The sequence below is a fragment of the Cibotium barometz genome, chromosome 26 (genome assembly GCF_041138505.1).
Source record: "Cibotium barometz isolate CiBa-2024 chromosome 26, ASM4113850v1, whole genome shotgun sequence".
NCBI classification, from domain to species: Eukaryota; Viridiplantae; Streptophyta; class Polypodiopsida; order Cyatheales; family Cibotiaceae; genus Cibotium; species Cibotium barometz.
Genome location: NC_141071.1, coordinates 46,373,142 through 46,445,230, shown reverse-complemented (window position 1 = coordinate 46,445,230; position 72,089 = coordinate 46,373,142). Strand labels below are relative to the sequence as shown.

The 72,089-nt window shown below is 41.6% G+C and overlaps 2 protein-coding genes across 2 annotated transcripts; one reads left to right on the top strand and one right to left on the bottom strand.

Moving 5' to 3' along the window:
* Positions 1 to 15,393: 15,393 nt before the first annotated feature.
* Positions 15,394 to 24,278, top strand: WIH2 (proline-rich family protein). The gene is made up of 3 exons (XM_086820703.1): positions 15,394 to 15,585; positions 23,500 to 23,704; positions 23,940 to 24,278. Exons 1-3 carry the CDS (start codon positions 15,534 to 15,536, stop codon positions 23,983 to 23,985), a joined length of 303 nt encoding a protein of 100 aa, XP_086676829.1. The 5' UTR covers positions 15,394 to 15,533; the 3' UTR covers positions 23,986 to 24,278.
* Positions 24,279 to 33,547: 9,269 nt separating this feature from the next.
* Positions 33,548 to 48,577, bottom strand: LOC147624019 (protein PLASTID MOVEMENT IMPAIRED 1-RELATED 1-like). The gene is made up of 2 exons (XM_086820702.1): positions 45,349 to 48,577; positions 33,548 to 35,134 (listed from the first exon to the last, which is right to left on the bottom strand). The coding sequence occupies exons 1-2, from the start codon at positions 47,892 to 47,894 to the stop codon at positions 34,009 to 34,011; spliced, it is 3,672 nt and encodes a 1,223-aa protein (XP_086676828.1). The 5' UTR covers positions 47,895 to 48,577; the 3' UTR covers positions 33,548 to 34,008.
* Positions 48,578 to 72,089: the final 23,512 nt, after the last annotated feature.

The following is a 72,089-nucleotide window of genomic DNA, read 5'->3' as shown; positions in this document are numbered from 1 at the left end:
ACACCTTCTTTCATGGACATCTGACAAAAAAGATTGCAATTGGACTTCTGACAGAGGATGAGAAATCTAAAATAGTTTGTCACTTTTGTCGCAAAACTGCACACTGTGTGCAAGTGTGTAGATGTATTGTGTATTACGTAATGCCTCGTGACACAACTATTACAAGAATGATGCTCCACACTGGGCTGCATGAACATCCAGTTCAGCCAGGAACTTCAAGGTCAATGTTGGAGCGCGTGAAAATGTTTGTTTCTCAAGTATTGAAAGCCCAAAGAAGTGCAGGTCCTCAAAAAATACAGATGGATATTGTGAAGGATATGCTATTTTCCTCCATGATGAATCAAAATGATGAGCTACCTACAAGTATTGGGGATCATGAGCTCTACAATTTTTTGGAGGAGTTGAGTCCTCTTGTGGAAAACCAGAGGTGAGTATTCATTCTGTAACTTAATTATATTTGGAAGTATTTTTCTACATTTGGTCCTCTCTTTATTGTTAAATTATTTTTTTAGGTTCAGACGCATTGTTTCCCAGGAGAAAAGAAAATTGATGCTAGCAGGAGAGGGCTTTGATAGCATCCTTCTTATACAGAGAAGATCTCGCTATTCATTTATACAAGGTAGGCGTTTCCCAGGACAAGGTGGCCCTGATGACAAATGTTATGTCTTTAAGATGTCTTTGTGAGGACCAGCATCAGGCGTGGACTAGGTGAATCGCATGCGGTGTGATAGTAGAGGTGACTTGTCAAAGTCCTGGGTTTTGTTTGATCACACTCATCGAGTTTTTGGTTGGTCAACAATGGCTTGTCATGTTTACAACCCAAGGTGAGACTACGTACTTCAATTTTTTCCTTTCTTTCATTTACCTTGAATGATAGCTGATTGAAAAAATTCTCTCCAAAATCTTATAGTGTTCAAGAGCTGTTGACAATTGCCACATGCGAAATAAAGGAGGAGGATACAAAAAGCCAAGTACTATTTTGGGAAATGCTGAATAGCACAATGGAGCAATGCGGTTATGTACCCGCACACTTCTATGGGTTTATGGGTGGCTGATGAAGCAGGGTCCAATTGGTGTGTAGTTAGGACTGTTTTCAATGGGGGTCCACACAACATTATGGAGGATAGGGAGCGAACGTGCTTATTCCATTGGAAACAAAGTTTGATGAAGCATGCTAAACAATGCGTGAAGGCAGAAAGTCGACAACACCATATTGACTTGTGTGAAGAATGGAGATTGGAGTCAGCTTTCTTAAAAAGTAAAGAGATTCGTGAGTGGTGGAGAAATGGACATGTTCATGAGGGAAAACTATCAGTGATGGATACGTGGATGAGTTGGTGGGAAGTACGAAAAGCACATTGGGACAACCTCATGTCAAGGGTGAGAAATTTTATGGAGAAATGATATGTTGTATGGATGTATTTGCATTGGAGTCAATTTTGTGAATTCTTGTATGAAACCTCTTGTGTGCAGGTGGTCTTAAGCTCGGTGGATTTAGCACAAACCCCTCGAACAAACTTATCTGAAAGTGTACATGGGAGTTGGCTTGCTGGTGAAGGATACAAGGAAAAGGTTAGCTTGTATGATGCGTGCATTTCAGATATGGCAAACGCTTTACTACAAAGTGCAAAGCAATATGCATATCAGATGGGGAAGCACAAAGGTGAGGGACCAAGCTTGAGCAAGTTGCTGGACAGGGTGGCAACAAGGTCAAGACTGACACCACCACAAGTGGCTCGCATGGTCCATGAAACAGTAGCTAATACTCCTATGTATGAGGAATCAAGGCCTCTACATGGAGATAAGGAGACTATTCAACGAGGAAAATGGAAGTAGACCAATGCTCACATCATCCAGGTTATGTCATGCAGAGCAGACATCGTCAAAACCGGGGAACAGCAAGAAGAGTAAGTTTTGGAGATAGATCTAGAACAAACGGTGTAGCAAGTCCCGCTTCAAGGGGAGGACCAAAAAGTCCAATGACTGGAGGAAACAAAGATGTCGGACATGAAGAGCCTAAACAACATTATGGCACAATGAGCGGAGGACAAATGCATGTAAAGGAAGAGGCCGTTGGACGCACAATGTGGGCCATTAGACGAACCCCATTGAACTCAAAAGTCAAATGTTTGGGAGGTATTGATGGAAGACTTAAGTGCAACTCATACATACAAGGAAGCTCTAATGGAGTTGTTGCCCTTAGCTTCTACTCAGAGCGACGACATCCTGTTCCGGGAGGGCCTAAGGCTCAAATGATGTGGTCTTGTCCTTCAGATGTTTCACACACATGGCATGTAGATCCAAACATAATATACAAGCCATCATACCTAGATATGTGGAAAGTGGATGTTGGGACCAACATAACCAGCCAAGAGGTAGAGAAATTAGTAAAGGCAGGGTTCAAGTTAGATGTTACTCATGAAGAACCTTTTGTGTCGGGGGTGGGAGAAACGTCCACACAAGCAGCGCGCAACAAAGAAAGTGACAAGAGGCCACATGATGCTACACAGAATACAAAGAGATCAACCAAGTGGAGGCATTGGATTTCCAAAGAAGCAGAAAAGAGGATTGGTAGTGTCGAGGCCATGATAGCGACAATCCTTAATGAGAGTGCAATGCAGCCATCCCCCTACTCTATTTTTCATTTGGCATGTGAGAGTGGAGAGGACTATTTTATACACATCAAGGTACAACCTTGGTGTACATGTCCTGATTTCATGTAAAGAGAATGTAGAGGAAAGTCTTACGTTGCATGTAAGCATATCTATTTTGTCTTCTTGCGAGTTTTGGGATTACATAAGAATGAGGATATGGTAATGCATCAACCGACACTATCACCAGAGGAAGTGGATAATATACTATCATGTCCTCGAAGCAAGGATGTTTGTGCCTATACTTAAGCTTTAATCAAGCCTGTTTGTGCCTATACTTAAGCTTTAATCAAGCCTCTCATGTTTGTGCCTACTTAAGCTTTAATCAAGCCTTCCATGTTTGTGCCTACTTAAGCTTTAATCAAGCCTTCCATGTTTGTGCTTACTTAAGCTTGTAAGGAAATGTGAAGTCAATCTTTTTGTAAGAAAATTTGAACCAATATTATTTTTGTCTTGCTTTGGAATGGAGTATACTGTCACGTACTCTAAAGTCTTATTGTAGGTAGCTTGCGACGCTATGGTAAAGGAGTTATACCAACCATATATCTTCTTGTAAGGAAATGTGAACTCAATCTTTTTGTAAGAAAATATGAGCCGGGTATACTTGTTTTTACTTGTGTTAAAATAAACATTGGAAGAAAGGTACATAGATAGGTATTTTTGTGCCTATATTTAAGTTTCTTGGACATAAAATGTGTGTTTATATGTAGGAAGGTAGGTATGTAGGTATGTATGTATGTATGCATGCATGCATGTATGTATGTATTGTACAAATGTGTGTATATATGTATGTATATATGTAGGAAGGTAGGTAGGTAGGCAAGTAGGTAGGTAGGTAGGTAGGTGTGTTTGAGAATATACATGTATATATGTATGTATGTATGTGAATGTATTTATTTCTCTTTCATAAATACTTACTATATAAAAGCTCACCAAAATGTATCATTTTTCTTACAAGCTCACATAAAACTATCTTATCTCCAAAAAGCTCGCCAAATAAAGCTCGCAAAAAAATCAAACGCATCTCATGGCATGTTATTATTGTAGAGACAGTATGGCTTAGACATGTTGTCCAAGTATGATATGACAGGCTGTAAGCCTATTTTAGTGCCATTGGAGCATAAAACAAATCTTTTCACCACACAGATACAGGTGAGATTTTGGAGGACCCTACTACGTATAAATGCATAGTGGGTAGCTTGATCTACATGACCATTACTAGGCCAGACTTGAACTATATTGTTAGACTTGTGAGTCAGTTTATGCAAGTCTCTAGGAAGCCACACTTGGATGTGGCTAGACGAATTCTCAGGTACATAAAGTCCACAATTGATTATGGACTTTTCTATGAGGTTGGTACAGAATAAAGCTACATGGGTACACAGATGCTCATTAGGCTGGTAGTGTTACAAACAAGAGATCTACCAGTGGTTTTATGTTTTGATTTGGAAGTTTTGTTATGAGTTGCAGCAATAAGAAGCAGTCAATAGTTGCCTTATTGAGAACATAGGCAGAGTATATGGGTGCTTCTATGGTAGCTTATGAGGTAGCTTGGTTTTAAAAGCTACTTGGTGATATGGGTGAGCCCGGTGGATAGGACAGTTGTCATTTATTATGATAGCAATAGCATACAGTTGACCAACAACCCATTATATCATGCTAGAATGAAGCACATTGAGGTGAACTATCACTTTGTGAGTGAGAAGGTTCTAGTAAAGGTGTCAACATAGAGGATTAGGTGGCTGACATCTTCATGAAGGCATTGGGCACATAGAGAAGATCCACAGGTTTAGGATCTTACTTGGAGTGCAGTGTGTGGAGTTGAGTTTGAGGAGGATTGTTGAGATATCGAGCTCAACTAGTGCTACGCGACGGACATTGATGACCCGCTTGAGTGATAGCTTCCGCACTTATACCACTAGCATGGTTGGTGAGATTATGGTTCATATGGCGCCAGTGGATGACAGGCTGTGTGACAGCCACTTTGGAGTACTAGAGTTATGGCATAGTTATAGGGCTAGCTCATATAGTCAGGTTCACACTATGGACCAACCATTGTATGTTATTAAAGGAGAGTACTTTCCCTTTATGTATGTACTCTTATTATTTAGTATATGGCTGTAGAGAAGAGAAGAAGATAGAAGAAAATTAAGCCATCCATCTCTCTCTCTTGTGTCTTGCACTCTCTTGTGTTTGTATGTGTGGTTGCTTGCAACAAGGAACTCAAGCTCTCCCTCTCCCCCACATTCTCTTTATACAAATATGTCTACTTCTTCAAGAATATCTTGCTTCAAAAGTAGCTTACTTTAAAAATAGCTTTCTTGAGCGTGCAAGCTAATTTTCTTTAAAAATAGATGTGTGCCTTGAACCATATAAAGATATACATATCTTGAAAAATCAAATATGCACAAGGGAGCTTTCACATGTCCCAAATAATATATACATTGCTAATAAATATGAATGGTGCCTCAAGATATTCCTGACCAACATCAGCTCGCCTCCATTATCTGGTTTAATGATCTACACTTGCATCAACGAAGCTAATCAATTAATAAATTAATTGATTAAAAATAAACAACCAAATGAAACTCCATATCATCAAGACTATGCAACCAATACTCCCACGCATGTACGGGTTCGCTCGTGTATGCGTAAAGTAAGCTATAATCGCCCTAATTTAGAGAGGTGTCCCAATATAAACCTATCTAGGAGAATTCATAAAAGTGGGAAACATGGGAATATATATTCCATGGATTAACTCCAATCCATAAATAATAGAAAACATGGAAATCTATCTTTTATGAATCAACTCCTCATAACATGCCCCAGGAGTAACAATCAACTATCCCTAGTTGTCACAAAATCATCAATAATCAACATGAGCTAGTATCCCTGTAAGATGCAATCAAGGATGGATAGGCGGCGACGATGGCATGATCAGGTAGCCATTAAGAATCTTAAATGGGGTATCCTTTATACTTGACCAAATATCTATTATAAATGTTTCCTCTAATACCTCTCTTTAATTATACAATCAACAAAAAAAATTAATTAGGAATAGCAAATAACCATAAATTCACTTACTAGGCAGTTCCGCTTAAAAGAGTAGCTCTACAACTTTGTAGAAGAAGTCGAAATCTAATTCAATCGTTTACTAGGTTAAAACCATGCTCCATGTCATGGTGGTCTAAAATAACTATGAGAAAGAAAAAGAAAAGCAACATGACTCTATTTTTATTGTGGAGAGGTGCCCATAGCTCTGATACCACTATTGTGGGAGGTTGACATGAACCCAAATTAGTGATTGCAATAATATAAAAGTATTGATAACAAATAGAACAAAGGAATACTCAAGACACAATATTGGGTCCAATTTTCCTCCACACAAGAGTGAGCCCACGCTTCCTCTTGGTGTACTTAAATATATTTCTTGGGATAGCTTTTGGGACTCAAAATAGTGTCTTTTACAAATATGTAGACTTCTTAAAGAATAGCTTTCTTCAAAAGCAACTTGCTTTAAAAATAGCTTTCTTGAGCGTGCAAGCTAAATTTCTTTAAAAATATATGTGAGCCCTGAACCATATAAAGGTGTACATATCTTGAAAATTCAAATATGCCTAAGGGAACTTTCACATGTTCCAAATAATATATACATTATAAACAAATATGAATGGTGCCGAAGATAAATTAATGGTGCTTGTCGTCACAAAATCAAATATTATTTGTCAACATTCAAAATTAGTCATCTCAAGATATTCCTGACCAACACCAGCTCACCTCCATTATTTGGTCCAATGATCTATACTTGCATCAACTAAGCCAATCAATTAATAAATTAATTGATTAAAAATAAACAACCAGCTAAGCCATCATGGTGCACAAAGTATTTCTTGATGAATAGGTGTGCGGCTTGTTGAGAAGTCAATGTCTTCTTACAAGGAATTAAATAGGCTTATTTACTAAAGTGGTCCCCCTATCATCCAAATCATATCATTTTGACTCGCACTGTAGGAAATCCTATGATGAAGACCATAAAGATATATTCCCATGGTTGGTACATGCAATGACATCAATAAACCTTGTTGATCTCACCACTGTAGCTCTTGATTTTATGGTCTTTAGGTCTAGAGTTTAGAAGTCTAACATGTAACTCTTCTAGAAAACAATCCGAAAATTTGGAGAGGAAGGCTTGATATGAAGGACCAATAGGTAACTCTTCTAGAAAACAATATGAGAATTTAGAGAGGAAGGATTGATAAAGAAGGACTAGTAGGTGCAGTTTCCGTATCAATAATTATGTTAACTAACACCATAAAAGTCTTCTCTTTCTTTTGCATTTCCCTCTTAGATAAGTAGACTAATCTCTCCTCTCATTTGACTAATCTCTCCTCTCATTTGACTCTTAAGACATATCTCTTTCCCATATTTCAATATCCACATGGTGTTTCTCAACAACAGAGTCAATCTTAGGGTTGTATTAGTGTTTCTAAGAGCATGCCTAAAATGATGCCTACCCCTTGCAAAGGTGCCACTAAGAAATCCCATTTCTCCTCATAGGTTTTGATCCCAAGACCTAAAATTTTCACCTCCCTTGTGCATTACTATACTTGGTGCTAGTGAAAATGTAATGTGAGGGTGTTGACTTAAAGTTAAGTAATCCCAAAGCTCTTTCAGAAATGCATGCTACCCCCATCATCATATAAAACAATAGCTTGTTTTCCATTTATGGTTAGAATGAGATTTTCACTTACCTCCATAGTCAAAAGAGTCGATGGTTAAACTTACCCCTGTTTTGGGGCTGGGACCTTATTTTGGTAAGTAAGTTTTTTGCTAGCTCTCATCCATGCTCATGTCTTTGACTCGGACTCTTGTTGGTTCTAGTTAGGCACCCTTAGCCATAATGATGCATCCCCTATCTCTTGGTTTGGGTGGGCGACTTCTACATCCCTATCTTGTAGATTGTCTACTAGGTCTATTGCCTCACAATGGTGGCCAACACTTAATAGACCCATAGAGATGTAGTGTTTAGACCCACAGAGATGTAGTGTCTAGACTTGTAGAGATGGTGGTCATGAAGCCTCTTACCCTTGAGACCAATCATGAATCGATCAATGAGTCATGAATCATCCATTTATTTGCATCTTTAACAATGTAATCTCGCATTGTCTCTCCTTTTTCTTACTTGAGGTTGTAGACTTGTGCAATGTGGCTCCATTGGGTGTGATAATGCCACAATGAAAGTGCATCTTAAGGCCTCATACCTAAGCTTTTTAAGTGGGTTTAGATCCCTAAACCACTAGCATGCTTTGCCTTCAAGGAAAAGTCTAAATGAACGGAGGGATCATCAATCCTTCCCATGGCTTTGCAAACATAATTAAACTTTTATAAGTACTAAATGGGATCTCTAGTTCCATCAAATTTGGTCATCATCCTTGAGATGTGGATTTGCTTTGGTTTACCCTTTGGGCTTGCTCCCCTTTGTGGACTGATCTACTTCAGGCATGGCACTTCCCTATACATGGGTGCCAGCTCTTATTCACACCATCACTCCCAGCGGGGATTTGTTGCCATATATATAGGCAGTGATGTGTGTAAACACACTTAGGACCGTCGGGGCACTTTTTCCCTCTTTAGGAGGTTTTTTCTCCTGGCTTGTATATACGCCCATTATTCTAGAGCTAACTTATCTTTGTACATTGACACAACCTAATACACTGTGTGTTGTGTGCATTCTTGCTTCTTCTTCTCCAAGCTTTGTGTGCTTTCCTGCAACCCTAATTCCAATAGTTAGTATCAGAGCTGGCATCGGCTCCCAGGGCTACGCCGCTAGCACCCTCCGACTCACGTTCTCCGATTGAGGTGAGCTTTCACGAGCGCTTGCAGGTTCCTATACTATACAAATATGCCCATAGGGCTTTGCGTTCTCAGAAATTGCATCTGAGGTCGTTTCGGGCTCCTTTTTTGCATTACAAGTTTTGTACAGGTGTTTTCGTCATTTTCTGCAAAAATTTTGACAGTGCAGTTTACTGCAAACAAGCATACGTATTCTATTGTGGGCCGTGCTACATAGCACGAGTTGTTTTCTGTTCAGTCTTTGCTTCATTATAGGTAGCTTTTACATCAGTTTCAGTCAATGGCCATGGCTAATAACAGCAATGATGTATTTTGTATGTTGTCTGCTGATGACAAATTAGATGGAGACAGCAACTACCCACTTTGGGCATACATGATGCAGCATGTTTTGGTTGCAAAAGGAGTGTGAAACATTGTGCAGGGTATGGATGTACGTCCAGGTTCTGTGGATGTAGGATCTGTTGAGGATGTTGTAGGTTCTAGCAGCTCTACTGTTGCTGCTGTTTTACCCACTGCTGAACAAGCTCGTTGGGATGGTAAAGATCCATAGGCTCATGCCTTGATTGCACTTTCTGTCAAACGTAACATCACTCCACATATTCGTTCAGCTAAAACAACAAAACAGGCTTGGGATATTCTAGCTGGTTTGTATGCAGGTCGTAACGAGGCAAAAATCTCTTACCTGCGTAAAGAGATAGAATCGAAGATTATGCAAGAAGATGATGACATGAATGTTTTTCTTGCTGAGATTAAAGATCTCAAGGAAAATTTGATTTCTGTAGGTGAGATTATTCCTGATCATTCTCTTGTGCAAACTGTTCTTGATGCTTTACCTGAGTCATATCAAACTGTTGCTTCCACATGGAGATTTGTTACTGAGGACAGACCTGATGTTGTCAAGTATGATACTTTAGTCAACAAGCTCTTGCAAGAAGTGCAGTCTAGGCAAAACAGGGCTAGGCAGCGTGCAATTGATCAGGCATTTGTTGCTGCCCACCCAGTAGAGAAGAAGCGGTAAGGTAGCCCCTTCCACTGTTTCTTCTCCTATTAGTAGGTCTACAACTTCTTCTCCTTCCATAGGTAGCAACAATAGGTCTGAGAAAGCTCTTGATAAAGGCAAGAAAAAAATCAGGTGCAACTATTGTAAGGCAACTGATCATGTCATTAAGAATTGCCCTAAGCTAAAGGTTACAGAGGCAAAGAAGAAAGAGTCAAATGCAGCCACAATAGCGGAAGCTTCTACAAATGCAGATTTTGCAAATGTTGTGCAGGATACAGAATGGGCGTTTAGCGTGTAGGGGGGATCATTGCCGCCAGATTTACATGCTTTTTCGGACTCAGATTGGGCTGGTTGCTATGACACAAGAGTGTCTACAAATGGTTTTTTGTTTCATGCTCGGTAGCTCATGCATATCTTGGTTGAGCAAGAAGCAACCTACTGTGGCCACTTCTAGTTGTGAAACTGAGTACATGGTAGCTTTCACAGCTATGGTTGAGTGTGTGTGGCTCAGACGGCTTATGTGGCTGACTTGGGTGTTGGACAGGAGTCTGTGCCAACTCTATCTACACTGACAGTCAGAGCGCATTGGCAGTTGCGAGAAACCCAATTTTTCATGCTCGCACAAAGCACATTGAGGTGCATTATCACTATGTCAGGGAGAGACTCTCAGCAGGAGAGATCAGCTTGGCATATGTGCCAACACAAGACAACCTCGTCGATCTTTTCACAAAGGCGCTTCCACGTGAGAAGTTTGAAGCTTTCCACAAAGCTTTGGACTTGCTCCCCTTTGTGGACTGATATACTTCGGGCATGGCACTTCCCTATACATGAGTGCCAGCTCTCGTTCACACCATCACTCCCAGGGGAGATTTGTTGCCATATATATAGGCAGTGATGTGTGTAAACACACTTAGGACCGCCGGGGCACTTTTTCCCTCTTTAGGAGGTTTTTCCCCCTGGCTTGTATATACACCCATTATTCTAGGGCTAACTTATCTTTGTACATTGACACAACCTAACACACTGTGTGTTGTGTGCATTCTTGCTTCTTCTTCTCCAAGCTTTGTGTGCTTTCCTGCAACCCTAATTCCAACATTTTGTGGCAACCCCCTTCCCATTTCAAATGCCATCCTTAGTATGTTTTCTACATATTCACGTGGCAATGGAACGTAAGGGAATGGTTGTGCAAAATCTAGTGTCTTATGATTTGGTGTTTCTTGCCACATGGGGTGGTCCGTACCAATGGTACTTGTCCTATGTTGACCTAGCTTTAAGGTAACAGTCTTATGTTAGCTAAGGACACATTATGTGATTACTCTTGTGGAACCCTTGGGTTTTAGGTAGTCCCTGTTATTGACTCTTTACTCTTCCCTATGTTCCTTATTCCTGTTATTGACTCTTTACTCTTCCCTATGTTCCTCTTTACTCTTCCCTATGTTCCTTATTCCTCATCCAAATGGAGAGGAACTATAACTTGTTTTTAGGGTGAAGAAGCTTCTACATTCTACTAGTATAGTAGATTGGTATGTACCACCCTTCATCTAATTGTTACATCAATGCATTGCCTATTGCTACATCTGAAGCATTTACCAAAAATTGAAACATCCTATCCCAATCTAGGGGTTGAATGAGCATGTTCAAATTTTTTGAGTGAATGATGATTCTTCACACTTTTGGTACCATACATAGATCACATCCTTCTTTTTCAAAGCATACATTGGGTAAGATACATGAGCTAGATAGCTCAAGAACCACTTGATCTCTACCCTAGAAATCTACTGAGCTCTTTTAAGTTCTTTGGTGGGGTCAATCTGGCGATCACCATTATTTTCTTAAGGTCAATAGCAGCTAACCCATTTTCAGACATTGTCTGTCCTAGTAAGGTTCCACTTGTTACTGCAATGCACATTTGGTTGGGTTCAATTTCAACTTGGTTGTCTATATCTTTCTAGACATAACCACAAAAAGGGAGTCCGTAATTGAGTAGGTAGCAGTAAAAGGTGAGAAGAATCTATTGGATGAGAGAATCAAGGGTAGCATGAGTGAATATAGGAGTATGGAGAGATTCTAGGGTCAAATGGAGCAAATAAGGGAAAAGGTGTCCCCCAGATGTAGGAGGGGAGGTGGCACAAATCAGGGAGAAATCAGTGGGGAAGTGGGTGCGGCACCTTGTGGATGTAAAACTTATAAATTGAGGCATTAGCCTAATGAGAATTCGCTATTGTGAATCCAAGCCTACATTATGCTATTAGCTTAATCTTGCACTAATCTTATTTTAATCACTCACTAATTGCTTACCTAATCATGATGATTCTTGTATTTGATCCACCATAGCCCATCACTTCTTGCAAATTCAAGTTGGTATCAGATCCTAGCTTAGGATTCAACTGTTGTTTTAAGCCTAATCACCTTCTTAATTACTAATTAGATGCTAATCACCTTATAAGCCATTTTTCACTTTCTGCAGTACCCACACTTGGTGGAACTTAGATCTCTCCCTCCACACAGCTCCGTTGCCTACAACCTTCACACACCCTCTTGCCAACATCGTGGCACCTTAGAAGTTCAAACCGTCAAACGAACGCGGTCGCGGGAGAGGCGTTGATTTATTGGTGACATTTTTTTTGAGAAAAATCGCATCACGCCTTCAAATTTCAAGCATTGGTGCTAGCCTTGGGGGTTTTTGGGTGTGTTGAACACGCTGGTGGCCTCAAAATTTCGCAATTCATCAAGGAGAAGTTGCATCAAGCTCTAGATCAAATCTACAAGTGACTTTGGTAAAACAAAGATTAGGCAATCATTATTTGGTCAAATATTATGTTTTTGGGCTTGATCCTCTACTAGACTAACTTCTATTGATGCCCTTAAAAGGATTTGAGCTCATTTGAACTCTAAGGCATCAGATCTGGCCTCCCTGTACACTCTATTTTCTATACACAAAACATGGGTTTAACCTCATTAAATAGCAATTAATTAGCACTAATCACTAAAGTTTGGTGCAATTGATGGTTTAAACTTACCATTAGGTATCTGATATAGACCTCTATCACTTCAGATTGCAATTTGAAGTTGGTTTGATGTCCCGACCATCCACTACAAAACCAACTATCCTTGGCATTATTGGTGTATTCATGCTTGTAAACTTGTTGTAATCATCATGAAACACCAAATTGGAGTTGTAAAAGGGTAGACACTACCCTTGAATCTTGAATTGGATCAAGAGGTAAGAACCCCTTCACATCATCATGAGCATTGTATAAGAAGTAGCTAAATTCAATGGGGACCAATTCCATACATGGCAAACAAAAACCATGTATTTGCTCACATGAGGAAGAATCTATGGGGCTAGTTGAGGGAAGAGATGAATGTCCAGAGGAGGATGGGAAGGATGAGTGTCCAGAGGAGGATGGGAAGGATGAGTGGAAGAGCAAAAATGAGAAATCATTAGGACTCATTGCACCTAGTCTAAATGATGAAGTCATTCACCACATTGCAGGGATAAAAAGCGTTGAAGATGCATGGGATGAACTTAACAAATTGTTTGGCACTCAAGCAAAGAATTCAAAGACAAATCTACTAATACAATATTACAAACTTGACATGAAGGAAAGTGAACCTCTAACCTCACACTTGAACAAATACAAAAGCATCAAACAATAACTTGCAGCCATTGGGAAGAAAGTAGAAGATAACGAGGCACTGGCAATGCTTCTAAAGAGTGTGGACAAGGGAGAGTAGGAGAACATTGTGGCAACCTTAAAGAATCTACCACATTTGAAGTAGCATAAGATAGAAGGAGCTCTACTAGAGCAAGAGCACAAGTTCAAAGAGAAGAAAGCATTGGACCCAACAACTGGAGAGGAGAAAGCATTGGACTCAACAACTGGAGAGGAGAAAGCATTCTTCACACGAGGAGGTCTCTCACGAGGACGAGGAGGAGGACGAGGCAAGGGAGGAGGAAGGACCTTCACTTGCCACAGTTGTGGGAAGCCAGGACACTTGGCTAGAGACTGACAGCAAACCAAATGAAGAAGGATCGGCATCGGCAAACTGCATGGAGACTCCTAAGACAGAGGAGTTAGAAGCTCTTTTCTAAGAGAAAGAGAGAGAGAAACCCCATAACCCAATGTAACCTTCCCCAAAAGAGTAAAATCACCTCTGAGCCACCGATGATGTAGGCCATGTGGTAGATGTATGTGTATGAGTGAGCAATTTGGTCAAAGTTATGGGCACTTGTAGTAGCCTTGGACATCACAGAGAGAGAGTGTCAAGGACTATGAGTCAGGGACTTAAGGCACTGGTCGCGGGCTACTAAGTAAGAGGGAAACTTGGTATAAGGTCCAGGTGTGCTAAGAAGTATTCCCTTGAGGGGAGGTGTTGAAATAGGCAAGTGAATAGTGTGTGTGTGGGAACTAGCTCTAAGCTAGAGATTGTAAAAGGGAGTCCGTAATTGAGTAGTTAACAGTGAAAAGGTGAGAAGAATCTACTGGATGAGAGAATCAAGGGTCACATGAGTGAATATAGGAGTGTGGAGAGATTCTAGGATCAAATGGAGCAAATCAGGGAAAAGGTGTCCCCCAAATGTAGGGGAGGTTGCACAAATCAGGGAGAAATCAGTGGGGAGTGGGTGCTTGGCGCCTTGTGGATATAAAAGCTATAAATTGAGGCATTGGCCTAATGAGAATGCGGTGGTTATTGTGAATCCAAGCTTACATTATGTTATTAACTTAATCTTGTACTAATCTTATTTTAATCACTTGCTAATTGCTTGCCTAATCATGATGATTCTTGCATTTGATCCACCATAGCCCATCCCTTCTTGCAAATTCAAGTAGGGAGAGAGAGAGAGAGAGAGAGCGAGAGATGTGTGAGAGAGTGTGTGTGAGAAGAGAGAGGGAATGTGTGTGTGTGTGTGTGTGTGTGAGAATGAGAGAGAGACAGAGAGAGGAAGTGAGGAGAGAGTGTGTGTGTACGTATGTGTGTGTGTGTGTGTGTGTGTGTGTGTGTGTGTGTGAGAGAGAGAGAGAGAGAGAGAGAGAGAGAGAGATGTATGTAAAAAGGGAGGGGACACGTGGAGTAGGGGAAAAAGACAAGGGGGTGTGATGGTGAGGGAGGGGAGGAGCCACGAGTTAGGGAAGAGGAGAGAGAGGGGGAGGAGGAGGGGAGTGGAGGCCACATATTGGGGAAGTGGAGAGAGAGAGAGAGAGGAGTGTAGGGGTATGTTGAGAGAGGAAAAATTAAATAAATAATAAAATACAAAACTATAAAAATATATAGTATATAAGTATAAAGTGTATATAATAAGTAAGGATATTAAATAAATATATATATTAAATATATACTAATATATTATAATATAATGCTATATATATAATACATAAATTTAAATAAAAAATTAAAAACATATATATAGTAAATATATTATAATAATGATATATAAATCAATATACATATAGTAAATATATAATAGTATTATATAAATACTAATAAATAAATATATATAATAGTATTATATAGATACTATTATATATAAACACATTTGTATGTGTACACAACCATACACATACATGTGGAGAGAGAGAGAGTGTGTGTGTTTGAGAGAGAGAGAGAGAGATTCTATGTGTGTGAGAAAGTGTGTATGTAAGACGGGTGTAAGAAGAGAGAGAGGGCATGTGTACGTGTATGTGTGTGAGAGAGGGTTGTGTTTATGTAGAATGCATGTGAGATAGAGACACAGAGATATGCATCTATATGAGAGTCGCACATAGACACATGCATACACACACGTGCACACATGCATATACAAACACACACCACACATAAAAACATACACGCAGATACACTAACTCACATGAGCTTGCACATATAAAGATATGGATAGATAGCAGACACATAAACACACTTATGTACGCCCACAAATAGCATTTAAATTCTTCGCTCTTTCCTACCTACCCCACCGCACCCTCACGCAGAGCATACCAACCATCATCATTCGTTCTGTTGGCTCAGGCGGGCGAGCGAGCAGAGATATGAGCTACTACCCGGATCCCAAACCGCCTGTGATGGCACCGCCTTCTCAAGGTTCGTTTGAAGCCCTTTTTTCGTGTCCCCCCGTGTGTGTGTGTGTGTGTGTGTGTGTGTGTGTCTGTGTGTGGGAGAGAGAGAGAGAGAGAGAGAGAGAGAGAGAGAATTGTACATATGTGTGTGCATTTTTGAACCCTTTGCCTGGATCTGCGTGCGTGTTTTTCCTGCGCTTTTCTGGCACTAGAATAGGAGCCTGTAGTTTTCCTATCCCGCTTGCTTAGGGTAGATAGGCCAGGCTAATGACACCCTTAGAATATACAAAACAAGACGTAAGATTTAGATATTTGGTTTTGCAAAAGCCTGGTTCTCGAGTTTTTTCTGTTGAAGGGGCCATAATAGTGGCACTTGAAGGTGTAAGGAAATGCCTCCCCATGGCCTTTCTCTACACCATCATGGTCATGGGGAGTGGAACATTTGTTGATAGCTAGGCCAATGGAATTATCAGTAGCAGGATGGAAATCATTCTGCACAGGTGTTGACAGCCAAGCAAATCATGTTATTCCACATCAGCAAGCTGCTGAATTTAAATTGATGTTGATTTGGATTTCCTGAAATAAAGTGTCCTGATTTAGTGGCTCAGATCCTCCCTCCCATGACCCACGACCATGACAGGGTAAGAAACCAAACACTCAAAACAGCATGCCGTTGAGAATAATGCATTAATATGTCGGCAGAAATGTGGAAAGAAGGGCCCTTCTTCTTGGCCTGTTTTTACAATCAAAAGGGAAGTGATTGGGTGGACCCTTGACTTCAATAGCTCAGGTTCATAAGCTAGTTGGTTGCCTTCGCTCATAAGTCTTCTCAGCTTTCTGGTATAAGGAGCTTTACAGATGTATTCCCGCCAGTCTGAAGGGGTCACCTCAGCCTCAGGAAACGTGCGAACTTGCCGGGCTGAACCAATCATTTCTTGATCTCGAGGTGTCTCCTTGGTCACTTTTCCAATCTAATGTCTTCTACAAGAAAAGATTTGTATCCTTCTCCATTATGTCTGCATTTTTCTAGAGAGCAACACTTGTTTACTGCTAATTACGCAGGCACTTGACAGCCAGCCATGAGGATTTCTCCTCAATTAGCTTACATGCTTACTAAGAGTGTTCTCATTAAACTTGTATTGACATGGGTATTGAGGTTCTTGGAAAAACTGAAATGCCTGAAGTCATTGTGAGAGAGAACAGCAGATCATGCCAGAGGGTTAAGGGGCAGGAGTTTCCACACATGTGCTCGACTGCCATCTTCTCATGCTGGCTGGTAATGGTGGATAAACAACCATTCCTGGCTTCTTTGTGTACTTGTATTCTATGCAACCCTAATTACGACTCTTGCTTGGTTACTTTTGCATGTCCTTAAGTCCTTGGCATGGACAGGAGCCTCAGCAATATGAGTTGCAATAGGGATAATTTGGTGTACCAGCTTGTGCAAGAGTTTATTGTAACACGCGGAAGCTTTGGGAGTCATCTTTCAGTCCTAAACACTCTTGCAAAACATCTGATGCAAAAACGCAGATATAGAGAGAGATTAGAGAGAGAGAAGTGCTGGAAATTCAGTATATTCATATGGTACAAAAAGGTACCCCTACTACAGCCATAGGCTGCCTTGCATAAAAGGTGATTACACCCAAAATTCTGTCCCCCTATGGGACTCCTACTGACCCAATCCCTAGAGGATTGAATGGCTAACACAATGAGCACACTGGCTATTTATATGTGTCTTGGACACTTGGTGTGCTGGCCGACTGCTGGTCGGCCAGCCATAAATGCAGTAAATGCTATTTAATACAGCCGACTGGTCCTCCTTGCGCATGTTGCTGCCCCTATTTTCTGGTTCACCTGACCATGTCCATGAGCAGCCGACAGCCATCTGACCTTCAGCTCCAGCCTACAATGCCAACAGTGCTCTGTGCTCTATCATCCTGGTTATACTCTTTATCTGGCTACCTCTTTCTGGATGTAGCCGTGAAAATGTCCATGGCATCTATGATGCACATGACATCCCCCTCAGCTAAACTTGATGACGGGATTCCAACCTGCTCTTGGATGACTGTCATCATCCCAATCCTGTCCCAAAGTCCCTCTGTCATCATCCATCCTTTTTCTCTGAACATCCGGCTTGTTCTCCAAACCACTTTGTCTCTGACGAAGATCTATGCATCTGGTTTCCTCTAGTCCACAATCCATTTCTACCCTGACTTTGAACACCGTCTTGGTCTTCATTCTTGAGAAATGAGTCTAGCACTCTCACATCACCCTTGGAGGATAAACCTCCCATGGGACCGTTGCTTGAGAACCTATCTGGCTCACAGCACTGCCATCTCCTTTGGCACTGTGGAACACCACCAACAAACCTCCTGGGAGTTCTTTCTGCTTCTATGTTCCTTGCCTTGGGCTTCATATCCGTGTACTTTCTTGTACCTTGGACCTGTACACCATCATATGGGACTGAATTAGTGTTTAGCTTTGCTGGGCCTAATGCTCTGATACCAATGTAACACACCCAATCCCTAGAGGATTGAATGGCTAGCACAATGAGCACACTGGCTATTTATATGTGTCTTGGACACTCGTTGTGTTGGTCGATTGCTGGTCAGCCAGCCTTAAATGCAATAAATGCTATTTAATACAGCCGACTGGTCCTCCTCCTTGTGCCTGCTGTTGCCCCTATTTTCTGGTTCAGCCGACCATGTCCATGAGCAGCTGACAGCCATCTGACCTTCAGCTCCAGTCTACACTGCCAACAGTGCTCTGTGCTCTATCATCCTGGTTCTACTCTTTATCTGGCTGCCTCTTTTGGATGTAGCCGTTTAAAATTTCCATGGCATCTATGATGCACATGACATCCCCCTCTGCTAAACTTGATGACGGGATTCCAACTTGCTCTTGGATGACTGTCATCATCCCAATCCTGTCCCGAAGTCCCTCTGTCATCATCCATCACTGGCACCTCTTTTTCTCTGAACATCCGGCCTGTTCTCCAAACCACTCTGTCTCTGACGAAGATCTATGCATCTGGTTTCCTCTAGTCCACAATCCATTTCTGCCCTGACTTTGAACACCGTCTTGGTCTTCATTCCTGAGAAATGAGTCTGGCACTCTCACATCACCCTCGGAGGATAAACCTCCCATGGGACCGTTGCTTGAGAACCTATCTGGCTCACAGGACTGCCATCCCCTTTGGCACTGTGGAACACCACCAACAAACCTCCTGGGAGTTCTTCCCGCTTTTGTGTTCCTTGCCTTGGGCTTCGTATCCGTGTACTTTCCTGTACCTTGGACCTATACACCATCATATGGGACTGAATCAGTGTTTAGCTTTGCTGAGCCTGATGCTCTGATACCAATGTAACACGTGGAAGCTCTGGGAGTGATCTTTTAGCCCTAAGCACTCTTGGAAAACATCTGATGCAAAACGCAGATATAGAGAGAGAGAGAGAGAGAGAGAGAGAGAGAGAGAGAGAGAGAGAGAGAGAGAAGTGTTTGAAATTTTGGTACAAAAAGGTACCCCTACTACAGCCATAGGTTGCCTTACATAAAAGGTGATTACACCCAAAATTATGTCCCCCTATGGGACTCCTACTGACCCAATCCCTAGAGGATTAAATGGCTAACACAATGAGCACACTAGCTATTTATATGTGTCTTGGACACTTGGTGTGCTGGCCGACTGCTGGTCGGCCAGCCATAAATGCAGTAAATGCTATTTAATACAGCCGACTGGTCCTCCTTCTTGCGCCTGCTGCTGCCCCTATTTTTTGGTTCAGCCGACCATGTCCATGAGCAGCCGACAACTATCTGACCTTCAGCTCCAGTCTACACTGTCAACAGTGCTCTGTGCTCTATCATCTTGGTTCTACTCTTTATCTGGTTGCCTCTTCTTGATGTAGCCATGAAAATGTCCATGGCATCTATGATGCACATGACATCCCCCTCTGCTAAACTTGATGACGGGATTCCAACCTGCTCTTGGATGACTGTCATCATCCCAATCCTGTCCCGAAGTCCCTCTGTCATCATCCATCCTTGGCACCCCTTTTTCTCTGAACATCCGGCCCGTTCTCCAAACCAAATGAAGATCTATGCATTTGGTTTCCTCTAGTCCACAATCCATTTATGCCCTGACTTTGAACACCGTCTTGGTCTTCATTCCTGAGAAATGAGTCTGGCACTCTCACATCACCCTTGGAGGATAAACCTCCCATGGGACTGTTGCTTGAGAACCTATCTGGCTCACAGGACTACCATCCCCTTTGGCACTGTGGAACACCGGGAGTTCTTCCCGCTTCTATGTTCCTTGCCTTGGGCTTCGTTTTCGTGTATTTTCCTTTACCTTGGACCTGTACACCATCATTTGGGACTGAATCAGTGTTTAGCTTTGTTGAGCGTGATGCTCTGATACCAATGTAACACGTGGAAGCTCTGGGAGTCATCTTTCAGCCCTAAACACTCTTGGAAAACATCTGATGCAAAACGCAGATATAGAGAGAGAGTAGAGAGAGAGAGAGAGAGGTGCTGGAAATTCAGTATATTCATATGGTACAAAAAGGTACCCCTACTACAGCCATAGGCTGCCTTACATAAAAGGTGATTACACCCAAAATTTTGTCCCCCTATGGGACTCCTACTGACCCAATCCCTAGAGGATTGAATGGCTAACACAATGAGCACACTGGCTATTTATATGTGTCTTGGACACTTGGTGTGCTGGCCGACTGCTGGTCGGCCAGCCATAAATGCAGTAAATGCTATTTAATACAGCCGACTGGTCCTCCTCCTTGCGCCTGCTGCTGCTACCCCTATTTTTTGGTTCAGCCGACCATGTCCATGAGCTACCGACAGCCATCTGACCTTCAGCTCCAGTCTACACTGCCAACAGTGCTTTGTGCTCTATCATCTTGGTTCTACTCTTTATCAGGCTGCCTCTTCTGGATGTAGCCGTGAAAATGTCCATGGCATCTATGATGCACATGACATCCCCCTCTGCTAAACTTGATGACGGGATTCCAACCTGCTCTTGGATGATTGTTATCATCCCAATCCTGTCCCGAAGTCCCTCTGTCATCATCCATCCCTGGCACCCCTTTTTCTCTGAACATCCGGCCTGTTCTCCAAACCACTCTGTCTCTGACGAAGATCTATGCATCTGGTTTCCTCTGGTTTCCTCTAGTCCACAATCCATTTCTGCCCTGACTTTGAACACCGTCTTGGTCTTCATTCCTGAGAAATGAGTCTGGCACTCTCACATCACCCTCAGAGGATAAACCTCCCATGGAACCGTTGCTTGAGAACCTATCTGGCTCACAGGACTGCCATCCCCTTTGGCACTGTGGAACACCACCAACAAACCTCCTGGGAGTTCTTCCCGCTTCTGTGTTCCTTGCCATGGGCTTCGTATCCGTGTACTTTCCTGTACCTTGGACCTATACACCATCATTTGGGACTGAATCAGTGTTTAGCTTTGCTGAGCCTGATGCTCTGATACCAATGTAACACGCGGAAGCTTTGGGAGTCATCTTTCAGCCCTAAACACTCTTGGAAAACATCTGATGCAAACACGCAGATATAGAGAGAGAGTAGAGAGAGAGAGAGAGAAGTGCTGGAAATTCAGTATATTCATATGGTACAAAAAGGTACCCCTACTACAACCATAGGCTGCCTTACATAAAAGGTGATTACACCCAAAATTCTGTCCCCCTATGGGACTCCTACTGACCCAATCCCTAGAGGATTGAATGGCTAACACAATGAGCACACTGGCTATTTATATGTGTCTTGGACACTTGGTGTGCTGGCCAACTGCTGGTCGGCCAGCCATAAATGCAGTAAATGCTATTTAATACAGCCGACTGGTCGTCCTCCTTGCGCCTGCTGCTGCCCCTATTTTCTGGTTCAGCCGACCATGTCCATGAGCAGCCGACAGCCATCTGACCTTCAGCTCCAGTCTACACTGCCAACAGTGCTCTGTGCTCTATCATCCTGGTTCTACTCTTTATCTGGCTGCCTCTTCTGGATGTAGCCGTGAAAATGTCCATGGCATCTATGATGCACATGACATCCCCCTTTGCTAAACTTGATGACGGGATTCCAACCTGCTCTTGGATGACTGTCATCATCCCAATCCTGTCCCGAAGTCCCTCTTGTCATCCTCCATCCCCGGCACCCCTTTTTCTCTGAACATCCGGCCTGTTCTCCAAACCACTCTGTCTCTGACGAAGATCTATGCATGTAGTTTCCTCTAGTCCACAATACATTTCTGCCCTGACTTTGAACACCGTCTTGGTCTTCATTCCTGAGAAATGAGTCTGGCACTCTCACATCACCCTTGGAGGATAAACCTCCCTTGGGACCGTTGCTTGAGAACCTATCTGGCTCACAGGACTGCCATCCCCTTTGGCACTGTGGAACACCACCAACAAACCTCCTGGGAGTTCTTCCCGCTTCTGTGTTCTTTGCCTTGGGCTTCGTATCCGTGTACTTTCCTGTACCTTGGACCTGTACACCATCATATGGGACTGAATCAGTGTTTAGCTTTGCTGAGCCTGATGCTCTAATACCAATGTAACACGCGGAAGCTTTGGGAGTCATCTTACAGCCCTAAACACTCTTGGAAAACATTTGATGCAAAAACGCAGATATAGAGAGACAGTAGAGAGAGAGAGAGAAGTGCTGGAAATTCACTATATTCATATGGTACAAAAAGGTACCCCTACTACAGCCATAGGCTGCCTTACATAAAAGGTGATTACACCCAAAATTCTGTCCCCCTATGGGACTCCTACTGACCCAATCCCTAGAGGATTGAATGGCTAACACAATGAGCACACTGGCTATTTATATGTGTCTTGGACACTTGGTGTGCTGGCCGACTGCATAAATGCAGTAAATGCTATTTAGTACAGCCGACTGGTCCTCCTTGCGCCTGCTGCTGCCTCTATTTTCTGGTTCAGCCGACCATGTCCATGAGCAGCCGACAGCCATCTGACCTTCAGCTCCAGTCTACACTGCCAACAGTGCTCTGTGCTCTATCATCCTGGTCCTACTCTTTATGTGGCTGCCTCTTCTGGATGTAGCCCTGAAAATGTCCATGGCATCTATGATGCACATGACATTTATGGGAAGTTTTAATAAGTGGCAATACTACTGCAAGACACCAGGTCTTAGGATAGGAATGTTGGAAAAGCATTTGCTCAATGCTCCACCCTCATGATGCTATTGCGAGTGACTTGTAATAACAGATGTGCTCTATTTTGAAGGGTCCCTTATATGAGGATTAGCCGTTGTGGTGAGTATCCAGGCCGTAGTTCTCAGTTTAGACATTGGATGGTGGCTAGATGGTTAAGAGACAGCTTATGACACTGCCAAGTAGGTTGCATCTTGTGCGGGCTATGTGACTGCATTATTGAGCGTTGGACAGAAAACTAAGGACACACTTGGGTTGTGGTGCTCGTTTTAGAGTTGAGACAGCCTTAGATGGCCGTGGAAGCTGCAAGTTTGCTATGGGACTTTGTTGTAGTCTAATATGGTCCTAATCAGATGATATGGTTGGTCGGTCATTTTAGACCAAGTCATGGGTTGGTCGACGTGGTTGACCTACGTCCATGCTTTCCTTGGGCACTAGTTTGGCAGCCTTTGTTTCAAGCACTCTTGTAAGCAAGACATCCTCCGTTAAGAGTGTGTCTAGATTGCCATCAAAGCTCCTAGTATGTAATCAAAGCTTTGTATTGTGAAGATCTTGCTTCCACTACTGTGTTTTCTTACAACGAATTGTATATATGGTGGGGTAGCAGCAATACTACTGGAACACTTATTTTGGAATTTGAAGCTTTCCTTTCAGTGTAAGCTAGCATACTTTCATGTTAGATAAAATGAAGACATTTTTTTTTCAGATACTATGGAAAGAATTTTGTCCTTTTATGTGCAGGCTATCCTCCGCAGGGTTATCCTCCCCAAGGCTATCCTCCGCAGGGTTATCCTCCACAGGAATATCCACCTCAGGGCTATCCTCCACAGGGCTATCCTCCACAGGGTTATCCTCAGCAGGGGTATCCTCCCCAGGGATATGCACAGCAAGGTTACCCTCCTCAACAGCAATCACAAGGTGGTGGGCCAAGTTTCTTAGAAGGGTGGTAAGTTTTTTTTAACTTTTGTAGATTCATTCTCTTCTGGCTCTGTCAGTGGCAAGCATAAGACAAGATGTAGTTAACGATCGGTAAGGCGTTGAGACCTTCAAACTATCTCATGGATTTACTTGAAGGTTGACAGGTTTGAAGGTTGAGGAAGGCTGACTGAGTCTTTATATCTGAGTTAGTGATTGCTTCGTGAATGTTCTTCAGCTAATTGTTCTCACTGGACTGTATGCAGCCTGGCAGCATTATGTTGCTGCTGCTTGCTCGATGCTTGTTTTTGAGGTCTCGGAGAAGAAGACTGCTGATCTGCAGTACCATGTGGCTTAACTTTGAGTGATTTTTTTGAAATTTCTCAGACACGTTTGTTGAACATGGTCTATGGATGGGTATCTCAAGGGTGTTGAAGTCAAGCATAGTAGTGCAAAATTGTTTTTTCAAAATCTTTTTTTCCTATCAAAGGTCTCGGGTTTGAAGGAGATTATTATATATGTGAATGCCACAGTTTCATAAAGTAAGATTCTCAAATGTATACCCCTCTTTATGAAAACTATGCATTATAAATTTTAGTTTGAAGCTATCTGTGTGTATGTGCTTGAGTTGTGATCAATGGATAACATACCATTATGTGGTTATCAGTGTTTATTGTGCGCTGCTGATGATGAGCATTGCGATGTTGGTATCTAAAGAAATTTTAAGTGTACAAACAACTTCATCAAGTTGTGATTAGTTAATCTTATATATTGGTTTTCTTGTAATTTAATAGTATGAATGATCTTGCAGAATCAATTTGTCCTTTCTCTTGGAAATTTGTATGAGGTAACACAAGGTATGGAAGTTGCACGTTGTGGGCAATTAAAGTAGGCCATCTGTTTTAATGGACAGTACTTTACTCACTAAACCTTCCCCATAGGTTTTGGGGATAACTCAATGCAACATGTTTGAGCTTCTCTTTGTGTACTTAAGCACTTGGGCACAATGTTCACTTGAATATAATACAGCTCACTAACATGTGGGTTGGAGTGCCTTGCTGTTGTTGGGTTCAGAATTGTTAGTACATTCTATTCAAGGGAATGTGCAATGGCCACTGAAGATTACTGTCTATCTTGGATTAGGGTGCCATAGCTTCTCACCAGTATGCTCACCCCATCTTATTTCACTATGAAAAAGCTGTCATATAGATGCAAGTAATCTTACCTACTCAAATGAAAGTTTCTTATGTAGTATATCACCTTATGATGGTATTTCTCATTGCCTTGCATTAGCCAGGTATGGTGATTAATTTTTAAATCTGTTTTGCTATGGGTTTCATTTGGCTGGTTGGAATTTAAGAGTAAGCCAAGGGGTGCCTCAATTTGACATTTGGATGGAAATCATGAATTTTAATTTTGCCAGGAAAAGGAGTGTAGTTATGTGTTTTGTGTTCTATGGAAGGAGGTTTGTGCACTTTTTACAAGACACTTTTCTGAGTAGTCTTAATTCTCCCCTAGTCATTGAGGATGATTAGAGTTGTGGGAGGAAGACTTGAGACCCAAGGCATTCCTATGGTCACAAGTGCAGCATTCATTTCAAAGCCTAGCAAACAATGCCCGTGGTTAGAGAGATCACCCACTTCCTCTCTAAGAACTTACAAGACCAAAGAATGTGCCCTTGGGAAATATTTACCTTCTTGATGAAATAGATTCTACGAATCAAAGCTTTGTTTTTTGAGATTTGAAATGAGATTTTGAGGTTCAAAATAACACATATCCTCGTGTTAATGGGAAATGATCACACATGGTGACTACAATATTTATGCAAACCTTCAAAGTATGAGGCGATTGGTCTCATCTCTCTCTCTCTCTCTCTCTCTCTCTCTCACCCTCTCTAACTCACCTTCTCTCTCTTTCTTTGTTGCAAGCTCTCTTTCTAGCTCTCAATCTTTTCCCAACTAACATTGTACGTTTGGACAATCCCAAAATCTACAAGAGTTTTTGTTGCTATGTTGAATTCCTAGTCTTTAGTGAGTAGGGACAAACTAACTTAGAATCATGTTCTTCGCTACAACATGACTTTCCCACTGCTACAACAACAAGCTACACTAAGGTAAATCCCCAATCTGAGGGCTATGTAGTGGGTATGTTTATGGATACACACCCTCCCCTTGTCATCATTAGGCTTCGGTGGTGGAGGGGGTTTCGTGGTATTTAAAAATGTATTAAGTACTAATTGTTTCTCACATGAGAGAACAATAGGATATTCAATATGTTCCAAAGAAAAGTCTTGTACTACTAGTATCAAAATTTGTTTGTAGACTAGGTTTATCTAGATATTCAATATGTTCCAAGGAAAAGGAATGTACCATCGGTATCAAAATTTGTTTTAGATGTTTATAAATATTTTGATAAACTTTTAAGATACTGTAAGGGTGGTATATGTATACACCTCTAACTAGCCTTGGGTTTGGAACCATGCAAAAGAGTTAGAAAGGGCTTCAAACTTAGCGGGGGGTGGAGGGAGGGTTAGGGGGTATAGAGAGATATGGAAGCTCTTCCATGTCTTCCAAAATTGAGAGTTCATTACTACTCTACACCACGACCTAAAATCAAGGATGATAGGGTGCATAGCATATGTATACATGGCCATATATTCGGTAATATATATATCATTATGAAAAATGGCCATGATTATAGTAGGGTCAACATCCCTATGAAGGTTCTATTATATTAGGGCACGGTCACCCTTGGTTAGATCCTCACTAATACTAATATCATACTATAAGAAAGAGGGTGTTAGTGTCGCAAAGAAAAAAGTAATGGTTTGAGGAGGGGCCTTGATTATAGTAGGGGTGGCATCCTTATCAAAGTTCTGTTGTATTGGGAAAAGGTCACCCTTGGTTAGATCCTAACTAATGCTAATGTCATACTATAAGAAGGAGGGTGTTTGTGTATCAAAGGAAAAGTTAACGGTTTGAGGAGGGACCCAAGGAACCACTGGCAATGAATCCCTCTATAAGAAACACTATGATGGCTTCTTCTCTTGTGGCCCATACCTGTAATAACTTGTGATGCTTGGGTGCTGTAGCTTCTTGAGCTGTTTGTACCTGTGTTTCCAACTGTGTTAATGCATGTGCAAGTGCCTCCTCTTTGGTTTGTAATTCTACCTTTAAGTCTTGGAGAGAGGTGGTTAGGTGTGCTACCACTTGCAAGCTTCTCTTCGCTCTCTTTTAGTTTTACATTATGGGCTCTGATTGTTTGTGCGTGCTACCTATTTGACTCCTCTTGCTAATTCTGAAAATAATCAATCCTTTTCTTTTTTTACCTCTTCATCTTTGTGTAATTTTGAATGCAATCTTCTTGCTTGCCTCGAAGTCTTTTTGTAGTTGTTGTAACTGGTCTTGAAATTCATGGATCCTGATTACCTCCTACTACAGTCTTTGTTCACATTCATTTTTCTCACTCTGGAACTCCTTGATACACTCTTTGACCTGTGCATGTAGCCTTTGTGACTTTTCTTCATGGGCCATAAATGCTGCAACCTTTTTGTCAAAATCCGCTATGGCTCTGCTCTTGATCTCCACCAAAGTAGTTTGATAGACGTGTTTTTAGATGTTGTTCTGTTGCCCTTATTTTTGTGATTTCCTCAAGCAATTATTCTTTAGCCTTCTAAAGCTTTTCCTCACAAGCTGTTAGCTTTTGTTTGTGGAGTGTTTGGTTATGGGTGAGGATATAGTTGTTCAGCATGTGAGAGTCCACATGTGAGAGTCTAGCACCATCTTTTCACTGTCTTCATCCTCCTGTAGCTTACCTTTGTATGACCTTCAATCTTTATATTTGTTACCTAAACAACATTCTAAGGCTAACATATAACTAAGTAAACTTGGCTCAGTTTGGCATGGACATAATAAATGTATTGTACTGAAGCTTTTTGAGGCATGTATCTATAGGGTAAGGCTCTTTAATTGGAAACTCATTTGCTTTTTTCTTGGCCTTAGTTCCTCTTCATCTACAATCCTTTCATTCTTTCTAGATGGGCCAATCTTGTATGCTGCTATTGTCGTTGAGGCTTTATTTTTCTGTGTGGCAAGTGTACAATCTCTATTTGTAGCAACTTGTACTTCCTTTGCTTCTTGGGATGCTGCTTCATCCTTCATCTTCTCCTCCTCTTCCATTGGTACCTGTACTTCCACAAATGAATCGTGGGGTGGGCGAGGTACAGCAAGCTTCATAAGCAATGTGCTTGTGAATGCCGGCCTCTCCATCAATAATTTCCCTCTTAAATTAACCCTCTTGCTTCATTAACAATGCCTTAAAATCATAAATTTTGTTGTGCAAAAGCAGCAAATTGAAGCAGGTTGGTCGTGGAAGTATTACCTCTCGTCCTTGATCTATTCAAATCAAGGTGATCCTTGATCTATTCAAAGCAAGGTGATTCTCTTCCCACATTCAACACTCAACATCTCTTTTCTCAACCCAATCATGATTTGCATTGTGCAAATGAGGTAATTTTTAAAATTCAAAATGAATTCTTCTTCAAGTGATGATTTACATATGGACAATGCTCATGGCTTCACCAATTCTCCACTTCTTGAGCCCACACTCGATCAAAGACTTTCTTTGATCCAAGCTCAACTCCAAGAAGAGCAACAATGCCACATGCACATGGAATCCTTATTGGAGCATGAGAAGTGTGCGCGGGTCAACGATTCTCTAGAAGATGATCATCTCACCAAGATTCTCAAAGAAATTTTTGAAGCCCAAAGCACATGCAAGGAATCAAAGATAAGTCATAGCTCTTTCACTTCTACAAAATTGGATGGTAGCATCTCTATGGTGGAATGTACTCCACAATGCTGCTGTGATGACAAGCCAACCACTTGGCTTGAGTTCTAAGACAAAGTCAAAGAGTCTTTCCTTCCACCGTAGTTTCATCTGCAGACACATTGTGCATGGACCAAATTCTCTTGGAATGATCATGACAATGTGTCATAATACACTGAGCATTTTTTTGCAAACATTATTACATCTTCACATGCTAGAAGATGTGCATGATGACACTTTGCAAGAAAAGTATGAGGATGGTCTTGAAGAAGGCTTGCAAGAAGAGGTGGATATGGTCCAACCTTCTTCTCTCTACGAGGCTATTTCTCTTGCTCATGATGCAGAGAAGAAGCTTCGCTCCATCGGCAAGTTTGTTAGACCTATGCAAGGGCCTAGTCCAACAAATCAGCAATCATCGTTTGTGGGTAATAATCGCCCATTTAGATAAAATTTTCAATCTAATTCTTTCATTTCACATCGCACTAGCAATGTTCAATACTCATGCACACCTACATTTCCTCCTAAAAATGTATTTAATGGGGCACCTTCAAAGCCAAATTTTGTAAATTTAAACCCCAAGCCTAGTCACAATAGTGCTCACAATATCTCATCAAAAGCACCTTGGCCTACTCCTATTTGTCATCGTTGCCTTAAGCCGGGTCATATTGTGGCAAATTGCTTTGCCAAGTTACCACCTCCAAAGAAACCAACCGCCAGTGGTCCACTACATTGAAGAAGAAGCTTGTGAGGTCAATGATGACACCTTGGCCTACTCCTATTTGTCATCGTTGCCTTAAGCCGGGTCATATTGTGGCAAATTGCTTTGCCAAGTTACCACCTCCAAAGAAACCAACCGCCAGCGGTCCACTACATTGAAGAAGAAGCTTGTGAGGTCAATGATGACACCATTCCAAAATGGGCGGAGGACACTCATCATGATGAGGTTAATTAGGAATCAAACAACCCTCCAGGTATTCCTCAATCTATCCATTCATTATTATATGCATGCTAGGTTCTATTGATGGTCATCAAGTTTGTGTTTTGGATGATGATGGGAGTTCGCAATGAAATTATTTCAAAAAATCTTGTAAGGAAATTACAACTGCACACATCTCCCTCTACATATAAAATAAAATCTACATTCAAAGGAACTCGTTACAATGGCACTCGTGAAATTAAAAATCTTGAAATTCAAATTGGATCATATAAAGAGCATCACAATTTCTTGATTGCACCTTTACACTCCATGGACATCATTTTAGGAATGGCATTCTGTTATCAACAGAATCCTAACATTGATTACAACACTCATACTATGCAATTCACGCATGGTGACACATTGATATCTCTTTCTAGTGACTCTTCACTTGAACTTTTTCCATTGATTACACATACATAAGTAAAAAGAGCACTTAGAAAAGAGCACAAAGCATACATGATTTATGTGACTGAGGTAGAGAAAGTAAATAAAAAACTCACCCCATATCAACAACACTTTCTTGATTCTTTTCATGATTGTTTTATTAATGACTATCCCCCTCACTTACCTCTTTCTCGGACCATAAAATAGAGCTCTTGCCAGGAAGTCAACCACCACATCGTGAACCTTATAGACAAAAACCTTTGCAATAGCAAGACATTCAACACCAAATTAAGGAATTACTAGATAAAGGATTAATATACGACCTAGAAGTTCACCATTTGGAGCACCAATCTTATTAGTTCAAAAGAAGAATAAGACTCAATTTGGTCACTATGAATTTCTAGTAATGCCCTTTGGCCTTACCATTGCACCGGCCACATTTGTTTGCATGATGCATAGAATCTTTTTGAACCATTAAGATTTTGTGATTGTCTTTTTTTATGATATTCTTATATTTAGTTGTTTCGAAAAAGAACATGAAAACCATTAGAGTTGTTTTTAAACTTCTTAAAGAGAACCATTTATATGCAAATCCTAACAAAAGCTCTTTCTTTCAAAGAGAAATTGAATATCTTGGGCACATTGTTTTCGCTGATGGCATTCGTGTTGACCCTAAAAAGATAGCAACCATTAGACACTGGCCAGCTCCCAAGACTATACTTGATGTGAGATCTTTTCTTGGACTTTCAAGCTTTTATAGAAAGTTTGTGTGAAACTTGCTCTCATTGCATTACCATTGACATTATTGTTGAAAAAGAAAACTATTTTTTGATGGGGTGACAGTCAACAAAAGTCCTTTGACGGTTTCCTAGTTGTCACACTAACACTAGTGGATCTGGTATAGGTGCCAATTTGATGCAAGATGACCATCCCTTATCATTTGAAAGTCGTAAACTAAAGCCCTTTGAAATCAACTATAACACCTATGATAAGGAACTTTTGGCCATAGTACATGCTCTTCGCATGTGGAAACACTACCTCATGGGTTTGAAATTCTTAATTAAGACTGACCAACAAATCAGTAGATATCTACTTAGTCAGCCCTTGATCTCCGATCGTCATATTAAATGGGCTTCCTTCATTCAAAGTTTTCACCCCATAATCCAATATCAACCGGGTCATGCTAATGTTGTTGCAGATGCTTTGAGCAATAGACCATCAATTAGTAACATTTTTGTTGTTTATATTGAATCTTTGGATGCTATGCGTGACAGTTATGCCCATGATATTGATTTTTTAAATGATTGAAATGCACTTGTTCATAATAACTATTTGCCTCTCAATAGCTATTCATATGCTAATGGTTTCCTATTCTTGGAGAAAAGATTATGCATTACTGCACCATTTAGGCATATTGTTTTGTAAGAAATGCATGAACTACCTTATGTTGGGCATTGTGGCATACCTCACGTCAAAAACTTTTTTATTGGCCTAACATGAAAAAGGATATTACAAAATATGTATTTGATTACATTGTTTGTCAATGTGTCAAACGTCATCATGGAAAACCATATGGACTATTGATGTCTTTGCCAATTCCGAATGGTCCATGGAAAGAAATTTCAATGGATTTGATTACGGGATTACCTATTACTTCGTCACCTAATGACATGATTTGGACCATAGTAGATAGGTTTAGCAAACAAGTAGCAAACAAGCATACTTTGTGGCATGTAAGAAGACATTCACTACTCCACTTGCTGCAAAGATATTTATTACAACTTTTTTCTCTCATCATGGTTTTCTTAGACTAATTATTTCTGATAGAGACTCTCGCTTTTGCACTCATTTTTGGATCGCTTTGTTTTAAAATTCAGGCTCTATGATGGACTTTAGTTCCTCTTTCCACCCAGAAAGAAACGGCCAGATTGAAGCTACTAATAGCACTATCATGGACATTTTGAGGGCCTATACCATTGACAAACCTTCTAATTGGGATGAGCATTTGCATATTTTACAATTTTGTTATATCAATAACACCCACTTTGCCACAAGAAAGCTACCCTTCGAAGTTGTCTATGGTAAAAAGTTACCTACTCTGACTTCTAGAATTGGAACACAAGTTCCAGCTGTCGCAAAACATTTTTCTCGTGACCATACCTAGATTTTGGCTAAAGTGACTCAATCTATTAAAAAAGCTCAAGAAAGATATACAAAACTAGTCAACAAGAAGAGAAGACCTATGCAATTTCAAGAGAATGACATCATTTGGTTAAGAATCGAAAAATGTAGACTTAAGAGCATTGAAAAGCACCCCAAGCTTAAACTCGTTCCATATTTTTATGGGCCTTTCAAGATTCTCAAGAAAATCAATGACAATGCTTTTAGATTGGACATCCATGCACCCAAGATGCAATGGGCTCTTAAACATGAACCAATTAGGCTCTATACTCTAGACCCCCTACTACTTAAGACAATTTTATGTGATGAGCCACGTACTTGTGATTAAATTTCCCTTTCCCCTTGTATGCATACTCTCATAGTGCCCACCCCTCACCCAACTAGAGACACCTGCCCCCAAAAATAAAAAATAAAAAATAAAAATCCACTATACAAATGAAACAATGTACAAAGTACAAGAAATCCTTAGAGCTCGATTGTAGACATATTGAAAGCCACAAAATATTTAATGGAGACAATTAAACCTTGTACTTTCATGCTATACAAATGCTTCTACTATGTTTTGTCAACACTAATAACTTATGTCTCTTTGGATTACAATTATTCATTTGTTTCATCAACACTAGGGATATCATCATCAATGGCTTAGCTTTTGATATATTTCAAGTGTGCTCAACAATCTTAAGTAGCTTTGCTTCTAGTAGTACTATTAATGTCAGATTCTATGACAATTAGTATTTGGACGACTTTGATTGATTAAATAGACTCAATACTCTCTTGAATAATAAAGTAATCCTGAACTTTGCAAATGATTGAGCACAAGATGATGTAATCGTGGTTCACAAGCCTTGAATAAAATGCTTGATACCCCAATCAATATTTAAGAAACACATGCTTCTACTATTAGTTGTGCTACTAGATTAGCCCACCAGAGCAAAAACTCATTAGTTTTGCTATGCATTACCTCCTCTCAAAAACAGTCTTGACAGTATAAAGGAAAGTAATGGGGGATTCCCCAAAAAAGCCTAACTGCTGTATATGTCAAGGTGAATGAGTGGTCAAAAAGCATGAATGCTAGTAATACTGTGCTTGGACCAAACTAGCATGCTCCTGGTATACTTCTTCAGAACACTGCCTAGCCCCCTCTAACCCACATGCTGCTTATAAACCACATCACTACAAAGATTCTAGACTAAACTAGATGCATCTTCAACCATAGCCATGGCCTCTATGGCTTGAACTAACCAAGACCCTAGTGCGAGGGGCACCATCTCCCATACGCAAGAACCTGTCATAAATGCATTCAAGGGGGATTCACATGACGCCAGAACACCAGGAAAAGAGAAGAAAGGTATTCCACATGGCCTTGCAAGCACCAACATCTCAGGGCTACAAAACACTGCATTAGGCAATACCGCAACCAAAGGTTCTGGTACTCGTGGAAACCCTGATTGTTGCCTAATCAAGATGCACGGCATTACAGGAAGACACTAAGAAGTGGTTGCATTTGAAACCAAGAGACCATCTGTAGCTTAAAACATGGGACTCCACAAGTCTGTACAGGAAGCCTATGAAAACAATGTTCAGGCATTGTTATAAATGATGTATAGGACTTGAAAGCCACTATACTATTGTGTGAAGAATTGCACAATGTTAGCTTCTCCAAGGTTACATTTGCTTTTTACACACTCCCCCTACGAAGGGACAAGAACAAAGATGATGAGCATTGTTAGAAAATTGCAAGGTATGAGTTGGGTCCTTGCACACACCACAATGTAAGTATTGTGTCAACCAGTGGTGAAACATGCTGTTGGCAATGCCTGCTAATAAACAGAATCCATTGAAAAGTGATCGGACTACCGTAAAGGATGACATCTGCTGGTGTGGGAAAAAGCGTATCATTGAGGATAAAAGACCATATAAGAAGCTAGAGCAAATCTAACACTTGAAAATCCTTTAGAGTATCACATTCTCTCTCTTCTCTTGCTGCTTAAGCCATCAGTATGTGATTTACCAACCTCCTCTACTGCGTCATTGGTGGCAAATATAAGGTCTGGATTTCTGATGTGGGGGCAAAAATCTGCTGCGTCCCTCCATGTAGTGCCAGTCGTATGTACACAAGCTGAGATGCTCCAAAGAGTCTCTCCTTCGCTTGCTTTTGCCTTTGCTTCTAAATGATTTGAAGCAGACACCACATGCCTTGAGTTGTTTGCCTTGAGATTAGCTAGGAGCCATCGAGACCCAGATTGCAGCTGCTTTTTACTGCCCCAACATTTCCATTTATTTTCATCTGGAAGTTTAAGTCCTGAAACATGAACACCAGTTATTTTAAGCTGAACCTCTGCTTTCGCTCCATGGAGCTTATGCTGGTTTCTGTCAGCCACATCATCACTGTCTCTCCCTTCTTTCATTAGGTTCAACCTTTGACAAGGTTGCATCACCCTTTCAGCCTGCACTACAGCCATCATCATAGCACCTACTGGCTCATAGTAGCGCTGAGGATCCCGCAACTGCAAGAGCATCGCCACAGTGAGATTGCCATTTAATGAAGCCCATGTCAGGTGTTCTGAAGTATCATTTGTTTTTCTGCATTCTCTTCTTTCTATACTCGGAGTCCCCAAATAGAACTGGGAAACTGCATGCGCAGCCATGATTCCAGGCAAATCTCTTTCATACTCTGCTTCAGTAATTCCTTCACTGAGCTGTAGCCATTCATCTAGAGGAACTGTCATGTCCAGCAATGAATCTATGTCAGGATGGTGCTCCTCATCTCCAATCCTTTGATCAGAAGACACATGAGAGGATTCCCCTAGCCTAATCATGACCTGATTGGATCTGTTTTTTTCCATGATCGTCTTGTTTATCGGAACACTATATGGAGCCTCTTTTGACAGATCACATTGTACTTTGAGCCCCTCCATGGCCAAGGCTTCGATTTTTTTCAGGGCAGCATGTGTGAGATCTCCAAGGGACACAAGCTCTTCGGTCATGACTCTTAATCCATGGGGCTTGTACGCTGCAGAGCCTGCCCTTGTTCCATCAACCAATGCTCCCGACTCCCTAAGCGTGTTCCTCGCCAACGAACCTTGCCTGCATTTCAGATTAAAGCAATTTTAAAGTAGGTAATTCATGCCTTGAAAAGATGAAAACACTGTAATCATAATAACAACCAAACTGATGAAATAAGTAGAGTCTATACTAATGTAAAAGTGAAATGCATGGCATATTATACCCCGAAAGGTGACCCAAGCCAGTAAAAACCACTAATTACACAATGCACACAAGAACAAGTTAAGAAAAAGTATATGACACTCCCTACATTGCTTCTGCATGGGCAATCACTTCAGTCTACCAGAGTATATGCCACCTTAACATGCTAACTATGCGGAAGTGTAATTAATGATGATTAGCACTAAGTAAGAAAGATTAATGCTAATCACATACACAAAGAGAAGAGACTCTTTACCTAACCTAATCCTAATGTATATTACTGAATGAATGACTAATTACAATAATTGCAGATCAGAAATCTGACTGTTGAATGCTATGCATAAACTAAATGCTTATTGTCCTCCTCTATGCATTAGTGGAAAATACTGATGTGGAGGTGTACTTGGCTTATCCACATATTGTGGCCACGTGCCCTTGGTCTTGGCTCTATGTGAACCCACTCCCAGAGTGAGGACGTATGTGTGTGTGGTGTTTTTGTGTGTGAACCACCTCTTAGAGGGGCATGAAATAATACCTAGATATTTTTGTGTGATGTGACATAAGCAATGATGTCAGGAGGAGAACCTTTGTACTTATAAAAGGTACACAATCACTCATTCTTGAGTCGTGTACTCATCACTCTCTCTCTCTTTCTCTCTCTATCACTGTCGGCTCCAACACCATAGGCATGGCTTTCATCTATGAGCCTCCATAGCTAGCTGCTCTTCTCTTATTTTAACATTGTATCAAAGCATACTTTCCTCATTGTGTGTGCCCATTCTCACCGTCATTGCTACCGCCTATCTGCTTGTGTGCGTCCCCCTGTTGTCATAGCATGGGGTGCCTAAAGCTGCCACCTCTTGTCATAGCTAAGCTAATCTTAGTTAGCTCTATCTTCTGCCCACCACTATAGTCACAGCAACACATAGCAGCAGCGCGAACAGTCACCAAACTGCGCACAGTAGTAGCTATGACCCACAAGCTCAGCTAGTGCAAGAGACCACATCAACTGCAGTAGCACGCATCTCGAAGAAAATTATCTATAGAAATTCAAAAATCAACAAATTGAATTGCTTCTGCAGACACCCACAACAGAGGCCCTGGTGTCTCAGTAAAGACAGGAGATGACTTCTAAGACCCCCTCTCAGCTCCTGGCTGTGAAACCAACCACAGGGAGCGGGGGTGCCGCCTGAGCAAATCCTAAGATAGCGACTTTGTGAAGAGGTCTACCGCACTGTCCTCCGTCGAACAGAACTCTAGCAAGATGTCATCAGCAACGATCTGTTCACGAACAAAGTGCCTCTGGATGATTGTGGGTTCCTCCAGTGGAAGCCCTCCTGCCATGCAACCTCTACAACCTCACCACCTCACAAGCAGCATCACAAGCAGCCTGGTACTCTGCCTCTGTAGACGACAAGGCGAAAGATGACTGCCTCTTACTGCTCCATAAAACTACTCCTGGGCCTGAAGTAGATCTCCTCGTGTCTGGATCTCCTCCCCAATCTGAGTCACTCCATTCGTGGAGTCGGACTCCATCCATCAACCCCCCTCCTCTGTAAAAGAGTCCATGATCCTTCGCATGCCGCAGAAGCCACAAGATACGCAATCTTGCCTCCCAAAGAGTCATCTGCAACCATAAGCTCAACTGCTTCATCAGGAAGCTCCCGTCCAATCTGGTATCCATCAACAAAAAAAAAATCAATGAACCATTCTGCTTCCGAGTCAAAGAGGCACAGGGATCAGCACCTGCTACAGTGCAAAGCCAAGTCCTAGAAACCTGCTGAAGACCACGCAAGGCCTTCTGAAACCTGTAAACCACCCTCTCTGAATCCGGAACCACAAAGCCGGGAGAATCCACCTCCTTCTGCAAGTAATCAACTGCCACCTGCCTGGCTTTCCAAGAGGTCCCCGTGGAAAGAACATCCTCATCTACATGAGTTTCCTTGTCCCGAATACTACGAGACATCAGAGCATAAGTTACCTGTTCAGTTTCCTCTGACTGACGAGCACAAGAACCACCAATATCAGTACTGGAAAGTTCCTGCCAACTGCTGCCATCAACTGGCAAGCTATCCACCATCTGGTCCCGCCTGCAACGTATCCACACTTAAGTGGCCAGACTACCACTCATCACAAAACTAAGGACCTAGGAGAGAGAGTGCTGAAAGCTTGTAAACTCCATTCTCCACTCCGCCTTCCTAAACTACCTGGCCTATTGCCTTGTCTCGGAGAGCAACAAAATGCTCATCAAACTCCACCCATACGCCAGTCTTGCAAACCTGATGCACTGACAACAGATGAAAACCAAGGGATGGAACATACAACACATGGGAGAAATGCTTCCCCGCTCTGCCATCGAGAACTATCTCCAACCTACCCTCGCTGTGAACTGGGATAGTGAATGTATCCCCAGTAAGAATGTGACCACAATACCTGCAAAGATCTTGTAAATCTAAACGGGAAGTAGTCATGTGCCTGGAAGCACCACTATCTAGAATCCACTCCCGAGTAGCCGTTGCGGAGAGTCCTCCAACCTCCTCCCTGCCTGAAGAAAATGAAACATCGGTGTCAATCACCTCCAAGTGCACAAAAGCCAGAGTCTTCATGATTGCTGCTGAGGAATCTTCACCCTTCTCGGTCTTCCGCTTGGAACATTGCCTCCAATAGTGGCCTTTCTCGCCACAATCATTACAGGTCCTCTCCGCCTTAAGTTTCTCGCGATCAGCGTCGGACTTCTTCTCAGAAGACTTCTCCGATGAAGCCTTCCCTTTGTTCGTGTTACAGCCTTTCGACCGTTGGCCAGTTAAGGCCTCCGAACCTCCACCCTGAGGAGGGTTTGTGAATCGTTCCTCCTGGTCCAAGACCATGGGCACAAGCTTCTCCCACGTGATGGTGTTGAGCCTGCCACTGGTACTCAAAGATGAGTAAAATGCTGAGTACTGAGAGGACAATGCGACAGCAACGTAATGGCCATGTCCTCTGACGATATCTCCTTCCCATTTGACCTACATAATAATGTCAAAAATGTCATATTTAGCCCCCAAACTATACCCAAAAGGTGTCCCAACTATCGGTCCATGTCCTAGGCCCCTCTAGACACCATTTGGGCTCACAAAACTGCTCCGAATTGCCCATATACGGCCTCTGACTTTGCCAATCCGCGCTATGAGTCTCAATCTAGAATGATGTCAGTGGTTCTGTGTATCTGGTATGATACTGGATGCCTGATCACTGTGTAGACAGTTAGGGTTTGCATATAGGAAAGGGGCCAGCCCATAGGGCTACCCCAAGGACAGATATGGGCATGGGGGAGTTGTAGAACCACCCCCATAGGGGCCAGGAAGGCCTTGGCTGTGCCCACCAGCCATGGGATGGCCATGGAAGGGCTGTAGGACAGCCCTAGGCTCCTGGACAGGCAGCCGAGCGGGTCCACAGCCCTAGAGGACTGTAGGCCAGGTGTGGGCAGCCCACACAAGCTGCCCAGCAGCCAGAAACAGAGGCGTCTGATGGCCAGCAGCCCGTTTATGTGATGCGCTGGATTTCTAGCATTTTATGCTGATTTTACAGGTCGTGGGGTATTTTCAGTCAGCTGACTGGTTTTATTCCAGCCGACTAGCATCCTAGAGGGGTATAAATACCCATTGCATATTCCAATCCAATCATCTCATAATTCACCAAGTGCTGAATCTTATCAAAGGGCCAAGACAGCCAAGGACAAGCTAACGCAGAAGGGGTGAAGGATTGAAGGTCAAGGGCAAAGACCTATCTCAGCCAAGAAGGTTCAGGTTCAATCTTTTATTTCAGTTTTGCATCATTCTAATAAAAGCAAATACACCATTCGTGGTGGGGGCCCTACAGAGGGTATTCAAGACCCAATATTGTGTCCTCTTCTCCCTCCCTCCCTCCCTCCCTCCCTCCCTCCCTCTCTCTCTCTCTCTCTCTCTCTCTCTCTCTCTCTCTCTCTATATATATATATATATATATATATATAATTTTATTTTATTTTTTTTCTGCACATTTCCATTCAGTTTTGTGCGTTAATATTGTCGTGACAAGTGTGCTGTTTTTTTGAGCATTGAAGTTACCAATCTCCCCCGAAGCTTCTGCATGTTATAGTGGTATCAAAGCCTACTTCGAGTGTAAAGATTCAGCAAGAAACCAAAAAAAATTTCTCGCTCGTGTGGTTGGTTTTCAGACCCCGATGGACCACCCCTTTCGGAGTGACTCCTATCCCTCAAAGGACGGTTGGTTTTTAGCCTCCAGAAGTCTTCTGCACACATAGTGGATGGTCAGATTGCGCTCCAAAAAGGAAGTGCGCTTTCCTGCTATGGCAAGCTTCGACGAAGAGAGAGACCAAGAACCTTGGGACCAAAGTGCACCAAGCAGCCCAACTAGGGAATCAGGCATGAGTGCTGGTAAACTTGGCATCTCGGTCTGACACTATGGTCCTAGGAGTCCCGCCAATCGGGTACCAATGCCGAATGAACAACTGGGCAACATCCTCGGCGGTCACATTGGCCCTGCATGGAATAAGGAAGAGATCAGAAAACTTGTCTATGCGGGTGGAGTATGCCTAGCATATACCAACAGAGGATCTGATGCCATAAGCTGTCTGAGGTACTTCCCAATTGACAATCTCGGCCACCTTAGCTGGATCAAGTCGAATGCCTTTTGCACTAATTATATATCCAAGGTAATGAATCTTGAATAAATAAAATTCTGACTTCTTCTCATTGACATAAAGCTCGTTGCTTTCCAGCAACTTCAGGACTTTCTCCACATCAATGTCATGTTGCTCAACCATAGCTGAAAATACTAGTATGTTGTCTAGAAATACGAACAAATACTTTCCAATTAATTCTCGGAATACATGCATCATCATGCGGTTGAATGTAGCTGGGGTATTCGTCAAGCCAAAAGGCATGACCACAAACTCATAGTGGGTCCGTTCCGTACGGAAGGCTGTCTTGGGAATGTCCCTCTCCACAATCTGCACCTGGTGGTACCTACTCTTTAAATCGAGTTTTGAGAACACCTTAGCCCCATTTAGCCTCTCAAGAATATAATCTATATGAGGCATCGCGAATCTACTCATGTTCCAACAGATGATGCGAGCAATCGCAAACCAGAGTACCAAGTTGGAAGAGCAGAAGGCACAAATACTGGCTCTGGAAGAGCGCACCCGTTCTCTAGCGCCACATTTTCCATCTCCTCCTCCCTCTCCTTCTGTATCCCAGATTCCAGATCCTCTACATAGGGACCCTCTCGCAACGTCACGACCGCAACCGAGTTCGATGCTTGAGTTGCAGATGCGTGCATTGGAGATCCGACAACGCGAAGACGAAGCCATGCGACACGTGGAACATGAGCGTTACCTTACAGCTTTGGACGCCAGATTGACACCACCGGCTTCCTCGAATCGTTTTCTCGAGAAAATGAACTTCAGTAAGTATAATGGTAAACTCGACCCCACAACTCTTTATTCATGGTTGCATCAGTTTGAAGCTTACTTTGCCGTAGTTGGAAAGAATGATACTGACAGAGTGATCTCAGCCAATTGGTACTTGGAAGGTGAGGCCAAGGTTGTTTTCATACGGCGTACGACACCTTATCGTACGGAATGCCATACGGTATGATACCGTACGTACTCGTACGGCTTTTTCCCCAATAAAAAAATCCTTGAAATTTTTTTTCCAAAAATATTTTTTTTCCCCAAAAAAAATATTTTTTTGGGAGGTAATGGTCTTTTTTTTTGCTTATCTATGGCTGTTTGAGCTTCCTCTGTACTATGATGCTTCCCTTCTTTCTAAAATACTCCATATCTGGACCTAAAAATACCTAAGTTTATAGGTATTTTTTTAAAACACCATATTTTATCGTACGAAAAGAAAAAAAAATTATATCGTACCATATTTTCTCGTACGGTATCATATCGTACGAACCGTACGGTATTGTACCTGACAACTATGGGTGAGGCCATTCCTTGGTGGACCCAATGTGCTCATGTCCACACCAGATTAGGTATGGCAGCTTATGTGTGGGGCGAGTTTGTCCGCGACCTTAAGCAGCAGTTTCTACCGCCCCATTACCTTGAGCGACTCGAAGACGTCAGAACTCGCAACCAGTCCTTCAGTAGAATTTCGACTTTATGTTTGCAATTAGACTTATCTGATACAGACAAGAACTTGCCAATAGAATTTCGACTTTATGTTTGCAATTAGACTTATCTGATACGGACAAGAAAGAGCAATTTTTGTATGGCCTTGACACGCAAATCCAATGGGAGGTGCGTATGTTTAGGCTAGCCACCTTCGAAGACGCACTCTCGCTTGCACACGGTGCTGAAATGAAGCACAATGGTGGCAAGCCCAAGACTTCCCAGCCGACTACTCCCAAGGCTACCGCCTCGGGGGAAAAAGGCTAGAACCAGATAGGGTCTTCCCCAGGACAAAGCACGGGAGCCTCTGGCTCCAAGAACTCGAACAATGCGTCCAAGCTTACTCCAGACCAAAAAGCGGAGGCAGGCAAGACAGGTGGCAAGTGAGTGCTGAGGAGATTGCTCAGTACAAGAAGGAGGATAGGTGTTTCTTTTGTCATACAAAAGAACACACTTCTCGGGAGTGTCCTAAGAAGACTATCGCTCCAAAGACTGCCGCCTCAGCCTCCACAGCTTTCGTGGTGAGTCCAACTCCCACACAGACCCCAGTGGCTGCCCTAGTTCTTCAAATCCCAATGCTTCAATTGGAGCAATCATTAGCCGGGAGCTCAAAGAAAGCAAAAGAAGCAAAAGGGCGCCCATGACCAAGTGTATGAGCATAACGAATTGCTCAAGACCTTTGGCTACATAGGTGGCCAGAGAGTAGTCGTCTTGTTTGACAGCAGCAACACGGAGGACGTGGTCATGGAACAGGCCGCTCGGCGTGCCCGTTTCGTCCTAACTTCGGTGGACAAGCAAGTTGAGGATTTCAACACAGGCATGACAACGAGCGTCAAGTATGAAGCTCTAGGTGCTAAATTGGTTATTCAGGGCAGAGTTTGTGCGTGATTTTATGGTTGCCCCTCTTGTAGGAGCAGACATAATATTGGGCATTCAGTGGTTTTACAAGTTCCTTCGTGATGTCAAGTGGGACAAGCACACTTTCCAGATTAATCGGAATGTATCAAACGCCCCAGTGACCATTAAGTGTGAGCCAGGAATTCTTAACTTTCTGCTCATAAGCCACTTGCAGGCTAAGCGAGCAATCAGGAAAGGCGCACATTGTGCGATGATATACATCCAGACAGCCCAAACAGTGGCCAGTGCTTCCGAGAAGTATTTGGCTCTCCATGAAAAGTTCCAGAAGATTTTTCTTCGAGACAATCTCCCTCCCCAGCTCCCCCCATCCAGACCGGAGGACCACAAGATTGATCTCCCCCCAGGCTCGGAACCCCCGAGCAAGTTTCCATATCGCCTTTCCAAGGCAATGGAATCGGAGTTGGACCACCAACTCCAAGAATTGTTGCAATTTGGCTTCATCCGCCCCAGCGTGTCGCCATTTGCAGCTCCATTGTTTGATAACTTTGGTACTACGCTGAATTTTTCCAATGCATTTCACCCAGAGATGAACGACCAGATAGAGATCTACAACCAGATGGCCTTTGATGTGCTAAAGTGTTATGTCGACGATTAGCAAGGTAAGTGGGAATCATATTTGCCTTTAGTTCAAGCTGTTTTGAATGATTCTTTTTCTTCCACTATTGGCAGGACTCCATATGAGGCAGCGTTTGGAAGACCATTCCAGTCTATTAACCAGGACCTCGTCTTCAGTACCTGAAGCGAATAGATTGACGAAGTCTTACCAGGAGATTTTGGAGTCAGTAAAAGACAAGTTGGCTAAAGCGCAAGAGGCCTACACTCGAGAGGCCAATAAAGACCGAAAGGATATGAAGTTTTCGGAAGGTGATTAGGTTTATCTTCGGATTATGAAGCAAAGGTTGAAACAGGTGGGTAAGCGATACCCAAAGTTGCCTTTCAAGAGCTTCGGACCTTTTCCCATCCAAAGAAAGATTAACGAGGTTTCAATGAAGATGAAGCTACCTCCGAGTTGGACTATGCACAATGTGTTTCATGTTAGTTAGAGCCATATGCAGGTCCGATCCCTTCAGAAGTTAAAGACGAGACGGAGCCAGATATCATTGTAAAGTTGAAGTTATGGTTCCAAAACAGATCCTTTTGCACCACTTCAAGCATGGCTCATGCCATAGACAAAGACAGTTCCTCACAAAGTTTCAAGACCGAGGGACCCACGAAGCGGTATGGCTTGACAAAGAGTTTTTCGACAACTATCCGGCGTTATTGACGGATTATTTGGAGGCTATGCACCTTCCGTCAAGTTAAGCAGAAGGAGATGTCACGTGCATCCCGCACATGGATGCCACGTAGACATATCTTTACAGAAGGTGAAAGACCTGGGATGGAAAACTAGTCCCATGTGAGCCCAACCCGAGACGACGAGTCAGCTAGGGTTCCATTCCAGTCATCCGAGGTTAGATATGCATTGTCTTGCACATGCGTCCAAGGTCAGGTGTGCATTGTCCTGCACATGGAACAATGCTAGTCCGCGCTGTGAGTCTCCCTCTGGAATGATGTCAGTGGTTCTGTGTATCTGGTATGATACTGGATGCCAGATCACTGTGTAGAGAGTTAGGGTTTGCATATAGGAAAGGGGCCAGCCCATAGGGCTACCCCAAGGACAGATATGGGCATGGGGGAGTTGTAGAACCACCCCCATAGGGGCCAGGAAGGCCTTGGCTGTGCCCACCAGCCATGGGATGGCCATGGAAGGGCTGTAGGACAGCCCTAGGCTCCTGGACAGGCAGCCAACCGGGTACACAGCCCTAGAGGACTGTAGGCCAGGTGTGGGGCAGCCCACACAGGCTGCCCAGCAGCCAGAAACAGAGGCGCCTGATTGCCAGCAGCCCATTTATGTGATGCGCTGGATTTCTAGCATTTAATGCTGATTTTACAAGTCGTGGGGTATTTTCAGTCAGCCGACTGGTTTTATTCCAGCTGACTAGCATCCTAGAGGGGTATAAATACCCATTGCATATTTCAGTCCAATCATCTCATAATTCACCAAGTGCTGAAGCTGATCAAAGGGCCAGGACAGCCAAGGACAAGCTAACGCAGAAGGGGTGAAGGATTGAAGGTCAAGGGCAGAGATCTATCTCAGCCAAGAAGGTTCAGGTTCAGTCTTTTATTTCAGTTTTGCATCATTCTAATAAAAGCAAATACACCATTCGTGGGGTGGGGGTCCTACAGAGGGTATTCGGGACCCAATACTGTGTCCTCTTCTCCCTCCCTCCCTCCCTCTCTCTCTCTCTCTCTCTCTCTCTCTCTCTCTCTCTCTATTTTTCTGCACATTTACATTCAGTTCTGTGCGTTAATATCGTCGCGATAAGTGTGCTGTTTTTCTGAGCATTGAAGTTACCGATCTCCCCCAAAGCTTCCACATGTTACAAGATGGAGCTACAAGGATTTGAGTCCCCACCCTTGTTTTGAAATAAGGAAAAGGGGAATGAGACATGCATCGTTCCTCCACCGGTAGACTAGGATGAGATTAAATACCAATTTCTAAGCCTTGATAATAGGGAAGAAAAATGGTCGTTGAGAACAGGGGTGTGGATCACCTGCAAGTATGCAAGTGTGAATGGTTCTTAATCCTTTCAGTTCTTTCGAATAACTAAGCTGTCTAAAATAAGATCTGGTATAAACATTGTTCACACTACTTGCTTCCACAAACTTACCCTATCCCGGGGCGCATACATGCATCTGTTGGGAGCCATGAGGCATGTAGCATCCACTCACAATAAATACACACTAACCTTGTTCAGCATGGGGACAATAGCAGAAAGGGGGATCAGCTAGAAAGTTCTACAGGGCTCTACTCCTATTTCCATGCATCTACATCTTGAAGTGGCTTCCATGCATCTACATCTTGAAGTGGCCCTGGGCCTCCATAACATTTCACAGCAACAACAGAGACTCTCTACTTGATCCAAAAACTAAGAATAAAAACATTCACTCTATACTTGTAATTAAAAAAATGGAATACCATGGTGTCAATTTTGAGCTACCACTACTGAGCCTGCTATCTCCTGCAGCAGATTCACTTACTGCAAACTGTTCCACTGTCAACCCAGCTAGATCTTCTAGTGGCATCCTAAGAAGGGCCTGCACCGTCATGTTCTCCAAACCTTTTGAAGCCATGCACCTCAATACATCAACAGCACAAGAACCTGTCTTTGCAGGCACCACTACTGGCCTTGAAACCTGAATAACTAGGCTGCTGCATGACTGAAAACAGTCCAAGCTCATCACTCTCAGACTGCCTCCATCTTTTAGCCTTACCACAGACGACGTTCTTGATGTATGAAGTGCTTGTGACGGAAGGCATTGAAACCTGAGGGATGTTGGATTTGGTGGTGAGCTCTCAAATATCCTGTCAGAAAGACCCCACTGTTTCATCAAAGCCTGTGTCTCGGCATCTTCAAGCATTTTTGCTCGTTCCTTGCTCTGAAGAGTCTGAGCAGCCTTCTTCATCTCTGATTCAGCTGCCTCGATGATAGAAAGCAGCCCCAAATCACCTTCAGAGTTTGCTTGCAAAAAATCATTCTCCAAGTGGGTTGAGGGTACCGATCCAACTGACTTGACAAATGCCATGATTTCGCCTATTTCCTGCCTATCCTGGAGAGGGTAATTTGTAGCCTTCAAGTCAGCAGTACCTGCTAACAAGCATTCCTGAAGAAAAAGGTTCTGCTTGGATTCCTCGTGTGAAAAAGATCGAGGAGAATTGGGTCTTGTACTTGTGATTTCCCCTTCTCTTTCTAATAAGACAAAAAAATGTTCAGCTACTACATCAGCTTCAAGTGACAACACATCATCCTCAGCATCAAGTGGAAGGATGTCAAGCTCAATATCCTCAGTTCTCTCCAAAGGTTTCCATCCTATTCCATCAACACAGTCAATGAGAACTTGTGAATCTCCTACAATATCCCCTTCGTATCCCAAAAGCTTATGTGAATGCTGCACCAATGCTCCTATACTCAAATCTGGAAGTATTGCCAAGGATGCTGCACTTTTGTCCTGAAAACAAACCCTTGTCGGACAACAAGATGTCTCGTCGGTAAAAGTTTGACCTCCTTTAGCCACCATATGCTTTTCACTCACCTCTAAGCACGGTTCAGCCTCCCGCGGTATAAGAACTTGACCACTATCATCAAGCCCCTTCACTTTCATAGCACTTCGGGAGAGCATTAATTCGCCTTGAACACAGAGTTCCTCAACCTTCTCAATAAAGCTACTCATATCATTTGGCTCTGTGCTCAGATCATTAGCAATGGGACTGCTCTCAACAATCTCAACATCAATACAGAACTTATCAGCAGCCAACTCAGCACGAGAAAAATCTCCTTCCTGAGCCTCTCCACCCCCATTTTGTGAGAAAAACTTGCCATTCGCTTGTTTGTGAATAGTCGTAGCTTCTTCAATCTCTGGCTCCTGGCCACCAAGGAGTCTTCGAACATCAAATTGATGGCCTATTGAATCAGTTTTTGTTCTAGGACTGACCTCAACCTTCTCAACACAGTTGGTATTGTCAATAACAGCCAAGTGAAGCTGTGTGCTGAAATCATCCATAGATCCTAGTCCTTCCTGTGACTTGGCTGGAGTTGATGGTGCAACAGGCTCTGTCTCTGCAAAAGCATCCAGACAAAGAGGATCATTTCTCAAAGCACGATATCTTTCTTCATCTGAGCTACAGTAATCCTGAAGAGACCGTTCTTCTGTTTCTTCAACACTAATGTCCAGGTCAAATTTCTTAATATATATGCTGTCATTGGAGTCCAGATCTGATGTGCAGGGAGAAGTAAAGTGATAATTTGAGCGTCTGACAAAAGGGGACGCATTTGGTGAGTTTGGGAGGCTCTTGAAAGCCCGGCGTGTGCGTTGAAGAGGGGATCCCCCAAACCGAGCACTAGCATTGCCATCCATAGGCAGTCTAGGCAGTCTGAGCTCTTCATTGAGAACTTCGAAGTCAAACGTAGCAACCAGCACAGCTCCTTCAGCTTTGCCCCCGAGCTTGAAGCTGGCAGTGGAGCTCATAGGCTTGTCAGGCTCCCAGAAGCCCTCCACAGAGGTGGGAAGCAGGCGGCTGAGATCAATGCAATGGTGGCTGAACAGAAAATGCTCCCCTGCATCAATGGCAACAACAGAGAGAACATAATCTTTGGGCATGAACTTCATGGCCTGGTCCTGGATGCGGACCTTGCGACCATAGATAATGGTCTCAATGTGGAGAGTCTCATCAAACTCAGCAATGCTCTGGAAAACCCTAGAGGGCATGGTCTGCCAAAGCTTGTGTTTGCGTTCTAACTGCACAACCAGGCGCAGGCCATCCATGAAGGAAGGCAGGCCATCAATGGACTGTACAAATATGGAAAAGACACATTGAAACTGCTGCTGCCGGATCTTGGCGATTGCCCGGATGGGTGCCCAGTTCCACAGACTCTTCTTCTTATGGCGAGGGGCCTCCATTGACTTAGAAGAAGACAGATGCTCCTCCGTCCAGGATGGATAATGCTTGCCCCTGTAGCGCTCCATTCATCAGAACTCAAGAGTAAACCCCCCTTATCTTGCTGTCTCTGGTGATTTTTTCATCCGGTCATGGCAATCTCTGCTCATCATCCATTACAGAACTCCTGATGCGACTATGGCAACCTGGCCAATGCAAACTCTTTTCATCTGGCTGTGGCAAGCTCTATACATCGGAACCCAACAGGAAACCCTAGCACTCTCCTCATGAGGCTATACTCTCCATAAGAACCTCTTCGATATCAGGCTCTATACATCACAACACAACAGGAAACTCTAGTCCCCTCATGCAGCTATAGCAAGTTCTTCACAGCTCTCTTCTCGTCTGGCGATAGCAGGCTTCACACATCAGAGCTTAATAAGAAACCCTAAATATGGTTGTGGCCATTTCTTCTCTTCTGGCAATGGAAAGGTTTTCTCATCTGGCTATGGCAACCTCTTCTTCTAGCTATGGTGAGCTTCTCTTCTGGCTGCCAAAATGGCTACGGTGACCTCCTCAAGACCTGGCTATGGCGAGGTCTCCTCAGAGGGGACATTCTTCTGGTTGTGGGCGATGGCAGGAATCCCACCTTCTTTCTGTTGGTGTTGCGTGCGCTGTGTTAGACGGCGGCAGACAGCGAGAATTTGGAATTTGGGAGGAAAAGACAGGCGCAATAGAGACTCTGACATTTTGAACAACCAGTTTCGTAGTAGGGCCCATTTTGACTTATGAACATTCCTTTGAACTTAGAAGCTTATGATTTTTTTAATACAAAATTTGAAGGCTTAATAATTACTCTCTTTTAACTTTACGTTTGGGCTCTCTATAAAAGGAACGGTGCATTTAAGAAAGGGGGAGCATGGCATCGACGGCACTGAAGTTGGTCGGGCATCCCAAGGCATTTTTTACGCTCGAGTTTTAAAAAGATCCGAGTTTATTCGAGGCTTCCCAAGTTCAACGCAGCCTTCCAGCATTCACCCCACCCACACCCCCACGTAGCCGCGTGAATGCTCTACTGCTACGCTACACGCATTTCACAGGCCCATGGGCACACGACTTGCTTATAACCCAACCCCTACCGCCCGAGTTTACCCCACATGCCCAAGTTCACTTTTTAATGTAAATCGGACAGCTACCCGTGTTTTGTTTCACGCGCCTAACTCTCGCGCCGTTAATGCCATGCTCCCCCCTTCTTAAATGCACCATGCCTTTTATAGCCGAGCGGCTCTTAAGCTTTGAAAGTAATGTGAGATTGGGTACAAAAATTAGATGCCTCTACGTAGATTCTAATCCAATACCTCTTCTTTGGAAGGCATGGGAATGCCACTAGGTAGATACCTCCTCTTTAAAAGGCATGGGTTCTGGCACTGAGCTATAGCCCAAGAGGCAAGCTTGGGATGTTAGGTGTTTAACTCTTAAAGCGGTGATTTTTAATACCCGTCATGCCCCTTTTTTTTGTTCTCCTTAAGAACAGAGACGTTAGGATCGAGGACAAAAAAAATGGCGATAAAAGGGATTTGAGTCAAGATGGTGAGGCATCATATAACTTTGGGTTTTCTTCTATTTAGAATTTTGCAATCACGATTGTTTTCACGAGCTTAACTAGTTAAGTGTGCAATTTATCGTATTTTTACTTACAACTAGAATTGATAAGAGCTCTAAGAGCTTGCCTTGACCATAGCTCTACAAGGATGCCCTTTTTTCTAACTTATTGCCTAAAGAGGATTATTTGCATTTATCCACTTGTTCTAGGTTTTATTTCTTTCTTTTTTTAAAGCACGGAATTATATTAGAATGTAAAACAAGTGCATTTACAAAAAATGCTTTTTATCCAAGAAGCATAACTTTCTCCTTATGCAAGCTCATATTTCAAAGCAGCCAGGTTTTAGGTGGAATTTCAATCCCCCTTTAGTTGTAAAAACATCAAGGGCCTGCCCAAAAAATACACATAAATCCTATGGCAGTTGCGATGCTCATACGGACCAATTCGACACTTGACCATAGTTCTCATGACTTCATTTCAGTATAACATTATTTAAATTTTTGCAATTTAGAGTCTCCACTCATGTATTCAATTGCACATTCACCCTAGAGATGATATGTGGTGGATGCTTGAGTGGTTTTTCCACACTTTTCTAGACTTCATCGAAGCATATAAGCAAACACACAATTGAAGTCAGTTACAAAAAAACCCAATCAAGAGGGCTGTTAGATACTCCACTCTATGATCGGGGATGCTTGAGATACCATTGTACCATGCGAGTTGTGGTATCATGGGTGACACCACATCAATATTGACGAGATAGTGACATTGGTATATGCATTTGGGACCATGCCAGTGTTATTGGTAATGTGAGTGATTGGTGTATTCTTTTCATCGTCTTAAAAGTTACATAGTACTTTTCAAATGTCCCCTTCCTTTTCTCTCCATCTATCCATTTTGGGCTTGTCAAATGTCCCCTCTCTCTCCATATGACAATGGGCCATCTCTCTCTCTCTCTCTCTCTCTCTCTCTCTCTCTCTCTCTCTCTCTCTCTCTCTCTCTCTCTCTCAAATTCCAAATATTGCAAGTAATTATCTAGAAAGACATATCACCCTAAAGCTTCCATGACTAAATCAATAATAAAAAACTTCAAAGAAAAGATAAATCACCAGCATACTAATTACATCATGCTTTAGAAATTTATTCAAACATCAAGGGAAAAAATAAGTTATCCTCAAAAATAATCCCAATGTGTATCAATTAGATATTTGAATAAATTTCAAGCTCCCTTATTTGCATTAAGCTATGTCTTAGTCAGAACATGGGCCTTCCTATGTTTGATACATAAAAGCTATAAAATTGTACCATCTAACCTACTCATGTACACACAATCTCTTAATCTCTTTGACTACTCTCCATACAAAATTTTACAAAAAAAGCATTACTCCTTTACTTGGTGTATTCTTTTCATCATCTTAAAAGTTACATAGTACTTTTGAAAATGTCCCCTTCCTTTTCTCTCCATCCATCCATTTTGTGCTTTTCAAATGTCCCTTCTCTCTCCATATGAAAATGGGCCATCTCTCTCTCTCTCTCTCTCAAATTCCAAATATTGTAAGTAATTATCTAGAAAGACATATCACCCTAAAGCTTTCGTGACTAAGAGTAATAGTAAAAAACTTCAAAGAAAAGATAAATCACCAGCATACTAATTACATCATGCTTTAGAAAGCTATTCAAACATCAAGGGAAAAAATAAGTTATCCTAAAAAATAATTCCAATGTGTATCAATTAGATATTTGAGTAAATTTCAAGCTCCCTTATTTGCATTGAGCTATGTCTCAATCAAAACATGGGCCTTCCTATGTTTGATACATAAAAGCTATAAAATTTGTACCATCTAACCTACTCATGTACACACAATCTCTTAATCTCTTTGACTACTCCATACAAAATTTTTAAAAAAAGGCATTGCTCCTTTACTTGGTGTATTCTTTTCATCGTCTCAAAAGTTACATAGTACTTTTGAAATGTCCCCTTCCTTTTTCTCTCCATCTATCCATTTTGTGCTTTTCAAATGTCCCCTCTCTCTCCATATGAAAATGGGCCATCTCTCTCTCTTTCTCTCTCTCTCTCTCTCTCTCTCTCTCTCTCTCTCTCTCTCTCTCTCTCTCAAATTCCAAATATTGCAAAGTAATTATTCAGAAAGACATATCACCCTAAAGCTTCCATGACTAAATCACCACCAGCAATAATAAAAAACTTCAAAGAAAAGATAAATCACTAGCATACTAATTACATCATGCTTTAGAAATTTATTCAAACATCAAGGGAAAAAATAAGTTATCCTAAAAAATAATCCCAATGTGTATCAATTAGATATTTGAGAAAATTTCAAGCTCCCTTATTTGCATTGAGCTATGTCTTAGTCAGAACATGGGCCTTCCTATGTTTGATACATAAAAGCTATAAAATTGTTCCATTTAACCTACTCATGTACACACAATCTGTTAATCTCTTTGACTACTCCATACAAAATTTTACAAAAAAGGCATTACTCCTTTACTTGGTGTATTCTTTTCATCGTCTTAAAAGTTACATAGTACTTTTCAAATGTCCCCTTCCTTTTCTCTCCATCTATCCATTTTGTGCTTTTCAAATGTCCCCTCTCTCTCCATATGAAAATGGGCCATCTCTCTCTCTCTCTCTCTCTCTCTCTCTCTCTCTCTCTCTCTCTCTCTCTCTCTCTCTCTCTCTCTCTCTCTCAAATTCCAAATATTGCAAGTAATTATCTAGAAAGACATATCACCCTAAAGCTTTCATGACTAAGAGTAATAGTAAAAAACTTCAAAGAAAAGATAAATCACTAGCATACTAATTACATCATGCTTTAGAAAGCTATTCAAACATTAAGGGAAAAAATAAGTTATCGTAAAAAATAATCCCAATGTGTATCAATTAGATATTTGAGTAAATTTCAAGCTCCCTTATTTGCATTGAGCTATGTCTCAGTCAAAACATGGGCCTTCCTATGCTTGATACATAAAAGCTATAAAATTTGTACCATCTAACCTACTCATGTACACACAATCTCTTAATCTCTTTGACTACTCCATACAAAATTTTTTTAAAAAGGCATTGCTCCTTTACTTGGTGTATTCTTTTCATCGTCTCAAAAGTTACATAGTACTTTTCAAATTTCCCCATCTATCCATTTTGTGCTTTTCAAATGTCCCCTCTCTCTCCATATGAAAATGGGCCATCTCTCTCTCTCTCTCTCTCTCTCTCTCTCTCTCTCTCTCTCTCTCTCTCTCTCTCTCTCTCTACATGGGCTTACAATGTACACATATATTAAAAAAGGATAAATAATGCAATAAATGTAAATATTTTAAAAAGGAGAATAAGCAAACATTGTGGTGAGCTTCATGCTTCTAGTAATGTTATTCTTTAAAACTAACAAAGAGCAAATTCCTTATGGATAAATTATCGCTCTTCACACTGCAAGACGCGAAAATTCAAGCACACCTTCATAACTTGCTCAAATGTTTAAAAATACACTTGTACTAAGATATGTGTGTGTGTGTGTGTGTGTGTGTGTGTGTGTGCACATTGGGGGGGCAAGTGTTTTGCATGGGAATTAGCAAGGTGACTTTAAAGATATTTATGTGTGCGTGTGAGTGTGTGTGCATTGGGGGGGCAGGTATTCTGCATGGGAATTAGCAAGGTGACTTTTAAGAATTTTATGTAATGTTTTTGATGTGTTCAAATCCTAGTTTTAGTACATCAAGTGCATGTGTGCATAAAGAAGGCTTACAACATAGGCCTAGTTTTAGTAGATCAATTGCATATGTACATAAAGTGGTTTCATGTTGAAAACTATTAAAATTTATGGAGCCATAAATAATATGATTTATTTTATTTTATCTTTCTTTTAGTGGGGAGGGAAGGAGCATGGTACTTTGCATGGAATTCAAATGGTGAATTTGAAGAAATCAATGTGATGTTTGAATGTGTCCTCTCAATAAATAACTTAAATATTAAGCTTTAATATTGGAGCTCTTTGTGAGTTTCAACAACACATCTATCTTAGAATGTTGGCGGTTTTGTGTGTGTTTTTAGGATATTTGGGGTTGGGCCGAGGAAGGAGGGGGGGGGGGAGTGGGCGCAGGGGACAGGGGATAGGGGAGAGGGAGAGGGGGGAGAGGGCTATTCAACATGGAACCTTAAATGATGACTTCAATAAGTAAATAAATACATATGTACATACATACATACATACATACACACACACATACATACATACATACATACATACATATATATATATATATGTGTGTGTGTGTGTGTGTGTGTGTGTGTGTGTGTATGTATATGTATATATATGTATATATATATATGTATATGTATGTATATGTATATGTATGTATATGTATGTATGTATATATATATATATATATATATATATATATATATATATATATATATATATATGTATGTATGTATGTATATATATATGTGTATGTATACATACACACACACATATATATGTGTGTGTGTGTGTGTGTGTGTGTGTGTATGTATACATACATATATATATATATGTATATATATATATGTAAATATATATATGTATGTATATATATATATATATGTATATATATATATATATGTATATATATACGTATATATATATATATATATATATATATATATATATATATATATATATATATATATATATATATAGGTATATATATATGTATATGTGTGTGTATATATATATATATATATATATACGTATATATATACATATATATATATATATACATATATATATATATATACATACATATATATATACATATATATATATATACATATATATATATATATATATACGTATGTACATATACATACATACACACACACACACACATGTATATGTAAAATATGTACATATGTGCGTACGTACATAGATACATACATACATATATAGATACATATATACATCACACACACACACACACACACACACACACACACACACACACATACATGTATGTATATTTTTCAACCTAATTCCTTCAAATTTTAAGCTTATATGTTGGAATTCTTTATGAACATCAAAGCATATCTATATTAAAATTTAGGGCCTATATTTAGGACTAGTGAATAAGAAGACTCTCTTCCTAATACACAATTTATAAAATTCATAAAGCCATTCCAAACATTTTTTAGTTTGTGTCAACTCTTGGTCATTCAAGTTCATGAAGTCATTATATTGGTTTGTTTCATGTGATTGATTTACAACATTTTATGCTTTGTTTTATGTGATACATTTAACTACTTGCTTTTGATTCACTTCCTTCTCTGTTAACATTCCTTTCTCCTGCATTAATCTTGATTGTATACATTTTGAATAAACCACTCTTGTCTCCCATCTTACCTCCTTTCCCCCTCTAGCCTACCCATTCTTAACCCCCTTCCTTGTCTCTCCCTCCCCTCCCCTCCCCCACAACACACACACACATGTCGCACATGTGCATGTGCACACAGTACAATTACCCATTGGTTTACCATGAGAAAATTGAGGCGACTTGGATATCATTACAACAAAAATCCCTCATTCCAAAATAAAATTCATTGGATATCACTGCAACATAAAATTAAGACTTGGATATCATTACAACAAAAATCCCTCGTTTGATTTTCTATCTTAGTGTGTATGTTTATGGAAGCATTGAAATGAAAGGTCTAAATTTTTTCATATAATGTAATTTTATTAAGCTTTTGAAGCATTAAATGCATCTATATGTTAATAGTACTAAATCTTTTCCCTCCTCCTTTTTACACTTTGGCGACAATTATCCATACAACTCCATAGCATCGATGTGGACCATTAATGGGCTAGTTTTGCAAGGCCAAGAAACTTCTTACTCAACCTACCATGGTAGATGGTCACCCCAACATGTAAGTCATCTTTATCTCTACATTCTATAACATAGCACTCACAACCCAAGTAAACATAGCATAAAGCGGGAGTATAGAAAAACAAAAAATGTCAAAGAAAGTAGCTTTTGTGTTGGTGACTATTATAAATGTCAAAGAAAGCACGTCTGCATAACCTCAAATAAATGTAGAAGAAAGAAAATATGCATAAACCTCAAATAAATGTAAATGCCAAAGAAAGAAATTATGCATAAACCTCAAATAAATGTTAAAGAAAGAAAATTTGCATAAACCCCAAATAAATATAGAAGAAAGAAAACAATGTGTTGGTGAGTATTGTAAATGTCAATCAACATAAACGTTCAATAAATGTAGAAGAAAGAGAAAATGTGTTGGTGACTGTTATAAATGTCAAAGAAAAAATAGTCATGAGCGTATCTAAGCTCCCCCCCCTCGCGTGCGCTTTCTCCTGCGCCCCCCTCCCTGTGTGCGTTTCAACCTACCTCCCCTTTTCTCCCCCCGCCCCCCCTTCTCTACGTTTTCTTGCACTGTCCCCTCACCCCTCACTCTCTTCATCGCCACCCTATTTTCGCCACCCTATTTTGTGCACCTTAGCCTGCTCCCCCCATTGCGTGTCTTTCTGCCCCCTCCCTCCCTTCGTGTTTCTTGGACCCCCCCTTCCGCCCTTCTAGCCTCCGCCTCCCCTCCCCCTTTGTGCCTCCATTTCCTATGCCCTCGTCTTCCTTTCTTCTTCTTTTTTCTCTTCTTTTCTTTTTCTTTTCTTTTTGCTTTTTTCATCTATTTCTTTGTCTTTTTTTTCCTTTTTCTTTTTCTTCCTTTTTTTTCCCCCTTTCCTTCGTCCCCTAGCTTGCCTTGCCTCCTATTTAAGTTGCCCACTCGCCCTCCTTTTTTTTGTCCTCTTTTCTTGTTTTCAGTGTTTGTCCCCTTCTCTCCTCCCGTGTAGGTAGAGCTCTCAATCTCGTTGTTTTTTTTGGGCTCTGTTCGGCAAGTTTCGGCCTATTCTGATCTTCACCCTTAGAAGGACTCCATGGTAGCCACTCCGTCACCCCTAATCGAGGCTACCATTGGTTGCATTTCCTTTAAGCAAATCTTTAGATTCTCGCCATGATTGTTGTCTCACTTGAGACCTCCACCCTGGTTTGCAAAATTAGTAGCCACCTTATTCAAGGACAGCTCAGGGATCTTTTACAAGCAAGCCTCATTGGAGAGCCTTTCCTTCGTCCCCTAGCTTGCCTTGCCTCCTATTTAAGTTGCCCACTCGCCCTCCCTTTTATCCGTCCTCTTTTCTTGTTTTCAGTGTTTCTCCCCTTCTCTCCTCCTGTGCAGGTAGAGCTCTCAATCTCGTTGTTTTTTTTGGGCTCTTTTCGGGTGGCAAGTTTCGGCCTATTCTGATCTTCACCCTCAGAAGGACTCCATGGTAGCCACTCCGTCATCCCTAATCGAGGCTGCCATTGCTTGCATTTCCTTTTTCTAAGCAAATCTTTAGATTCTTGCCATGATTGTTGTCTCACTTGAGACCTCCACCCTGGTTTGCAAAATTATTGGTAGCCACCTTATTCAAGGACAGCTCAGGGATCTTTTACAAGCGAGCGTCATTGGAGAGCCTGCAATGATCACTGATATTCACCCTTTGGGGTGCAATTACTACCAAGTGGAGTTCGACTCGCCAATGGCATTAGACTTAGTCATGCAATTGATCCCCCTTGCACTGCGTACGGCACATGCCTTTTTTGCACGGTGGTAGCAGGGCTTCGATCCTACGTCTGACCCCCTAGCTGGCGTGTCAGGCTTCCTAGTGACAGTTTGTTTCCTAGGAGGGAGTACCTTCCTCTTCTCCTAGTGATTGGTGGTGCCATCGAGACAGTGATGGAGTCCTCCCCACTGTTGCCTCGGTCCTCGCACGGGTGGTTGGGATTCCATCCTTCCGCATCTGTGTAGTCTTGTCAGATTTTGTGCCACATTGGATATCTATTCCTACAATAGTTTGTAGAGTATTAAGGCCTTCCAGGTCAATGCTTCATTTGCAGGCAGATGGGTCACTTAGCCAGAGCTTGCCCTCAGCGACAGTCCAGGACACCACCTCCAATGGTTCCTCCCCCCTGTTTCTCGTTCAGATCCTAAGCAGGAGGCAAGGAGAGAGGCAGCCAGGCCCTTAGGCAGATGTTAACCTAATCCGAGGGTTAACAAGAGCTACGCCATTATCATACATCAAGGAGTCAAGGTAGATACATCAAAAGGTCATACATTCAAGATATGAAGTAGTGGTGTCCAAATCTACAACTTAAACGGGCACTTGTAATGGTCCGATGGAATATTTATGGCAATTTTCGTTTCAAGAGTGTGTGGTAGTAAGTTAGGATAAAGTCCCAAGTGAGGTACTTCATGGATATATTATTGTAATAGCATTAGGCCTCTTGTGAGCCTAAAGTGCCCAGTCGGTCACAGTTTAAGTGAGTGTGAAAACTTATGGCCATGTATATAAGTGAATATATCTCATAATACAAAAAACTCTCCCATTGTGTGTAATAGAGGCTTGCTCTTGCTAATCCTCTTACTAATATCTCTCTAATCCATGCTAGTGAGTGTGTGTGAGTGAAGTGAGTTGAGAGGATTGACGAGTACACGTAGTGCAACGCAGTGGTATGATGAGACAATGCTCCGCCGGGAGGCGCAGTGGAATTTCTTCTTAAGAAGTTGTAGAGCTTGGAGACCTCAAGGATTACGATCTTGGCCAATGGAAAGATCCTCACGATAGTAGTTGCGGTTCACCAGGTAATCTTTTTGTTGAAGGGGGTTTGGGTGACTCATAACATTTTTTGCACTATTGCTGAGGAATCATCCCATGGATTTTCCATCATTTTTCTATAATCTACACATTACCCATTGCCCATTGTCTTTAGTAATGGTTTCCCATGAAAAAGATGTGGTTTTGATGGAGATTTGTGTGTGATTTGGTGAAGAATAGCTCTTTTTTTGTTTTGTAAAGAATGTTTTTTTACTTAATTTTTAGCTTAAATTGTTATTTTTTTGCTTAATGGAAATATCCTCACAATAGTTACGGTTTACCAAGGTGATCTTCTTGTTGGATGTGTTTCGAAGGGAGTTTGGGTGACCTATAACATTTTTGGCGTTGTTGATGGGGAATCATCCCTTGGCTTTTTCCATCGTTTATCTCTAATCTACACATTACCCATTTCCCATTGTCTTTAGTAATGGTTTCCCATGAAAAAGATGTGGTTTTGATGAAGATTTGTGTGATTTGGTGAAGAATAGCTCTCTTTTTTGTTTTGTAAAGATTGTTTTTTTGCTTAATTTTTAAATTAAATCAATGTTTTTGTTATTGTTAATCTGGTTTTTAATGTTCCTAGGGATTGCACATAGAGTGTATTAGGCTTTGTTTTTTTCTATTACATCAAAAAATGCAATGGAATGTAATTAAGTGATTTTTAGTTTTCTTTAGAGTTAAACATAGAGCTAAAATCATTAATTTTGCTTGATTTGGGTGTTTTCTGTTTGATATGTATGCATTAGAGTGTTAGCAAGTATTAGGAGTAGCTTTATCCTTTAAAAAATTTCACAAAAACTTTTAAAGATCCTTGAAATCGACTATCTTTCTTAATTGACTGGTTTTTGTCTTAAGGGGTGATTGATCCAGTTGAAGAGGCAAAAAACTAGAAAATGTGTTTTTTGGGGTCAAAATTAATCATGTAAGCGGTCGAAATTGAGAGCATCTAGATGCATCAAAACACATAATTGGAGGAATTTTGTTATCTTTTTTGCTTAATTTTGCATAAAGAGAAGAGACTAAAATTAAGAGTTTAATTAATCTCTAACTATAGATTAATTTACACATTATTTCATACACAACTTAGCAATTCCATGCCCTAATCAATGATGTGCTTAATGTTATGAATTAATTAGTGATGATTAGTGGTTAATTAGAGACCTTAGTTAGTCCAAAAAAGGAAGAAAGACTAGTGGAAGGATTAATATTTGATTAATTCTTAAGTACTTTTTTCGCAACTCATTAAGGCTAGGATCACTGGTTGTGATTGAACCTCATAATGCAAACTTTAAAAAACAACCAAAATACAAAACCCGGAGGAGTATCGCTTCCCCTTTCAAGAGGAAGATGTACTCTCTACATAAATGAACTCATCAAGCTAAGAAGAGTCCTTAGAGCAAGATTGCACATGAATGATGCAGTTGAAAAAGCATGTGAGGAATTCGATAAATCCCTTATGAAATTTAATCAATCTCTCAAATCTTCATTTGGAGGAGTGCTCTTCTCTTGTGGTGGTGGTGAGGCTAGCATAGCTTCAACCCTTGCTCTTGAAAAAGTTGAGAGCCATGAAGAGGATGAAAGGGAATGGGAATATGAAACTGAAATGGGAATTGAAGCTAAAACAAAAACAAAAACTTCCATGGTTCCACTTGAAGATTCTATCATGGTATGGTGAGATTTCCCTATGGGCAATGATGTTAAGCACAAACATGCATTGATTAGCCCTCAAGCTAGTCATAAAATCATGAAAATAGACACTTGGGTGTCATTAGGACAAACTAAAATCATCCCTAAACACAATGGTCTTGCAAAAGGTACCAATGGACAAAACATTGAAGTTCCAGGCAACTCAATAAGTTATTTGGTACACAAGCAAAAAATTCCAAGATAAATCTGTTAATGCAATTCTACAAATTGGACATGAAGGAAAGTGAACCTTTAATCACACACTTGAACAAATATAAAAGCATTAAGCAACAGCTGGCAGCTATTGGCAAAAAGGTAGAAGATGATGAAGCATTAGCTGTACTTTTGAAGAGTGTGGACAAAGGAGATTATGAAAACATTGTAGCAACACTAAAGAATGTACCTGAATTGAAGATACACGAGATAGAAGCAGCTCTACTAGAGCAAGAGAGCAGAGGCAAAGAGAAGAAAGGGCTCGACTCAACAGCAGGAGAGGAAAAAGCATTCTTCACCCGAGGAGGATTCTCTCGAGGACGAGGACGAGGAAGAGGCAGAGTAGGAGGGAGGACCTTCACTTGCCACAAATGTGGAAAGCCAGGACACATGGCGAGAGACTGCTATAGCAAACCCAGTGAAGAAGGAATGACATCGGCAAACTTCATGGAGGCTCCAAGGGAAGTGGAGTCGGATCATCTTTTCTGAGAGAGAGAGAGAGAGAGACCCCACAACCCAATGTAACCTGCCCCAATAAAGTAAAACCACCTCTGAGCCACCGCCGATGATGTAGGCCACATGGTAGATGTATGTGTGAGCACTTTAGTCAAGGTCGCGGGCACTTATAGTAGCCTTGGACACATTGAGAGAGAGAGTGTCAAGGACTATGGAGTTTAGGGACTTGAGGCACTGGTCGCAGGCTATCAAGTAAGAGGGAAACTTGGTATAGGGTCCAGGTGTGCTAGGATTATTCACTTGAGGGGAGGTGTTGAAATATACAAGTGAATAGGGTGTGTGTGGGAACAAGCTCTTGGATAGAGGCTGTAAAAGAGGAGATGTAATTGTGAAAGAACCTGTGAAAAGGTTAGAAGAATCTATTGGGAGAGAATAATGGGTAGCATGAGGGAATTTAGGAGTGTGGAGATATTCTGGGAGATATTCAGGGAAAAGAGAAGAGGTGGAGAGAATCGGACAAAAGGTGGAGATATTCTGGGAGTGAATCATGGAGAAATCAATGGGATTTGATGCTTGATGTAAACTCTATAAATTGAGGCATAGCCCTAATGAGAATTTGCTGGTTTTTGAGTATCCATGCCTACATTAATCTATTTGCTAATTATTCACTAATTATGTCTTAATCATTTGCTAATCACTTTGTTAATGATGTTGATTCTAGTGTTTGATCCACCATAGCTCATCATTATGCTCAAATTTCAACAAATAAACACAAACGTCTTAAGTTTGGAGGACTACTCCATCTGCTGGAGATCCCTCAGGGGAGCCTCTCAACCAAATGACCAAAAGTGTCCCTTTAACTCTCAAATGAGCCACTTTTTATACAAAAACTCTAAACTCCCAAAAGTTCCCATGTGGGATTATTGTCAAGCCCACTCCCACATTCATCTACAACTTGGAACTCTTTGCAAGAGCCCTAAGTGTCTTTTTTTGTTGCATCCTTGCATTGATCTTCACTCGTCACACAACACTCCCCCCTTCCTATTTTGCACATGTCCTCGAGCGCGGTAGTAGCAAGAGCTGCAAAAAACAATGGATACAAGTAAAGCCTTTTATTGAAAAAAAGAAAAGAAAAGTAGAAAAGAAAAAACAACAATGACAATTTCACATGTGAGCATACAAGTGAAAGGCTGATTAGAGTTTTAAAGAGTACTAAAATAGGTGAGTAAAGACTAGTCAAAGTGAGACTAAGTGGTAGATAGTGCTATGCAAAGACAAGTGTGCTTGCACACCACAGGTTATGACTGTAATCTCAATGTCCTACAAGTATTTAAGTTATTCCTAATAAGTGGCAAACTTACTCCTAAATATGAGCAATGGTGATTGGACCTTTTTTTTTTTTGATGTGTGTGTAGAGGGTGATAAAGATTAAGGTTCCATCCCAATGAGACCCAAGCAATGGCCAAGAGACCTCCGCCAAGAGAATCTAAAATCGCTAAGTATCTCAAAGGTGACAGAACCTTTTCTTTCTTTTTGTCATAAAGGAGTACCCCATGAAGATGAGGGCATCGGTCTCGAGGGCCCATAGTGTACCCCAGAGTCCTACCATCATCTATCAAGGCGATAGATTCCTTGAAGGTCTTTTTTTGAAGTTTTTAGACGTCAGTGTTCAACCCATGGTAACCAAGGCATCGGCCCCAAGGTGCTAAGATAACCCCAGGTCCTACCAAGCATTCCTCATGGCTGTAGACACGTCATGTCTCAATTCACTTTGTATATATATATATTTTAGGATATATTTTCATAAATTTTTTATTAATCCTAGCACCTAGCTCATACCTAAGAGGTAGCTACCACTAGGGATAACTAATATACCTTGAAAGCATAAGAACTTGGCATACTCCATTGGTATATATCCTACACTGTCTTTAAATAGAAATATCTTCTACTAAGTTCTCTAAGAATCTAGAATTCACTCACCATATTTCAACAACTAATCAAAAACTTAAACCAGCCAACATTGTGTGAACATGCAAACCATATATCAAAAGATAAAAGCACATAAAGAACAAAAGATTATGATTTGAATACACCTGTTGTAGTGCCCGTTGTTGATGTTCGTTTGCATTGATGCATTGCTGATTTTGTGCAGATTGCTCCTCCTTGGTCTTTGTAGGCGTAGCATGTCTCCCCCCTTCCTAATTTGTGTGCACGGTAGGTGGGCGTGTTAGATGCTCTTGTTTAGCTGAGATCTCTGCAAAATTTTTATTAACAAACAAGAAAAGAAAAGAAAGGAATAAAATTTGTTATTGGTGCCAATCACCGAATATAGCCTAGGGGAAAAACCTAATGGGAGAAAAGTGCCCTGGCTTGTTGATCTTATTGTGGAGTCGCTGAGCTTACCCTTGCGCTGGTGGTGGATCCGTGTCCACTTCTGCTGGAAAGATGGTATCAATTTCCTCAGGATGCAGGGACAACCCTTCACAAAAACCGGCATCTGGAGAAGGTGGTAGAGGAAGGAGTGCTTCCTCACTAAAATATGGCATTGGTTCTATGGGAAGGTTAAGCAAACAATTTCGATTTTGGAACTGCGCAATATAGGTACTCATATTGATCCAATATTGACATGTTGAGGCTTGGGGAAGGAGGGCTTGCAAGATAGGTGGTTGCAAGTCATTTAAGCTTGTATCCCTCCATTGTTGTGCTTGAACCTCCTCAGGTAATCTACGTTGATTTGGTCCTCTCTCTGGTATTCTCACATTAAGAAGATTATGGCGTTGGGGTGTAATTCTCACAATTTGTTTCATTAAGCTCGTGCCATATCGTCTAAAGTAAGAGCGGCATATCCAACAAATATGTGAAGCTTCTCCTAATACGAGTCGTGCACACTCTTGATAATGCGGAAATGGGTGATGCTGTTGATAGAATAATGTGACAAAGTGATGCCCACAGCAATTTTCACCTAAGGGAGCGTAGAAGTACCTAGAATGAGTTTGAAACGGAGGAGCACTATAACCCCCGCGATGATCAGGTCGAGTACTATCAGGGTCAATGCATGGTGGACATGTATCTCGCCAAATATCCATCAGGAGTTATCTGGACGTAGAACAATGAAATTTAGAACACTCATATCCATCATTACAATTCCAATCAAAAACAAGATTATCTCAAAAAGAACACAATCCTCTAAAGGCATAAGGAACCACATTATTCAAACATTGATCTACCAAAGAGCTTCAATTGTAGTGTTAATGCCTTATCTTTGGTTTTAGGTATATCCTTTTTAAGAGGTGGAAATTTTAGCAATTGTCTTGGAATTTGAGTAAGATAAGAGGATTTAGGCATTGAAATGCTAGAATCTATGCTCAAATGAGACTCATTTGGACTTGTCTTAGGTACACAAGTTGATGGTGGAATTGTGTAACAAGGAGAAATTGGGACAACCAGTGTTTCAATACATGTTTTAGGAAGATCAACACAAGTAGATTTGTAGGTGCTATCACAGCCACCTATCCTATCTTGAAGAGTTTGTGTTGATTTCTTTTGCACCCACTGATATGGAAAATCAAGGGTGGCTTTTGGAATCTTTCTGAAACACTCTTTTACCCCTAGCAAACCATGGCATTTTGGAAGCCAAATTGCTGTTGCACCCTCATAATAGCCTTGTGCTTTAAGAACATGTTTTGGGACCCAACGAGTAACAATCTGAGGTTTAGGCTTGGAAAAGATGTGCTTCTTAGGAGGCTTAGCAACTGGGCTAGATGGTACAAGTTTGTACGCATCTTTGGGTAGCCAAATTGATAATTCCTTCTTGCCTGGCCTTCTTTGAGCAGCAACTAGAGTAGTTGGAACATGCCAGCCATGGCCCTCACTTGAGTACTCATCAATTATCCACATCATTTGTTTTGGAGCTTCAAGAGCAGATTTTGAGAGTGGGTTGTGTAAGGTAGAAACACCACTCTTTTGACGTGATAAAGCTCGTGGGCTAGCAGATCCCAAGATGCAATCAGAATCAATTTGCAACTTGTATTTTCTATTCTTCCAATCTAATGAGCAATTGGTAGCACTTAACCACGATCGACCGAGAACAGGCTCTACTACTGCCTTGGACTTACGTGCCACATAAAAGGACACTGACATTTGGTGATCCTGAATGATCATCATAATGACACATTTTCCCTCTATAGGGTTATCTTCACCTGAGAAGCTTCGTAAGTCAACAGGAATTTGCACAAGTGTTGGTTGTCCCAAGGCTTTCCATGTGTCGAACGAGAGAACATTATAATTTGCACCAGAGTCAATTAAGGCAGAGACAAAGTAGGTAGTCTCATGAAGATGAAGGCACACTTGAATAGTGAATGGATCGACATATGGTTCATCAGTAGCCAATTGTAAGGCCATCATAGAAGCTTTGCGACGCTCCTTGGCTTTTGCAACTCTAGCTTTAGCCTCCTCTTGAGCCTGACATTTAAGTAGGTCAAGTGCTTCTTTTCGTGTTTGTGCAGCATGCATCTGTTGAAGCATGGCTTCAGTTAATGGTTCATTGTATTTCTTCAGACGACTTCCATTAATGAAGTTAGGCATTTGCTCACCTTCTAGTGTCTCTAAACGCACTGCACCACTTGGAGTAAGCTCATTAATCACAAACGGTCCTAGGCCACGTTTCTTGAGCTTTCTCTTTTGTTTCTTAAGTGTGTACAAGAGCACAAGGTCCCCTTTTTTGAATCGGCCAGTTGTTACATTTCTATCATACCATTGCTTCTGTCTCCTCTTCTCGGCATACATCCCCATTACCGCTAATAAGCGGGTCTCATCAAGCTTTTCCAATTCGTCAATGCGTTGTGAAAGCTCATGACCAGTCCAATCCAATTGTTTAGCTACTCGTAGAGTAGGTACAAGAAATTCAATGGGAAGAATTGCATCTAGCCCAAAATCAAGCTCAAATGGGGTTATGCCCACAGATGTTTTATAGACTGTCCTATATGCCCAAAGAACTGAGTGCAACTTTTGCTCCCAATCAGTCCTATGTCCCTCAACAATCTTTGTTAGTGCTGTGCAGAGAATCTTGTTAGTATTCTCAGCTTGTCCATTGGTCTTGGGATGATAGGGTGCAGAACGCTTGTGAATTACCATAAATTCTTGAAGCAAAAATTCTATGACCTCATTTACAAAGTGTACACCTTGATCACTAACGATCTCAATAGGTAAGCCATAGCGTGTAAACACGTACTCATACAAGAACTTGGCTGTGGTTCTGGCATCATTTTTGACTGTAGTCTTTGCCTCTACCCATTTGGTCAAATAGTCGGTTGCGACTATAATATATTCTGCATGCATGTGACGAGCTGGGGGTTTAATGGGACCGACAAAATCAATACCCCATTTTGCAAAAGCACGTGTGCTTAACATAGGCCGCAATGGCATATTGTCCTTTGTGATGGGAGGTTTGGTCCTTTGACAATCGTCACAACGTTTTACATATTCTTCGGCATCCATTTGTAAGGTTGGCCACCAAAGCCCAGACCACCTAATCAACTTAGCTGTGGTATTGCCTGAAAAGTGTCCACCCCCAACACCTGCATGTGCATGAGTCAAGATTTTCAAGTAGTCAGCTTCACATACACACATGCGTAAGTTGCCATCCTTGCCCCTCTTGTAGAGTTGGCCCTCTATCAGCATATAGTTTGCCGCTTCAACTTTAATAGCACGCTTTTGATGTTTAGGAATTTTTTGATCTGTATGACCATGCTGAAGATAGTCCACAGGATACTTACTCCAACTTGGTGTAGTTGAAATTTGGAATAATGTGACATTATGAATTGGCTGTTGAATTTGACATGAAGCGAGCATGAAGCACAGTTACGAACAAATGTTTCAGCATCTGCATGCATGGTAGGCCACCATTGCCCATCCTGAGATATACGTCGCACACAAGTAGTAGCTAATGCATGGATTCCACCGATACCCGCATGTGCCCATTCCAAGATTTTCTCATATTGGTCAGGGTTAGGTATAAGTCGCAACACTCCATCATTACCTTGACGATATAATCTCCCTGAGATTAACTTGAATGGTCGCCATAGGTCCACATTAGGACCCGCTAGTTGTATCTGCCCACTTGTCAAAATTTCTAAGATGGATTCAGACCATCTAGGAGCTGTCTCTACAAGGAAAAGTGTTGAATCTAACATATCATCATCCACACCCACAGGAGCTTCGCCTGAGGTGATTCGAGACAAATGATCTGCCCTAAGATGAGTTGTTCCTTTTCGAACTGCCACTTCAAAATCAAACTCAAGAAGGATGATAAACCACCTCACAATCCTTCCAGTTGCACAAGGCTTATTTACCAAATATAGCAATGCTTGATGGTCCACAAAAAATATGAATTTGTTTGCCAAAAGGTAATGGCGAAACTTTTTCATTGCATATATCATGGACAATCCTTCTCTTTCTGTTGTGGTGTAATTCTTCTCAGCATTGTTCAACTGTCGACTAGCATATAAGATTGGGAAATCCTTATTATGTTCTCCCGATTGAGCCAAAATACATCCAATTGCAAAGTTTGAAGCATCAATATGGACATGAAAGATTTGGTTCCAATCTGCTGGTGCCCGTAAGATGGGTGCAGTCACTAATGCTTGCTTCAACTTTTCAAAGGATTCCTCACACTCATCAGTCCAATTAAACTTTACAAGAAGAGTATATAATGGTCTGGCTAGGACAACGTACATGTAGATGAATCTACGGTAATAGCCACAATGTCCCATGAATGTTTGTACCCCTTTAGGGTTGATAGGCCGAGGTAATGAGACAATGACATCAATTTTATCCATATCTGTTGAAATCCCATTGCGAGAAACAATATGGCCTAAAATTTTCCCTTGTCTTACCATGAATTTGCACTTGTCAGGATTCAAGCATATACGATAAAGTTGACACTTTTGAAACACAAGTCTGAGGTGTTCTATATGATCATCACGCTCTTGTGAGTGAACACATAAATCATCTATGAAGATCTCAAGAAAGTGCCTAAGGTACTCCTTGAATACATGACTCATTAACCACTGAAAGGTTGCTGGTGCATTTGTTAGACCAAATGGCATAACACGATAGGCAAAGATGTCATCTTCAGTAGCAAAGGCTGTCTTGTGTTGATCCTTTGGATCAATTGACACTTGATTGTAACCGGAGAATCCATCCAAGAAACTATATGCCTTTTTCCCTGTAACTCGTTCCAGAACATGATCCGTGATTGGAAGTGGGTAATGATCACGCACAGTAGCTGCATTTACCTTTTTGAGGTTTACACATACTCGAAGTTTTCCATTTTTCTTGGGCACCACTACAATAGGGGAGACCCATTCAGTGTGTTCAATCTCATAGATAAATTCTGCCTCTAAGAGTTTGTCTATTTCTTTCTTTATCTTCCGTGCAAAATTCTCATTGTAAGTATAAGGACGTTGCTTGGAAGGCTTTGCATCCTCTCGCAATGGAATTGTATGCTGACATATGCTTGGATCAACTCCTTTGAGGTCTTTATAACTCCAAGCAAAAACATCACGATACTCCTTTATGCTGACATATGCTTGGATCAACTCCTTTGAGGTCTTTATAACTCCAAGCAAAAACATCACGATACTCCTTTATTGTTTGAATTAATAACTTCTCCTCATCTAAGGACAAGTTTGTGGCAATCCACACATAGCGAGGATCTTCTCCTAGCTTAGCAATATCGATCTTTTTTAAATCTTCTGGACCATCATATGAAACCCCTGGCATGCTTGGTTTTTGTCGCATGGGCTATTGAAGAACAATCTTCCGATCTTGAAGAGTGTATTGTGTGAAATTAAGAGGAACATTGAGACCTTGTTCTTGTCCACTTGAGTCTTCACTCATTGAAGACCATGCGGTTTTGAGCTCTCCTTTGCCATCTTGCATCAGATTTTTTTGTTCAACCGTTGTCTTTGCACTTCCGACACTCTCTTTTGAATCCGTTTTAGACTTGAGTTTTGGTTTTTGTTTCTTTATTTTTTACGATTTTTGCTAATAGTTGTTAGCTTTTCTCCTGCTTGGAATCCATCTGATCGTTTTACTTGGTCTTTGATACTATCTTGTGCTTGGACATAGTATAGATATCCGTTCTTTCCTGAGAAGTGAGGTGGTGGTCGAGAGTTTTCACTCTTAGACTCCTCCTTTTCTTTTTGTAGTCTCTCACGTTGTTCCCTCTCATCTTGTTTACGGATTCTTTTATGGCTCTTACAGCATTTACGTTTAGGTCGGCTTCGAGGGATATCTACTTGAACCTCCCTTTCTCTCAAGAGTAGGCGTGCCTTTCCTAACTCTTCCTCAGGGATTGTCACATCATTATTAAAATCAGAGTCCCATCCATCTTCCTTATCAGCATCATTAGCAGATTCGAGTGTTAAATCCTCTACTGAGACTTCCTCGACATGCAGTGCTGTTGTGGATGCATTCCTATAGTACAAATCATCTAGAAGGTCACGTGGTTGTACCATTCGTATAGGAATAATATCATATCCATCTGAGTCACAAAATTGAATTGGCTTAGGTAAAGCACATGTCGATAATGTTGCAAGGACATGACTCCATTCTAGTGGATCAATTAAATGCTCAGGGAAGGGTTGTGGAATGTATGCCTTGTCTAATACACTTCGATTACCCTTAAGTCTCTCAGTGTTGAAATCCCTACATGAGGCTCCACACATCCACAGATCTTCTCGCCCGTCTGACAATGTAACTCTTGAGCCCTCAGATGAAGCAGAATCAAACTCATCTATTGGAGACCTTGTTACATCACGATATGAGTGATTCCTTAGGTTGACCCTTGTGATGACAGAATCATGTCGGAGGTACAAATAATTGTATCCCCAATCTTGAATCATTTGAAATTGTCGCATGAATGGTCTACCTAATATCACTTCATAGTTTGGATGTTTTCCAAAATCCACTACTGCAAAGGTGTGCTCATATTCAATCCCACATGTGGTGACCAATATGTTCTCAAGCAGCAATATCTTTCAATTGGTGGAAACTGTTGTACTGTTGTATTGGATCGAGATTCTTGCCTTGAGCGATGTGGACAATCACGAGCCCAATGGGGTTCTCCGCACTCATAACAGGGGCCCATTAGTTTGGCTTCTACTTTCCTTTGCTGCCATTGACCTGAGGGCCCTGGAGTCCTAGGTTGGTAGCCGCCTAGCAATATCAAAGAATTTTGTTCCCTTGGTTGAGCCTCCATGGTTGAGCCTCCAGTGCTTGGCTTGGGTATGCGGGACTTTCAAAGAGATTTTCCTTGGATGAATATGATGCGTATTCCTCCTCCACATAGCCTGGGTTTACCAAGTCTCTACACATATTTGAATTGTCGTAGTCCACAACCCTTACAGGAGCAATCCCAGGAGCAGGAGGTTGAGCACCAAGAACAGGTCATGCTTGCTCTTGTGCCATCGGTGGCTTACGTTCAAAATTAGTATACTGTTGATACATTTGTGGAGCCACTCCACCCCTTGGCTGCTCACGCTCCTGTCTCATTCTTGCAATGCGAGTACATTCCTGTGTGGTATGGGTAAAGTTCCAAGCACAGGCTTGGCACCACTTTTTTGTGGGTTGGTTTGTGACTAGAGGAGAAAAGATATTAATTCCTCTGTTTTATGGTTACCGCCACATGCTCCACAAAGATGAGGACCTATAGGTAGTACACTCCTCATTCGCTACTGCTGTTGTTGCGGCTGCATGGGTGGGCGATAGGTTTGTCCCAATCTCCTTAGTACTAGGTTAGCTATCTGGTCTAGATTTACTATAGCGCTAGACCCTGAACTTTGGTCATCACCCCACTGATCTCTAGGTTTCACCTCAGGGCCAGAACCATCTTGGAATTTGAAGTTATCGGTGAAATCCATAGCATCATGGCAACACTCATTGAAATTTGTATGCTTCTTTGCATAGAGATGTGTATGTAGTGTTGAATTTTTGAGTCCTTTTAAGAAGAGAGAAATTAATCGACTTTGGGCGGGCTTCTCATCTTCTAGGCAAAGATTAATGTACTGCTTCATTCTATTTACACAGTCTCTAACACTCTCAGTCTAACCTTGCTTGAAAGAGTAGATGTGTGCTACCGTGTCATGTTGAATTCCCATCAAGGAAAAAGCAGCAATGAATCTCTCTTCCAGAACTCGTAAAGAAGATTTGTTTGAAGCCTCTAATGCCTGAAACCAAGCAAGGGCCTTTCCCTCAAGAGTAAGCCCAAATCCTTCAATTTGAGTATGCTTGTCAGCCACTTGCTCAGCTCGACGAACTGCTTGCCTAAATGCTGCTACATGGTCGTATGGATCTCCCGACCCTTCGTACTTCTTTACCAATTTCTGAAGAGTTGATGGCCTTACTTGTCTTGAATACTCATCATAGGGCCTACGGCCTCTCACTCTCAGTGGGAATTGTTCCTCTCTTTGGTAAGATGGTCCACATGCATCCAAAATTGGTGTGGGTCCCCTATTACCAGCCACACCAAACCCCTCCAAAGATCTTGTTACCCGCATTTCAGGAGGTGCATTTATGGGAGGCCGAGTTGGCTCCCCTACCCTCCGATTGTTATAGTGAAAAAAATGTTGTTGTGGTGTGATCTGTGGTCGCACTTTTGGTGTCGGATAATGTCTTGGTGCTAGAGTTGGGCTACTAGCAGTGGTCCACTTTGATGTTGAGGGTCCCTCTCTAGTGAATTCTCGTAGGGGAGGTGCAACAGTTTCTCCAAGAAAGGTTGTCTCTCCTGGTTTGGCTGTATTTGTTGAGAACACTTCCATGAATAATGGTTGTCCTTTCCACGTGAGCTCCCGAATCTCTTTCCAATCTAAGGTTCAGTATTCATTGGCCCATTTATCAATTATTCGGTTCATGTGTCCTGCAAGCTTCTCAACTACCACCACAAGTGCTAGAGGAAGATCTAGCTCTGGCATTCTAGTTGTGGCATAATATCCCTCTAAAGAGTCCTTATAGACCTCTTGAAGTGGGTCATCCTGTAAGACCTTTGTCACTGGAATTTGTCGTATAAACTCCCATTAGTTCTCAGCCCCCTGATCCATTTTGCTCTTGCCTTTCCTATCCCTTTCCAAATTTAGATCTACAAGAAGTAAATCATCTATGGATGGCTTTGAGGACTGGGCATTGGAGGGTCCAGGCATGTCCGGCTCAATGAGCCAGTCATCTCTAGACTCCTCTGCTCTGGAAAGCTTCGATAAGTCTAAGAACTCGGTTTTAGAGAGCTCCCCTAATTTGTCTACATTTTCTAGATGGTAGGTGACTTCGTAGCGAACACCATCTCCACCCATGTACATGTTACCCTGGTCATTGACTAGAGGTGCTCTATCAAGTTCTGAGAAAATGTCTGCGATCTTAACAAGATACCGTTGTTGTGGATCCCTAAAGATCTCAGCTCCTTGAGCATTCGTGTAGACATATTGGAGTCTCACATTGAGTGTTAACCCCATGGTGTCGGCTTCAAAATGGATTATTTAAAGATCTTGTGGGTGTCCTATTTGGGGCTAAGGGATGACTATTTGACGGCCCTAGATTGTCCATGGACAATGAGCTAGTTGTTTTGGAGGAAAGGGTAT

What these genes read in the sequence shown, in the direction of transcription:
- WIH2 (XM_086820703.1), top strand. Translation starts at nt 15,534, where the DNA reads ATGAGCTACTACCCGGATCCCAAACCGCCTGTGATGGCACCGCCTTCT. An exon ending in GATGGCACCGCCTTCTCAAG is followed by an intron (nt 15,586 to 23,499) that starts GTTCGTTTGAAG and finishes TTTTATGTGCAG; the next exon opens with GCTATCCTCCGCAGGGTTAT. An exon ending in CCAAGTTTCTTAGAAGGGTG is followed by an intron (nt 23,705 to 23,939) that starts GTAAGTTTTTTT and finishes GACTGTATGCAG; the next exon opens with CCTGGCAGCATTATGTTGCT.
- LOC147624019 (XM_086820702.1), bottom strand. Translation starts at nt 47,894, where the DNA reads ATGGAGCGCTACAGGGGCAAGCATTATCCATCCTGGACGGAGGAGCAT. An exon ending in AGCTCAAAATTGACACCATG is followed by an intron (nt 35,135 to 45,348) that starts GTATTCCATTTT and finishes TCTGAAATGCAG; the next exon opens with GCAAGGTTCGTTGGCGAGGA.